Genomic DNA, 72,089 nt, shown 5'->3' with positions numbered 1-72,089 from the left:
ATACTATCCTATACACAGCCTTATATACTATCCTATACACAGCCCTATATACTATCCTATACACAGTCCTATATACTATCCTATACACAAGACTGTGTTTAGGATAGTTTAGGATAGTATATAGGATAGGATAGTATATAGGCCCTATATACAGCCCTATATACTATGCTATACACAGTCCTATATACTATCCTATGCACAGTCCTATATACAGCCCTATATACTATCCTATACACAGTCCTATATACAGCCCTATATACTATCCTATCCACAGTCCTATATACTATCCTATACAAAGTCCTATATACAGCCCATTATACTATCCTATCCACAGTCCTATATACTATCCTATACACAGTCCTATATACTATCCTATACACAGTCCTATATACAGCCCTATATACTATCCTATACACAGTCCTATATACAGCCCTATATACTATCCTATATTACTATATGGGGCACAGCAGGAGGCATTATTACTATATGGAAGCACAGCAGGGAGCATTATTACTATATGGAGGCACATCAGGGAGCATTATTACTATATGGAAGCACAGCAGGGAGCATTATTACTATATGGAAGCACAGCAGGGAGCATTATTACTATATGGAGGCACAGCAGGGGACATTATTACTATATGGGGGCACAGCAGGGGATCCTGCATACAGGGGGCAACACAGATACCTACTGACTTTAGTGCACCAAAAAGCAGAATTACTATAATTTGGGAGACTATAAGGAGGGAAAAATGGAAGGAAGTTGCTAGAAATGTGCGGAAGCCTAAGATGTCTGTCTGGCAGGTTCTGAAGAAACTAATTGTAGCTGCAAGAAGTTGTTGTGGAGGTCTGGGCCCGATAGAGAGAAAAAAGAAAGTGACGCCTCAGATCAAAGATGACATCACCTGTAAGTCCCTGAATGATGTTTTTGTATATTTTGTATTCAGTAGAACTTTATATGTTAGGGGTGCAACACTGCTCTATGCTGCAGTACACACACTGCTTCTTCCTAGTAACCCGAATCTTGATAAAAGCCCCCCTTCCTTTCCCAGGGCTGAACTGAGTGATGGGGTGGGGGAGGGGGGCACTTTTATCAAGATTTGCCCTGTTGCCAAAATGCCCTAGAAACTGCCCTGGCTATAACTTACATACTCACAGCGGGATGTCAATATGTCCTCTCATAGAAACCAACAGGAAGGGATCCGCAGCGGATTTCGCTGGGAATTCACAGCGAGAAATATGCTGTGGATCAGGTTTGTGTGTTTGTACACTAATGCTAATATTCATTAGACTAGAAATCAAGGGGAGCCTCAGTACCCATAGCCCTGCAGTTTCCAACACACCCAATGATGACAGCAGAGTGGCCGTCTTACCCCTTACTAATGCCGCTCTTTGAAAATGTGGGGAAAAAAAAATTACCGTCTTTAAAGTTATATAACTTTATGTAAGAAATGTCAAACAAAAAGTACTGTGACTGTCTGTATCTGTAACATGTAGATGGATTTCTTTTGTATTTACTTATTTTGGATTTCTATTTTAATTAAACGCTATGGGGGAGATTTATCAAACTGGTAGAATTGGCTCAGTTGCCCCTAGCAACCAATCAGACTCCACCTTTCATTTTTAAAGAATCTGTGAAGAATAAAAAGTGGAATCTGATTGGTTGCTAGGGGCAACTAAGACAATTCTACTTTACACCAGTTTGATAAATCTCCCCCTATGTGTGTGTACATAGCCTAATATACTGTATAATACTAAGTCACATAAAGACACAATGGAGAAGATATACAGTATAGTATATTGCAATATTATATAATAATGGGATGATTATATAATATAATAAAAGTATTGCTGCCTTATAAGAATATGCCCTGTTGCCCATAGCAACCAATCACAGCTCATATTTAATTATACCAGGCCTTATTAATATAGGAAAACTAAGCTGTGATTGGTTGCTATGGGTAACAACGAATATTATAACTATAACACTGCTTGAGCAATCGCCCCCAATTTCTTTATAATTATAGATAACCATAGAATAGTAATAATAATAATAATAATAATAATAATAATATTTTATCGTACTCATAAGTGTTAGGATTTATTCTTTATTACTCTGGCGCTCCAGTGTGCTGTTTATATGTAAGAGGCATTTTATAGATATGCTAATTATCCTGTTTGGTGCAATGGGGGCGTCCTTTACCCCTGCCCGCTCCTCTACTAGTATTCTTTATTCATTAGGGGGTGATGAGGAGCGGGCTGGGGTAAAGGACGCCCCCAGTGCACCAAACAGGATAATCGGCATATCTATAAAATCTGACATATTAACAGCACACTGGAGCGCCATAATAGAGGGACCATGGACGTCTTTGTATAATGCCCTACTGGCTGCCCAAACCTACTGATAGATTCCCTATAATAATTGTTCTGGATATTACTATACTGTATAATTACTACATCACCAAAAAGATAAGAAATGAATCACTCACAATTGCAAGTTGAAAAGTTATTTTTATTAATGGAAAAAAAAATACAGTGAAAACATAAATACCATAAACAGTGAGCCATGACTGCTGATACATAAACCAGTAACAAGGGGGACTCAGAGTGGGGGAGCACTTACTATGGTACAAATAACAGATCACATAATGTGCAGTACAATAGCAGCATAGTACATGAGGTAATACATAACAGCAGGATTACAGGGAAGCACAGACATCAAACTGCAGGTGCAGAACAGAACATCTGAGAAGTACATGAGCTCTACCTGTAACCAGGTAATAATTACTGAGGTCCATGCACACAGCCCCCGCCCTGACGTATGTTTCTTCGAGGGGTACGAATTACTAATACACATTATAATAGACACAATGGCGGAGATAGATTGCATTGTCTTATAATAACAATGTCCTCTGTTGCCCATAGAAACCAATCACAGCTCATATTTAATTATACTAGAGCTTAATAATATAGGAAAGCTGAGCTGTGATTGGTTGCTATGGGCAACAAAGATTATTATTACTGTAAAAGACACAATGGGGGAGGGATATTACAATGTCTTATAATAATGTCCTCTGTAGCACATAGCGACCAATCACAACTCTGCTTTCATTATAGCAGAGCACATTAATATAGAAAAGCTGAGCTGTGATCGGTTGCTATTGGCAACAAAGATTATTATTACTATAAAAGACATAACTGGAGATAATTGCTCTCTTACAGTAATAATGTCCTCTGTTGCCCATAGCAACCAATCACATCTCATATTTAATTATACCAGAGCCCAATAATGAAGGAAACTGATCTGTGATTGGTTGCTATTTGCAACAAGGGACATTATTACTATAAAGGACACAATGGAGGAGATAGATTACAGTGTCTTATAATAATGTCCTCTGTTGCCCATAGCAACCAATCACTCTGCCTTGATTATACCAGAGCTCATATATATAAAGGAAAGCTGAGCTGTGATTGGTTGCTATGGACAACAAAGAATATTATTATTTTAAATGACCCAATGGGGAGATATATTGCACTTTCTTACAGTAATAATGTCCTCTGTTGCCCATAGCAACCAATCACAACTCTGCTTTCATTATAATAGAGCCCATTAGTATAGGAAAGCTGAGCTGGGATTGGTTGCTATGGGCAACCAAGGACAATATTATTGTAAAACAGCTTGATCAATCTCCCACAATTACTTTCATAGTTACATATAACAATAGAATAATAATAATGGGGATAAACATTACCAAAAATCACCAGGAGAATTGTGCTGCTACTTTACCTCTGAAGACTTGTAGACGGTTGATGATGTCTCTCAGGTCGCGCTGATGTACAGTCGGGTCTCCTCTTCCTCCGCAGAATACAGGAAATACTCACAAAGTCGCAAAATCAGGAACAAAATGAAGCCGGTCTGTTCTCCAAAGGAGCAATCGCTGACTGGCAACGGTTGATGTTGTTTGTTTATTTTTCAATCCAAATCCAGCGATCCTATTGGCTGATGCCGGCGACAACCAGATCCTGTGATCCTATTGGCTGATGCCTGCAGCGCTAAGATCCTGTGATCCTATTGGCTGATGCCTGCAGCGCTAAGATCCTGCGATCCTATTGGCTGATGCCTGTGGCACCTATTATGGCCATTCTACCCATCAATGTCTATGGCAAAGACCACAGTAATGCCATGCAGCATTTATATTATAAGACTTCTCAGTTACTGCTAGAACCTGAGGATATCCTTATATTTTTCCTCCGTGTGTCTGTAGTGGGAGCTGCCATGTTAGTCTATAAGTTTATTTGGCTAATTCAGAATAAGCAAGGGCAAAGGCATACCTCCCAACCGTCCCGGATTTCGCGGGACAGTCCCGTTTTCGGGGTGCTGTCCCGCGGTCCCGGAACGGCCCCCAGTGTCCCGCATTATATGTGGCCCCAGCGAAAAAAACCATAAACCAGTAACTCACCTGTCCTCCGGTCCCAGCAGCTCCTCTCCCGGCAGAGCGCGCACTCCCGTCATCCTCCGGGGCGGGCAGCGGAGTACAGAGTCACTGACAGTACCGGAAGTAATTCATATAGAGGCTGCAGGTCACTTCCGGCACAGTCAGTGACTCTGTACCCCGCTGCCCGCCCCGGAGGATGACGGGAGTGCGCGCTCTGCCGGGAGAGGAGCTGCTGGGACCGGAGGACAGGTGAGTTACTGGTTTATTGTTTTTTCCGCTGGGGCCACACTAATGGGGGGTATTGGCTACTATGTGGGGCACTATATGGGGGGATTGGCTACTCTGTGGGGCACTATATGGGGGCATTGGCTACTATGTGGGGCGCTATATGGGGGATTGGCTACTATGTGGGGCACTATATGGGGGCATTGGCTACTATGTGGGGCACTATATGGGGGCATTGGCTACTATGTGGGGCACTATATGGGGATTGGCTACTATGTGGGTCACTATATGGGGGCATTGGCTACTATGTGGGGCACTATATGGGGGCATTGGCTACTATGTGGGGCACTATATGGGGGATTGGCTATGTGGGGCACTATATGGGGGATTGGCTACTATGTGGGGCACTATATGGGGGATTGGCTACTATGGGGCATATATGGGGGATGGGCTACTATGTGGGGCATATATGGGGGATTGGCTACTATGTGGGGCATATATGGGGGATTGGCTACTATGTGGGCATATATGGGGGATTGGCTACTATGTGGGGCACTATATGGGGGCATTGGCTACTATGTGGGCACTCTATGGGGGATTGGCTACTATGTGGGGCACTATATGGGGATTGGCTACTATGTGGGGGGCACTATATGGGGGGATTGGCTACTATGTGGGGCTCTATATGGGGGATTGGATAATATGTGGGGCACTATATGGGGCATTAGCTACTATGTGGGGCACTATGTGGGGATTGGCTACTATGTGGGGCACTATATGGGGATTGGCTACTATGTGGGGCACTATGTGGGGATTGGCTACTATGTGGGCACTATATGGGGGGATTGGCTACTATGTGGGGAACTATATGGGGGGATTGGCTACTATGTGGGGCACTATATGGGGGCATTGGCTACTATGTGGGGCACTATATGGGGGCATAGGCTACTATGTGGGGCTCTATATGGGGGCATTGGCTACTATGTGGGGCACTATATGGGGGCATTGGATACTATGTGGGGCACTATATGGGGGATTGGATTCTATGTGGGGGATTGGACACTATGTGGGGGATTGGACACTATGTGGGGCACTATGTGCAGGATTGGATACTATGTCGGGCATATATGGGGGCATTGGATACTATGTGGGGCACTATAATGGGGGATTGGATACTATATAGGGCATTTTTGGGGGGATTGGATACTATATAAGGCACTATTCAGTCAGCAGCATGTGGTGACTGTAGGGGAGTGGCTATGGAGGGTTGCTATGGGGGCGTGGCTATGGAGGGTTGCTATGGGGGCGTGGCTATGGAGGGTCGCTATGGGGGCGTGGCTATGGGGACCGCGGCGCACATGTCCCTCTTTGCTCTTTGCAAAAGTTGGGAGGTATGGGCAAAGGTCATGTCTCCAGGCATTGCCTAATGTCAACAGGTTTCCAAAACTGATGCCTGGAGGTATATATAACATTGATCTGTTATGTTACAGGCTCAGGGGTGACGTCTGAATTCAGTTTGGGGTCTCATTGTCTGGACTTTTTTCGGTAAAATAACTGGTTTGGAGAATTCCTGCTCCTACAAGGACCATAAACACCTTGGACCTTCTTGTACAACATCACATCCTCTCCTTCAGCCACTCCTCGAGACATCGCATAACAGTGCACCCACACACGCCTGACCCTGCAGAACATCGCATAGCAGTGCACCCACACACCCCTGACCCATCAGAACATCTCATAACAGTGCACCCAGACACCCCTGACACTGCAGAACATCTCATAACAGTGCACCCAGACACCCCTGACCCTGCAGAACATCTCATAACAGTGTACCCAGACACTCCTGACCCTGCAGAATATCGCATAACAGTGCACCCACACACGCCTGACCCTGCAGAACATCGCATAACAGTGCACCCACACATGCCTGACTCTGCAGAACATCTCATAACAGTGCACCCAGACACCTCTGACCCTGCAGAACATCTCATAACAGTGCACCCAGACACGCCTGACCCTGCAAAACATCACATAACAGTGCACCCAGACACCCCTGACCCGGCAGAACATCGAATAACAGTGCACACACACACACTGACCCTGCAGAACATCTCATAACAGTGCACCCAGACACTTCTGACCCTGCAGAACATCGCATAACAGTGCACCCACACACGACTGACCCTGCAGAACATCGCCTAACAGTGCACCCACACGCCTGACCCTGCAGAACATCTCATAACAGTGCACCCAGACACCCCTGACCCTGCAGAACATCTCATAACAGTGTACCCAGACACTCCTGACCCTGCAGAATATCGCATAACAGTGCAGCCAGACACGCCTGACCCTGTGAACATCGCATAACAGTGCACCCACACACGCCTGACTCTGCAGAACATCGCATAACAGTGCACCCACACACACCTGACCCTGCAGAATATCTCATAACAGTGCACCCAGACACCCCTGACCCTGCATAACATTTCATAACAGTGCATCCACATACGCCTGACCCTGCAGAACATCGCATAACAGTACACCCACACACACTAACCCTGCAGAACATCGCACCCACACACCCCTGACCCTGCAGAACATCACTTAAAAGTGCACCCACACACCCCTGACCCTGCAGAACATCACACGCACACAACCCTGAACCTGCAGAACATGACTTAACAGTGCAACCACACACCCCTGACCCTGTAGAACATCGCACCCACACACCCCTGACCCTGCAGAATATTGCACCCACATACTATACAAATTAAAAAAAAATAAAAAACACCCCTGACCCTGCAGAACATTGCCCTCAATGTGGTTTACCTCCTGCTGCTTTATTAACAGCCCGGGAAACCAGCTGCCTCACAGCTTCATAGTTACAGTGCAGGGCGGGCGAGCGGGGGCAGGATGGATGGGTAAGTAAATTTATTACAGTGACCCTGCAGAACATCGCATAAAAGTGCACCCACACACGCCTGACTCTGCAGAACATGGCATAACAGTGCACCCACACACACTGACCCTGCAGAACATCTCATAACAGTGCACCCAGACACCCCTGACCCTGCAGAACATGACATAACAGTGCACCCACACACACTGACCCTGCAGAACATCGCATAACAGCACACCCACACACACTAACCCTGCAGAACATTGCACCTACACACCCCAGACCCTGCAGAACATCACTTAAAAGTGCACCCACACACCCCTGACCCTGCAGAACATCACACCCACACACCCCTGAACCTGCAGAACATGACTTAACAGTGCAACCACGCACCCCTGACCCTGCAGAACATCGCACCCACACACCCCTGATCTGCAGAATATTGCACCCACATACTATACAAATAAAAAAAAAAAAACACCCCTGACCCTGCAGAACATTGCCCTCAATGTGGTTTACCTCCTGCTGCCTCATTAACAGCCCGGGAAACCAGCTGCCTCACAGCTTCATAGTTACAGTGCAGGGCGGGCGAGCGGGTGCAGGATGGATGGGTAAGTAAATTTATTACAGTGACCCGGAAAGCAATGGCGATTGGTACTGTCCGAGACAGCACCAATCGCCATTAGTGTCCGGGAAAAAGATGGCGCCCCATGATTGCCGTGATGGGCCGGCCGGTAAAAAAAGTGTAAAATAAAAGTTTCCCCCTAAAAGTTTCTAGATAGCTGAGGGGTGCAGAACAGTATACTATGCAGGTGAGCACTATACTCACCTGATCTGGGCATCTGGAGTGAAGATCGGCGGTCCCGCGGCGTCTTCTCCGCGTCGTCTAACTTCGGCTCCCGTCGGCTCTTTGTCGTCTAACTTCGGAAATCTTCTGCTCTTAAGGCTCCCTGGTCATCTAACTTCGGAAATCTTCGGCAGCTTCACTCTACTGCCCCCTAGCGGCTGATCAGTATATATTGTACACTGATCAGTTGCTTTGGGGTAAAAAGAGTGGGGTTTTTTTTTCAAATTTTTTTTTTTGCAGCTGATCAGCAACTCCTCCTTTTTGGCGTATGGGTTGTTTTCCTCCTTTTTTTCTATATCCTACCGCCACTCTCTGCTGATAAGTACCGCACACAAGTGCGGCATTTATCAGCAACTGCTTGGCTTTTTTTTTTTTTTTTACTGTAAAAATAAAATGTAAAAAACACTACATTACACTACACTACATGAAATAAAGTTTTACACTACACCACTACACATTTACATACCCCATATACCAATCTCCATATAAAAATGGCCCCCAGGGTGTTTTCGGCAGCGGAGGCATACGCTATTATTGCCTCCGCCACCGAAACAGTGAGGATGAATGGGGGGATCCTTCTTTCCTCCATTCATCCTCATTATCATCTTCCAGTGACGTGTCTGGGGGTAGCGTAGCGTATGCTGCCCCCCAGACATATCTTTTCCGCCAGAACCTTCCCAATAAGAGATCACGGTAAGGCTAGAAATTCTACAAACTCTGTGAGAGTACCTTAGGGTACACTTACAGATTTTAGAGGCTATGTGCACACGCTGTATCAGACCGGCCGTTCCGTGACCCCGGCCGGGTCACGGAACGGCCGGTCTTAGCCCGGATCATCCCGGACGGTATTTAAGTGATCTTTCCGGCCGCGGAGCTCTGAGCCCGCATCAGATCTTCCCATAACCCACAGTGTGAACTAACAGGTCTTTCTGTGGCCGGAATTCACTGAATTCCAGCTGCAGAAAACTGACATGTCAGTTTTATCCGGCGCCACATGGGATGCCGGACAGAGCGCATACGATGTGTGCACGCTCTGGCCGGGATCCCATTGAACATAAAGCTATGTCACACACCGCAAAACTACGGCCATCCCCCTCTTCCGGTTCCTCGCTGCCCAAAGTACTGTAGCTTGCGGCACGATCCGAAGGACCCCGTATCGTACCAGGGCAACATTTTCCAGGTGACGTCCCCCACACTGGAAAAATGGAGACCCCAGAAGAAGTGCAGAGTGTGCCGTCATGGGGGGATTAGGAAGGACACCATTTACCAGTGTGACACCTGTCCTGATCACCCCGGCCTCTGCATACTGGATCGCTTCAAGGCGTACCATACGTCATTGGAGTTCTACATTATCTAAATCAGTGCTTCTCAAACTGTGAGGCGGGCCTCACCAGTGAGGCGCCCCCTAGTTGTTGGTGAAGCCCAGCTGAGGAGCCAGTTTTCACAAAAGTAACTATGATCTGCACAGTCCGTTTTTGCTGTTTGCAAAAATCTCCATTTTAGCAACATTATTAATTTATTTTGTACTTGCTTTATTAGTATATAGAGCTTGGGAGATGGGTAAAAGGTAGCCTTAGTATTGTTTACAGCTTTTAAATGGACTTTTACCCCAGATAGTGAGGCCCAGGCACCCTCTTGGTCAATATGGTGAGGCCCAGGCATTGCCTTGGTCTGTTGGGTGAGGCTCCAGTAGAAAAAGTTTGAGAAGCTCTGATCTAAATAGTTTCCCTTATTCCTATTTCAGGGGTCACATTGATCCAGGGATTATTCTGATTGCCATTATGGAGTCGGGAAGGAATTTTTTCCCAGTGATGAGGCTACTGTTGTCTGCCTCACGAGGGTTTTTTTTGCTTTCCTCTGCATCAACACAGGTTGAATTTGATGGACTTCTGTCCTTTTCAACCTTATAAATTAATAATTGGCCAAATACCCCTAAATAAATTAAAAATTATCCCTTTCCCCAACTAAATAGGTATGGCCACCAGGACAGTAGAAACCCCCCACAAGTGACCCCATTCTGGAAACTACACCCCATATGGAATCTAACAAGGGGGGCAGCGGGGATATGGCACCCTGGTGACGGGCACATTTGTCCCATGAAAATGAAAAAAATTGTATTTTTTTTTATTTTCACAGCACATGTTCTACAGTGGGATGTACCAGTGGGATCCATATGCTTACTGCACCTCTTGTTAGATTCCTTATGGGGTGTAGTTTCCAGAATGGGGTCACTTGTGGGGGGTTTCTACTGTCCTGGTGTAGTTTCCAGAATGGGGTCACTTGTGGGGGGTTTCTACTGTCTTGGCAGCACAGGGGTTTTGTAATTGCGACATGGCCTCCATCCTCCATTCCAGACTCTAAATGGCGCTCTGTCCCTTTGGTCGCTTGCCCTGTGCCCATATGGCACATCATGTCCACATCATGTGGGGTATTTTCGTACTCAGAGGAAATTACCCTACACGTTTGAGTTCATTTTCTTTTTTAACCCGTTGTGGAAATAGAAAAAATCAAGGATAGACCAACATTTAGTGTAAAAAAAAATAAATTTCTACACTAAATCATTGATCTTGTCTTCATTTTTTCATTTTCACAAGGGGTTAAAAGATAAAAAAAAAACACAAAATGTGTAGAACAATTTCCCCTGAGTACAAAAATACCCCACATGTGTACATAAAGCGCCATGTGGGTGCAGGGTAAGCCTCCAAAGGGAAGGAGCGCCATTTGGCTTTTGGAGGCTGGATTTGGCTGGAATGGATTTTGACGGCCTTGTTGCATTTAAAAGGCCTCTGTGTTGCCAAGACAGTTGAAACCCCCCTCAGGTGATACCATTATGGAAACTACACCCCTCAGGGAATGTAACAAGAGGTAAATGCCCGCCACTGGTGACGGGCACAAATGTGGAACAATGTGGCGTGAAAATGAAATATTAAATTTTTTACACTTTAATGTTGGTTTAGCCTTGAATTTTTCACAAGGGGTTAAAAGAGAAAAAAACACCCAATGTGTAAAGCAATTTCCGTAAATACCCCACATGTGGACATACTGTAAAGTGCCATGTGGGTGCAGGGCAAGCCTCCAAAGGGAAGGCGCACCATTTGGATTTTAGAGGCTGGATTTGGCCTGAATGGATGATAAACGCCATGTCACATTAACAGAGGCCTCCTGCTGCCAAGACAGTGAAAACCCATTCTGGAAACTACATCCCTCAAGGAATCTAACAAGGGGTGCAGTGAGGATATGGACCCCTTGATAATGGCCACATTTGTGCCGTGAAAGTGAAAAAATGAAAATTTTCCCTTTCACGTCACATTGTTCCACATTTGTGCCCGTCACCAGTGGGGTCCATTTGCTCACTGCACCCCTTTTTAGATTCCTTGAGGGATGAATGGGGTCACTTGTGGGGGGGTTTCAAGTGTTTTGGCAACACAAGGGCCTTGTAAATGCAACATGGCCCTTGAAATGCATTCCAGTGAAATTCAGCTTCCAAAGGCCAATTGGCGCTCCTTACCTTTGGAGGCTTGTCCTGCGCCCACTTGGTACTTTAGGTCCACATGTGGGGTATTTCCGTACTTGGTAGAAACTGCGCTACACGTTTGGTGTGTTTTTTTTATTTTATACCCTTGTAAAGATGAAAAATGAAAGCTAGAACAATGTTTTAGTGTAGAAAATTGAATTTTTCCTTTTTCACGCCACATTGTTCTGAAAATCTGTGAAGCACCTGTGAAGTCCAGATGCTCACTGCACCCCTTGTTACATTCCTTAAAGGGTGTAGTTTTCTAAATGGTGTCCCTTTAGGTTTTTTTTTTAGGTTTTGGCACCCCAGAGCCTCTGCCAACCTGAAGTGGTACAGTCAAAAATGACTAAATATAACAGAGGCGTTAAAATTCACTAGGCGCTCCTTTATATCTGAGGCTTGTGGTTCCGTCAAATAGCGCAATAGGGCCACATATGGGGTATTTCTATAAACTACAGAATCCGGGCAATCAATATTGGGGTGCATTTCTCTGGTAATAGGTTTACAATTATGAAAGATATTGGATTACAATAAAATTCCTGCGCAAAAAGTTAAAATTTTCACATTTCTTACACACTTAGCTTTTATTTCTGTGACTCCCCTAAAGGGTTAAAAAACTTTCTGGTTGAGTTTGGGGGGTGCAATTTCTGAAATGGGGTGCTTTGTGGGGCTTTCTAACATACAGTACCCTCAAATACACTTTTAGGCTATGTTCACACTGCGTATGTTTCCGGCCGTAGTGCGAACCGCGAATATACGCACGTAGTTTTGAGGTTGATGCGTTCACTTGAAAGTATACGATATACGCCCGCACCATGCACACTACGTATGAGCTTACGGCCGGATCGTATACGGCGCCATGAAAAATTAACAAGACCATTGTTTGAGGACGGAAATGTTCCAATTCACGGCCGTGGATTTCAGTGCGGTCCCGTACTTATTTCATCCAAATTGAACTTGATTTTGCAAACCAAAAGGTTGCATATATGTATCACGTTGAGAAGGATGTGCCACCACCCTATAATGGCGGAGAGCCTCACTGTTGGGAGTGTCCAAATTGTCATCAGCAGAATCCACCCTCTGCTTAGTATTGTTGTAGCTGTGGAAGGGGACGCCCCAATCCTGCCCCATCATGCACACCTACACTATTTGCCCCTGTTCGAGATGAGCTTCCTGTATCCAGCAGCCATCTTGATTCACCACAGCCCAGTACACCCACTCTTCCTGTATCTGGTGGGCATGTTAAAACATCCAATACTTCCTCTTCTGTCACAGTCACAACTTCCAGTTCTGGTAGCCATGTTGGTACACCTAAGCTCATTACTTCAGTGACACCCATAGATACAGGAACTTCCATTGATGTCACTTCTAGCTCCGGTGGCCATCTTGGAACACCCAAGAGGCCTACTCCAGATCCATTATACCCATTATTGACTGCCTCCGGAGCTTATTTTGTACCTGCCCCCAACCTGGCCCCTCTCATGATGATACCCCAACACCCATATGAAAATACTCTACTGACTCCTCAGCAATTGAAAAAGGAAACTGAAACCTCAGGAAATACTCTGGTCACTCCTCAGCAGTTAGAAGAGGAAACTGAGATCTCAGCGCGAGCCCAGCTTGAGCTAACATAAGCTGAGAGATATGCTTTCTCCACTACCCCTGAAAGAGCTTCAGAACCAGGAGATTTAGCACAAGAAGCTCATAGGCAGTTTATATCCCCGCGATATGTTACTGCTAGGGGGCCCCCAAAACCTGCCAGAGTCAGCTTTGACACCCGTGATTTTGACAACATGTCTGCCCTTTTTACTCCCATTTACACAGCACCTTTATGGAACACAGGAACTACCCTTAATATAGGTGTAGGAGACATTGCACGTCAAGGTACTACAGCAATTGTAAACCCTGCTAATGGTGGACTGAAACACTTAGGGGGAGTGGTAAAACATATTGTGCAGCTAGGGGGCACACAGATACAGGCAGAAAGTGATGATTACATCCTTGCTAAAGGGGGACACACTCTACCAGTTTCTGAGACTGCTTTAACTGGACCAGGCAAACTATCTTGTCTCTGCATCATCCATGCTGTGGGCGCCATATATGATGCCCAATGTCATGATGTGTCTGTCCATTTGTTGAAACAAACCATACACAACATCCTTGATATGGCTAAAATTAAGAGATTTAAATCTATCTCTTTACCTCTCATTTCTGCTGGATTATTTGGCTTTCCTATGTTATCATGTGCCTCCACAATTCTTTCTGCGATATTGGAACATAACCCAATTCCCACATTGGGTGAAGTCCGGATTGTTGTGCCTCTGCGTAACACTGCAGATCTACTTGAACTAATCTGGAAAGATTTAACTCTGATCAAGACCCCCACTTGGTTTCCTGAGAAAGTCCCTACTCCTTTACATAACCATAACCGATTGGATGAAGAATTGCTTCCAGGCCTACCACCACCACCACCACCGCAACTTCAAATACAGTCACCATTACATAGTTAATACGGTTGAAAAAAGACACATGTCCATCAAGTTCAACCACGGAGGGGATGGATACAGGGAAGGGGGAGGGGTGATAGGTTCTATACATATGCATTTATATTATTTTGGTCTAAGAACTAGTCTAGGCCAGTTTTGAAGCCCTCTACGGTTTTTGTTGTGACCAGATCCTGTGGTAGACTGTTCCACAGATTCACAGTTCTCATGGTAAAGAAGGCTTGTCGCCTCCGGAGATTGAACCTTTTTTTCTCCAGGCGGAGGCAGTGCCCCCTTGTCCTTTGAGGGGGTTTAACCTGGAACATCTTTTCCCCATATTTCTTGTAGGGGCCATTTATATATTTAAATAAATTAATCATATCTCCCCTTAAACGTCTCTTCTCCAGACTAAACAAATGTAATTCTTTTAATCTCTCCTCATAACTAAGATGTTCCATTCCCCTTATTAGTTTAGTTGCCCGTCTTTGTACCCTCTCCAGCTCTAGAACATCCTTTTTATAAATCGGGCTACAAAACGGGACGGCATACTCCAGATGAGGCCGCACCAAGGCTTTATAAAGCGGTAATAATATATCCCTGTCCCGAGAGTCCATGCCTGTTTTAATGCATGACAATATCCTGCTGGCCTTAGAAGCAGCTGCCTGACATTGTGTGCTGTTCTGTAGTCTATTATCTTCAAGTACACCCAGATCCTTCTCCATCAGCGACTCTCCCAGTGTAACTCCCCCCAGGACATATGATGCATGTGGGTTATTAGTACCCAGGTGCATAACTTTACATTTATCCACATTGAACCTCATTTGCCAAGTGGACGCCCAAACACTCAGTGTGTCTAAGTCATCCTGTAATATCTGCACATCCTCCATAGACTGTACTGTACTACAAAGCTTGGTGTCATCTGCAAAGATAGAAACATTGCTGTTAATTCCATTCTCAATATCATTAATAAACAAGTTAAACAGAAGAGGGCCCAGTACTGACCCTTGGGGTACACCACTTATTACCGGGGACCATTCGGAGTAGGAATCATTGACCACCACTCTCTGGGTACAATTATTAAGCCAGTTTTCAATCCAGTTACACATTAAACTTTCCAAACCGATAGACTTTAACTTACCCATCAGACGTCCATGAGGAACTGTGTCAAACGCTTTAGCAAAATCCAGGTACACGATATCCACAGCTTCGCCCCCATCCAGGCTTCTACTCACCTCTTCGTAGAAACATATCAGGTTGGTTTGACAGCTTCTGTCCTTAGTAAAACCATGCTGGTTATCACTTATAATACTATTAGCCACTACATATTCCTGGATGTAGTCCTTTATAAGCCCCTCAAATAGTTTCCCCACAATGGACGTTAAGCTTACAGGTCTGTAGTTACCTGGGGAAGTTCGAGAGCCCTTTTTGAAGGTTGGCACTACATTTGCCTTACGCCAGTCCCTCGGCACAATACCAGTAAGCAAAGAATCAATGAATATTTCATACAAGGGTAGAGAAATTACAGAACTGAGTTCCCTAAGAACTCTGGGGTGTAATCCATCAGGCCCTGGAGCTTTGGCTACATTGAGTTTATTTAATTTATCTTGGACCATATCTATAGTTAACCAGTTCAGTACATTACATGTGTTCGCAGCACTGGCCCCACCCACCTCAGTACTGGCCCCACCCACCACAGTTCCATCCTCTTTTGTATATACAGAACTGAAGAAGCCATTAAGTAACTCAGCTTTCTCCTGATCCCCAGTTATTAACTCCCCGTCACCATTATTTAGGGGTCCTACATGCTCTGACCTTGTTTTTTTTTGCATTAATATATTTGAAGAATTTTTTTGGGTTTCTTTTGCTATCTATAGCTACCTGCCTTTCATTGTGAATTTTTGCTGCTTTTATTAAATTTTTACAGGTTTTGTTGACTTCTTTGTAATGTTTAAAGGCTAAAGCTGACCCCTCTGATTTGTATTTTTTGAATGCCCCTTTTTTCTCATTTATAGCCCTTCTAACCTCGGCTGTAAGCCATGTGGGATTTGATTTTAACCGTTTATATTTGTTACCCATAGGAATATATTTGGCAGTACAGTTATTTAATGTGGATTTGAAGATTTCCCATTTATTAGCTGTATCAGTATGTGACAGCAGTCTCTCCCAGTCTATGCCCTGAAGATCAGCCCTTAACCCAGGAAAATTGGCACTTTTAAAATTAAGAGTTTTTGCCCTCCCAACATGTTTTTCTTTTCTACACTTTAAGCTAAAAGTCACTATATTGTGGTCACTATTCCCCAGGTGTTCATGGACAGTGACATCCCCAACCAGCTCAGCATTGTTAGAAATAACCAGATCCAACAAGGCATCACTTCTAGTTGGCTCCTCCACAAACTGGCCCAGAAAATTATCCTGCAGGAGGTTAAGAAATTCCCTCCCCTTTGTGGTTTTAGCTGAACCGTGACCCCAATCTATATCTGGGTAGTTGAGGTCCCCCATTACCACTACTGTCCCCTCCCGGGCAGCCCGCTCTATTTGTCTATTCAACTGGCCATCTACCTCCTCAGTAATGTTGGGGGGGGTCTATAGATTACACCAAGAATAATTTTTTCACTCTTTACCTCCTTCTGTAGTTCTACCCACAATGCTTCCACATCATCACAGTCATCACCCACTATTGCATCTTTTACACTCACTTTAATATCATTTCTGACATACAGACATACTCCTCCTCCCCTTCTGCCCACCCGGTCCCTTCTGAACAACATAAATCCCAGAATATTGACAGCCCAGTCATGTGAGGAGTCCAGCCATGTCTCAGTCACACCAACCACATCAATGGACTCCACCAGAACCATGCACATGGCACAGGCAGTATTCCAGAGAATACAACCTTGGAGGTCCTTCCCTTCAACTGAGCACCTAGCTCTCTAAAATTATTTTTAATAGACCTCCACCTACCTTGTATCCTGTCATTGGTTCCCACATGGACCATGACAGCTGGGTCATCCCCAGCCCCCCCAAGTAATTTATCCACCCTTTCCACCACATGCCGAACCCTGGCACCAGGGAGACAGCAAACCATTCGGTTGAAGCGGTCTTGGCGACAAATTATTCTATCCGTCTTCCTGATTATAGAATCCCCTACAACCACTAACTGTCTAGGCCTACCTACAATACCATCCCGCCCACTACTAGTTGGACTGTTCCCCCGGCTGTTAGGGAGAACAGGTTCCACTAGAGCTGCCATTTCTGACACAGATGCCCTTGCATCATAACCTAACTTGGCAATTTTGCTTGGGCATACAGTAGGAGAAGTGGCCTTCCTTTTCTTGGATCCCTTACTGGTCCCTCTAACTACATTAACCCAGCTACTTACTTGGGCCTCCTGATCTATATCACCTCCCTCCATCTCTAACCCACTAACTTCCTGCTCAGTGAGCCAAAGTTCCCTCTCAAGGTGGCCAAGTTCCCTCAGTGTTGCAATATGCTTCTCCAGATCTCTAACTCGAGCTTCTAGATGAGCAACATGCTCACATCTGTCACAGCGGTACTCACCCTGGAACTTCTGCTCCAGTTGTGTGTACATGCGGCAGACTGCGCACTGAATGAAACCCTCCATCTCACTAGCCATCATCCTCAGTGCAAAAAACAGTGAAAAAGAAAGAGATTTAGCACTTACCAGAACTTGAAACTCCTTCTTTCAACTCCTCTTTAAACTCCACTTATTTTCAACCACTTGTCAGCAACCACAGTGAGCAAGCGCAATGTCCACCGTTGCCACCAGTACCAGCACCAGCACAACCACTGTTGCCACCAGTACCAGCATCAGCACAACCACCGTTGTCACCATTACCAGCACCAACACCAGCACCATTGCAACCACCTCAACCTACTATGTTGCAACAAGAGCGTCCTCGATATGTACCTTTCACTCCTACTCAGGTTAATGACTTGATAAGTCAATTACCTGATCCCGAGAAGCATCCTATGCGCTTCTATCGAAGACTAAGTGAAGTACAGAAGACCTACTCTGCCCCATGGCAAGACCTTTGTAATGTTGTCAGCATCAAGGCAGGTGATTAATTTTGGCCTATCATTAAGTCAGCTCTAATAGAAGATGCAACTACAAATACTCTCAGTTACTCCTCAGGTGAGGAATTCTGCCGCAAACTCCAGGCATGGGCAAAAGATCGACTAGCTGACTCCTCAGTTAGCCTTACTGACTCTTCTCAAGAAGAATCTGAGTCAGTGGAGAAATGCAGAAAGAAAAAAAGCTGTTCAAGCAATCCCTCTACCTACCACCTTAATACAGCTCCAAGCTTTCCTTGGTCTGATCACCTATTGTCGTCAGTGGATACCCAATGCCTCTGCTCTTATGCAACCTCTTTATGACTCCTTCAAAGACATTGTGGAAACAAGAAGATTGACCCCTGATGCTGAAGACTGTTTTTGGAAACTTAAACAGCTTATTTTGGAAGCCCCTGCCCTAGGGATACCTGATTACAATCAGCCTTTCTACCTATTCATCTCAGAAGATCAAGGCCATCCTTCTGGAGTCTTAGCTCAGAAACATGGCCAACGGATGAGACCTCTTGGCTATTACTCATGCAGGTTAGACCCAGTGGCTCGTTCAATGCCTACATGCCTAAAAGCTGTTCTAGCGGCCCAGGCCCTCCTTGACAAGATTGAAGACATTGTCCTAGGTCATCCACTCACTATTTTTGCTCCTCACGACCTTCAAGCAATTCTCAAACAGTCTCAACAACCTCATCTTTCTATGCAGCGCAACATGCGTCTCCAATGTTCCTTGCTTATGCCTGAATATATTACCTTGAAGAGATGTACTCTTTTAAATCCTGTTACTCTGCTTCCCCTCTCAAGGGGGACTATCAGCCAGACTATGAAGACATACCCCCTGGTCAAACACTTCATGAGAGAAGTAGTGATGAGGACTATCATGATTGCCTTAAACAAATGGAGGCAGAAACTTCACAACCCTCCACTGTCTCTGCTTCTAAACTGGACAATTCTGATTACATTTTCTTCACTGATGGTTCAAGATACGCGGATGAAAGGGGACAATTCCATACCGGTTTTGCTGTGGTTACCTCATCAGAAACCGTGAAGGCAGCTCCCTTATCTTCTAGGATGTCGGCCCAGGTAGCTGAACTCAGGGCCTTGACTGAAGCCTGCCAGCTGGCAGAAGGGAAGACCGCCAATATTTACACGGACTCAGCTTACGCGCATGGAATAGCGCATGATTTTGGCCTGAAGTGGGCCCTGCGAGGTTTCCAGACAGCTAGTGGAACGCCCATCAAGAACCATGAAGCCGTCAAGACTTTGATGGAAGCTCTTCCTCTACCAACTCAAGTAGCCATTTCGAAGATAAGAGCTCATGGCAGAACAGAGACAGAAGAAGCCAGAGGCAATCACAGAACAGATATGGCAGCAAAAGCTGCAGCACTTCTTCCACAGGTTCGAGAGGAAGCAGAGGTTGGCATTGGCATATATGTGTTGACAAGAGCAGGAAAAAAGAAGAAAGAAGAAGAGAGAGAAACCAAACAACAAGAAATACCAAATCCAGGCATTACTCTACTGAAGCAATTTCAGACTCAAACAGGCCCAGAAGAAAAGAAAGAATGGGAAAAACAATGAGCTGAGATTCAGCAAGATGGATTTTGGAGGAAAGGAAAGAGACTTTGCCTGCCAAGAGCTTTGTATCCCGCAGTGGTACAATGGGCACATGGAGTTACCCATCGAGGAAAGAATCAGATGATTTCTGCAATTGCTAAACTATACCTGGCACCTGGAATTTCTACTACAGCAACTACCTATGCCAAAAGCTGTGACATCTGCAGCACTTGCAATCCTGGGTTACAGTGCCTACCCCGAAGAAACATCTAGCCAAGCCACTGTACCCATTCCAGAGAATCCAAATTGATCATATGGAACTGCCAAAAAGTGGGAAGTACAAATACATGTTAGTAGTGGTGGACATGTTCTCAGGATGGACAGAGGCCTACCCAGTCACCAATATGACAGCCAAACTCACAGTTAAAAAACTTTTAACTGAACTAGTCTGTAGATTTGGAGTACCAGAAGTTATTGAAAGTGACCAAGGCCCAGCCTTCATTGCAGATGTTACCAGAGAAATCTGGAAGATGGTAGGGGCAGATCTAGGCCTACACACACCTTATCATCCTCAAAGTAGTGGGAAGGTAGAGAGGATGAATACCACTCTGAAAAACAAAATTCTAAAAGCTAGCAAGGAACTGTCCCTTCCCTGGCCTGAGATCTTACCTGTGGCCCTATATTCTGTCAGGAACACCCCTAGACAACCCACTGGTCTCACCCCACATGAGATCCTGTCTGGTGGTCCCCCTAGGCTTGGAAGTTACTATCCCCAACAATTGACAGCAGGAAATGATAGTCTTGTTAAGTATGTTGTAAATTTGTGCAATGAAGTAAAAGTAACACATGCTGCAGTTTTCTCCTCCATTCCAGACCCTGAAGCTGACCAAAGTACCCATTCACGTCAAGCCAGGCGATTTTGTGGTTGTAAAGAAGCACGTCAGAGACGCTCTGGAACCCTGGTTTGAAGGTCCATTTCAAATGCTCCTGGTGTCCCCAACCTCTGTGAAACTTGAGGGAAAATCCACCTGGGTCCACGCTTCACACTGCAAGAAAGTGTCTGCCGCCTGTCCTTCACCATGAAAAACACATATATCCTTTTCATGTTATGTTTGGTTTGGGTGGGGGTGAGGACACAAGAAGTAGCCATTACACAACATCAGGGACTTACTACTTTCTGGTATAATTCATCAAGGGCCCAAGTGGCAACTTTCAAGTTTGAATTCTGTGATGTTGCTGCCTGTGGGGATCTGAGTGTGATTATTGGGGAGGGAGCTGTAGGATGGAACACTGGTAATGATGATTACATTTAGACAACGCCTAAGAACAGTGTTTCCTTAGCCTGTTTACTAACCATCCCACTTCCAACCCAGACTGTGAGACATGGAAAGAGAAATATCCCATAGCCACCAAAACATCTACCCCGAGTCAGGGAATCACTATATACCCTGGGAATTATACATGCTTCACTAGTGAAGGGGGTAGTAGGAAATAGGGAAAGAATAGAATCTGATTTCCTTTGCAGAAGTCCACTACAAAGGGAGGTTATCCAGAAGGGATAACCTGTCTCAACCGAGAAGGGTGATTGTTCAAAACAATCTGTGGCCGAAGAATCCAATCCAATTCCCCTTTCCTTTCCCTCTCCCGGCAAAGGTACAGATTTCAGGAATGTATCTGCTAGTGATGTGTATGATTAAATCAGGATAAGGATAAATCTATCAATCCAGTTGTCCGTTTCCTGGCCTCATTTCAACGTTTTAGGGGGGCTGTCAAGGGTCTGGGGATAGATTAAAATCAAATATATTGCGCACTTATAATATACCAAATATGGATAGAGATCAAATGTATCCAATCATGTTTTGTCAAATATATCCGTGTGACTTAATAACCACACCTTTTGTCATCGCATATAAGAAGAAGGTGAAACTTATTAAACTGGGAAGTACCCACAATTTGTGTCCAGAGTATCTGTACCGGTTCTGGGGGCGGCCCGGTACTACTTCTTAGAATTAATCAGGACAGAGAAGCAAGGTGGACTAAAAAAAATAGGACTACCACCTTGACATATATATATATATATATATATATATATATATATATATATATATATATATACTACCGTTCAAAAGTTTGGGGTCACATTGAAATATCCTTATTTTTGAAGGAAAAGCACTGTGCTTTTCAATGAAGATAACTTTAAACTAGTCCTAACTTTTAACAAATACACTCTATACATTGCTAATGTTGTAAATAACTATTCTAGCTGCAAATGTCTCGTTTTTGGTGCAATATCTACATAGGGGTATAGAGGCCCATTTCCAGCAACTATCACTCCAGTGTTCTAATGGTACAATATGTTTGCTCATTGGCTCAGAAGGCTAATTGATGATTAGAAAACCCTTGTGCAATCATGTTCACACATCTGAAAACAGTCTAGCTCGTTACAGAAGCTACAAAACTGACCTTCCTTTGAGCAGATTGTGTTTCTGGAGCATCAAATTTTGTGGGGTCAATTAAACACTCAAAATGGCCAGAAAAAGAGAACTTTCATCTGAAAATCGACAGTCTATTCTTGTTCTTAGAAATGAAGGCTATTCCATGCGAGAAATTGCTAAGAAATTGAAGATTTCCTACAATGGTGTATACTACTCCCTTTAGAGGAAGGAACAAACAGGCTCTAACCAGAGTAGAAAAAGAAGTGGGAGGCCGCGTTGCACAACTATGCAAGAAGATAATGGGGCGTGGCTAGCAGCAGCAAGATGGCGTAGCTGCACCTGCCTCTCAGCACCTCCGGAGCCTCGTTTGCCCGGGCGCTGAACCATGAACTCCCCCCTTGAATATCCCTACTAACCGCACCTGTGTCCCTGGACCTTGGGGCTTTGGGGTCGGCGGTGTGATGGTCTGGGGTTGCCTTGGTGCTGGTAAGGTGGGAGATTTGTACAGGGTAAAAGGGATTCTGAATAAGGAAGGCTATCACTCAAATTTGCAACGCCATGCCATACCCAGTGGACAGCGCTTGATTGGAGCCAATTTCATCCTACAACAGGACAATGACCCTAAACACACCTCCATATTGTGCAAGAACTATTTACAGCAGAAGCAGGCAGCTGGTACTCTATCGGTAATGGAGTGGCCAGCGCAGTCACCAGATCTGAACCCCATTGAGCTGTTGTAAGAGCAGCTTGACCGTATGGTACGCCAGAAGTGCCCATCCAACCAATCCAACTTGTGGGAGCTGCTTCTAGAAGCGTGGGGTGCAATTTCTCCAGCTTACCTCAACAGATTAATAGCTAGAATGCCAAAGGTGTGCAATGCTGGAATTGCTGCAAAAGGAGGATTCTTTGACGAAAGCAAAGTTTGATGTAAAATGAATGTTATTTCATAAACAAATCCTTATTTCTAACCTTGTCAATGTCTTGACTCTATTTTCTATTCATTTCACAACGTATGGTGGTAAAGAAGTGTGACTTTTCATGGAAAACACAAAATTATTTGGGTGACCCCAAACTTTTGAACGGTAGTGTATATATATATATATATATATATATATATATACACACACAAATGGAATTGTTCTATAGTATAGAAATTTACATCTATAGTATTTATTCCTATGTTTTTGGTATAACAGCCTAGAAGTTTGTAAACAAAAAAGAAGAAGGAGACAGCGCTCCATGGCGAGGATCAACCAGATAAAACGAAGGGGAGGAAAAAACAAGGTAACCCTCACCAGGTAAGGTTGTGCTAGCTAGGAGGCACAACACTCAAAAGCACATGTGAGACAGACCGCAGCCACTCCCGATATCCTCCAGGGATCAATAGAGCAACGATTCCTCCAACCACAAACACACGGGTGTGAGGGCGCAGGTCCAACAAAAAAATAATAAAATTGTTTCGGAACTGCTCCGGTTCCTTTCTCAAGAGTCATGCATGGCGGCCATCCACTCAATTTCAACATTGTGTGAACAGATCCTTTCTGTGTTTTTAATCCACTCCTGGTTTTGGTTGCAATACTGACTGAAATATACATAGTGTGAACGCAGCCCCCAACACTTATCAACACGGTAGTATAGTGCTCAAAGCATATTTTCAGTATACCATAATATTGCTGGACGTTTCGGTCAAAACATGACCTTTATCAGCAAGGTATACAGGTTGTGCGATGCCCTGGCCCCTAGGGGCCACTCCGCTATACAGATGTTGGGTGGGTGCAGGAATCGGGGCAGCTGTAGGAAGTAGTGGTCACGGTTTAGGCACGAGGGTGCTACAGCTGGAAGCCGGGCTCCTGACCATGCGGGAATAATGGGCATGCGATTCTTCGTTGTCTTTAGTCAGGGCACCAATGATCACACCAATGCCAAGGTTCAGAAACAACGGTAGTTGTGTATTTATTGTAACGGTGGTAACTAGTAGTAACAGTCTCTCCGGATGCAACCGGGAATAAGGCAATCTTGAATAAAGCAGAATAATGGGTGATGCTGCAATAGGCTGTGAGAGTGGCGTGCTGAATAATGGGAGTAGTAGTGATACTGAAGCAGAGATGCTGGGTGGAATGAGACTTGAATTGAATACTTGCTGTTGATGAATTGAGAGGATGATGATGAGAGGAACTGAAGAAAAAAAGGGAATAAAATTATGATAAAAGGCATGTATACATGTAGGACGACTAACGTTGTCTACATGTTGCGATGTCCATGTGGGCGTGTGTACGTGGGGCAGACTACGAGAGAAATTAGACTGAGACTAAATGAGCATAAGTCTGCCATACGAACATATGCACAAAAATCACAGAAAAATGAGGGATCGGAGGATACCAAAAAATTCGGGGAAACGTCAGTGGCACGTCATTTCCACGAATTTAATCATAAGGTTTATGATCTTAAATGGCTTATACTGGAGGAAGTACATGGGATGAACAAAACGGAGATAAAAAAGAAATTGTTGCAGAAAGAGACATACTGGATATACTTGCTAGAAAGTTTGTACCCGAAAGGGTTAAACGAGATGTGTAATTTTGCTGTATTCTTGTGAGTGGGGTGTATATACCATCTTATATTGCCTATGAGGACGTTTAAATAATGGTGACTTATACTAAAGTGAAAGAAAGAGCTTTTATTAAAAGTGTAGTAGTCATCTTTATTAGTGTATAACTTCTAATTTTTATATTTGATTGTTTTTAGAGTAAATGATATGCAAATGATCTACTAGTATAAATTGGTGAAGGGTGCACTACTGGATTATGCTTGAGAAAGGGGGCGGACCCCGAAACGTAGCAGCACGCTCAGTCGTCATCATACTATCTGAAGAGAGTGAGAGTCTCAGAGGAGGAATGGAGCCGGCCAGAGACTTGGCATGAACATCTGAAACTCCTGATTCCTGCGCACTGTGGTGATTTATTTTGTTATTTTTGTATAAGAAGATTTGTTATATCGCATAAGAAAAAAGAAAAAGAGTAAAGTAAGGAAATTTCTGAAGATATAAGTGTCCTGATTACTTTATTTTCACTGTTGGATTGACCAAGGGAAGGCGACTTGGTATAGGACTGTACACACACAGTGCGATTAGGCACATGATTTTTTAGTTTTAGGAACTGAAGAATGACTGAAGAATCGACACCCAGATGAGAATCTTGAGACTTGAGACAGGAACACAGCCAGTGGACTGGAGCAGCAGAGCACACGCAGGTCTCTCTCTCTTAGCAGGGAGAGAGGACAAACACAACTTGTCTCCTGAAGGTGGAGGACAAAGACTCGACTCACGACCTACCCCCTATGTGGCAGGGAATAGACTGAGGTAGCACAGGAAGTCACATGGTAACCCCAGCCAAAAGCTCGATGACCATTGGTGTTACCATGGAAGCAGGGCACAGTCACGTGACATCCAGCCATTGCATCATCACACCATTAGGCATATACAGAGGAATATACATAAGGAATACCATCCTTGAACACTAGGAGGCGACATAATACCTTTTGACACTGATACCTGAATTCACATGCAATAAATGACTGAAATGGCAGACTTAAATACTGAGAAGGGTGACACAATACACGCAGTTTGCAGTGGACCATAGCTTTCCAGAACAGAACTGTTTATAATGAAAGTGTGAGCATAAGAAGGGCTGTTCTGGGACACTGCAGTTGTATGTACAGAGAATAAACCGTGTTGTAAGCTGAGGTGATGGCGGCTATAGCACTCATACCTCAGCTTACAGCACGGTTTATTCTCTGTACATACAACCTGTATACCTTGTTGATAAAGCTCATGTTTTGTCCAAAACGTCCAGCAATATTATGGTATACTGAAAATATCCTTTGAGCACTATACTACCCGTGTTGATAACTGTTTAAGGGTACATTCACCCTTAAACAGCAGATCCGCAGCAGATTTCATTTAAATAACTGAACACAGCATCAAATCTGCACTTCTGCTGCGGATCCTGTAGGTGTGAATGCACCCTAAAACTCTAAATGCAAAGATTACCCCCCAAAATGATGGCAATCTAATGTGTGCAGTTGATATTTCTTTTTCTATTACATTTTTTTTCAACTGGCACCACCCCTAATAGTGTGCGCAGACATATTGGTACCTTGGACTCCTTCTTCTGTCAGGGTACATCTTTATCCTGTAATAAAACTTCTTTTGTCGTATCTTCTTTTATTGCATATTTTCTCAATCTTGTTGCAAATTAACCCATTAGAAACCTCCTGTATAATTTACAGGTACACAAGCTGGAATTCCATTTACAGAAATGACACATAAGTATCCTGGAAGAAGGTTCTATACCATGTATCATGGGACAAGTGTAACCGCAGCTTATAGTATCATCACCAATGGATTTAGAGTTTCTGATAATGGGATGCTTGGAAAAGGCGTCTATATCAGTAGAGATGCACAGAAGGCTCCATGATATCCACTGAATCAGAAAGATCAGAAAGTGGTTTTAAAGCTTTCTCTAAAGGTAGAAAAAGTTAAGAAGAGTGACAGTCAGCTTCACCCAATGCAGCTAACCTGGCATGACCATGGATATGACAGTGCTTGGGTGCCTCCAGGATGTGGCATGGTTGATAGTAACCTGGAAGAAGACTGTATCTATGACCCTCACAGGATAAGGGTGATGGACGTTGTGAGTGCTCCTCCTGAACACATCAACCTTTTAAGAAATTTAATTGCCACAAAAAGATGAGGTAAAAGAAATGTCAGAAGCTTGGATGTTCACTGATGAAATCAGCCTATTAGAAACTTGCTCTAAATGGAATCACCTCAAGTATAATGGAAATTTTATCCTCGGAGTAAAGCTACAATGAAGCTGTGTGTTATTATGTACGGTACCAAGAGTTGTACATTTTCAGTAACACAAACTGTTCTAAACATTTCTGCAACCTCAAGACTGCATGTTTGATTAAAGAGTAAAGTGTGAGAGATAGGAGGGAAGTCTTGATTTGCCTTTCAGGAACACTGTGGACCATCAGTAGCAGACAGACTTGCAGCTTCACAGGCCAGACTCTCTTGGGATCTCTCTCCTAAACAAATCACATACTAAGCCCTGTCCCCAATTCCTGTGTTCTATCCTGATCTAGCTGTTACTAGAGACAGATTTCCCTTAACACCAGATAGTAAACAGCAGACTGCAGGAAAAGGAAACACTTAGTGGCCAAAGCTTTAGACCTGTTTTCGGGGATAAAGCGACATTATAGGTAAATTAAGTGATTTATGAATATGTTAGAAATCACATGGGCCAGAGTGTAGTTGTTTGAGGAACAGTGAGCTTTTTTTTTTTTTTAACAAAACATGCCAAGAAACATGGGCATAACAATAACAACAAACTAGTATTTTATAATTGCTGACCAGCCAATGATTTATTTACTGTACTGTGAAATTAAATGTGTTGACTTTTATTTTAATGTATTTTCCTCTTGAAATATGTTTGAACAAGATACTTTAAATGTAACCTGTCACATTATTTTAAAAAATGTTGAAAGTGTTAAACATTTTTAAGTATTTAATTGTGTATGTTTTTTTCCTTACTCATAAGCAAACAACAACAATTAGCTCAATAATTTTTCATATTTCCCAACAATGTCCACCAGGAAACAGGTATTACTGGCAACGTGTAAGAAAAAGAAAAAGTCCCTCTTTGCTCTACAGTTGTGAGATCATCTTTCCTCCTTTCTCACAAGGTGCACAAACATTGTGAATTTAATACTGTATATTAACTTATGGAAATTCAGCAGACCGGGTACAGCAGAGAGAAAGTTCTGATAGTAATTATGTGCATCATAATAACTCCAAATGATACCAGTAGTTCTTGTAATAGACAAAATCACAATGTCTTTTCCTTCTGTATACTGATGATAATACGTATGTCATCCTAAAAGCACTTATATAAATAAGCCCACAACTTTATCATCTGCTGTGCTCTGATACAATGGGTCTGATTAAATTGTAAATGTTTTGATGTATTCCATGTATAGCACTGACTTTCTTAAGCACATAAATATAAGTACACACTTGATGCCTTGCTGACTTTGCTTCCTGTATGTGCAGGTATGAAGACCTTGCATTATAATTAAGGATAAATAATTGAGAAAGTCTGAGGCCCCATTCATATGTCCGTGTCAGTTTTTACTGACAGGAAATCCAGATCAGGCATCAAAAGGCTTCAGGAAAGCATCAGTAATCAGTATTTACCTTCAGGAAACTATCAAGAAGCCATGAATTACTGTCAGAAGGGACAAACACAACCAGACAGTGGACCCTGAACTGAACCCGTCCACTGTCACCTGCCTACTTGCCTCAGTCGACCCTAGACGGTCGCGGACAACCACGGAGACGTTCCCTACACTGCGTAAGTGACACACTGAACAGTACAGACAGACAAACACAATAAGGAGTAACGGAACAAGCCAGGTCAAACCACACGGACAACGCAGTACAAAGTCAGGAACCCAAGGATAGTCAAAAAGTCAGGCAGAGGTCAGAACACGAGTAAATCAGGCAGAAGGAATCAGGACGGGGTGCGCAGGAATAGGACGGGGGGAGCTGGGATCAGATGAACTAATAGCCAGCGATTACCTACTGGCACTGCTTGAACTTTATACTGGACCAGGAGCCCGGACCAAAGGCTGTCACTCAGCCTGAGTGCAAGACACAGCAGCTGCGTGCCGGCCGGCCGGCTGACAGTCACGTGAGACCACGGCGTCCCCGGTTGCTAGGGACGCCGTCGGGTCTTCGTGACGTCACTCGGCTCCGGCGGGCGGAGCGACGGCGCGCTCCCGAGCCGACCGCTGGAGCCGAGCTAGGCTGAGACGCCGCTGGAGCCAGGTAAGGTAAGTTCCTGACAATTACCTTCAGGATTTACTGATCCTAGTGTATTGTCTCACAGTCTCCCCCTCCTGTACCATGCCACCATCTTCCCCTCTGTTCCATGCCACTGCCCCCCCTGTGTTCCGCGCTGCTGTCTCCCCCCTGTGTACCGTGCCACTGGCTCCCCCTAAGTACCATGTCACCACCTCCCCCCTGTGTAACGAGCCACCCTCTCTCCCTTTTATAGCATGCCACCCTCTTCCCCCTTTGTACTATGCCATGCTCCCCCCTCGTGTCCTTTGTCATTCATGTGTCCATGTGTTATTCATGTGTCTATGTGTCATTCTGCCATCCTGTATTCTATTACAGAACTACAACTCTTATTATGAACTGTCAATAGGGATTAATGGGGGTTGTAGTTCTGCAACCTGGATGGCCACAAGCTGCAAAACTACAACTCCTACCATGAACTGTTAGTGTGGTGTGTTTCTATGATTAATGGATGCTATCCTAAGCTTAGCCTAAGATGGTATAGTTGTTATACACAGTGCTAGTCCAGCACACAGGTATGATGGTAGTACCAGCTTTATGTTGTGGCTGGGTGTAATCCGCAAAATAGTCGGTGACCGGTCGGGTTGTGATGGCTCCCTTGGGTTCTTGTGATGGTAGTCCTGAGTGCCAATTGACCCACCCGGACTATCGGTAACACCACCCACAGAAAGGGGAAAAATAACCCAGGGTGTGCGGTTTGTGTGTATGGGTGCTGGTGCGTAGGAAAGGAGTGCCAGTGATATACAAATATAACAGCTTTAATGTGCAGTCTCTTAGAAGTACAATACACTTTTGTAGAAAAAACTGAATCTTTACATAACTTACTACTTAAACTTGTTTGTGCTTGAGGAGGTGCCTTGAGGAGTAGAGTAGAAGAGAGGTAGTTATAGCGGTGCTTGAACAGTTGAAAGTAGAGTAGAGTAGCATAGAGGAGAAGAGTTTGTTGGGGGAGTCCTAACCCAATGTAGCAATGTTCTCTGACGGAACTTGAGAGAATACTTGTAGAGCAGGGGTGGGGAACCTCCGGCCCGCGGGCCGCATCCGGCCCCTGACACCTCCGGATGTGGCCCGCGGCTCCCCTGTGACATGCGCCGCTCTGGAGGAGAAGGAGCCGACACACACGGCATCCTCCTGTGTCTGTGACAGCTGCCAGGAGGATGCTGTGAGTGCCGGCTCCTTCCCCTCAGAGCGGTGCACATCTTCTGACTCCTGCCCTCCTGTGACGTGCGCCACGCTGGTGAGGCAGGAGCTGGCACAGACACAGGAAGATGTGTTGTATGCCGGCTCCTGCCTCACCAGTGCGGCGCAGAGCGGCGCACGTCTTCTGACTCCTGCGGGCCGCGCGCGATGACGTCATTTCATCGCGCGCCGCCTGCAGGAGAAGACCGGCACAGAAGAGAGGAGGGAGAAGAGGACCTGGACAGCGTGGGAGCGGAGGAAAGGTGAGTGGGATGTTTATTTTTTTCATTTGGGGCAGACACTGGGGGTTAACTAGGCCACCAGCGACATGACTGGGGGGGGGGGGGTAACTAGGCTACCAGGGACATGACTGGGGGGTTAACTAGGCCACAGGGGACATGACTGGGGGGTTAACTAGGCCACCAGGGACATGACTGGGGGGTTAACTAGGCTACCAGGGACATGACTGGGGGGTTAACTAGGCTACCAGGGACATGATTGGGGGGGTTATCTAGGCCACCAGGGACGTGACTGAGGAGTTAACTAGGCTACCAGGGACATGACTGAGGGGTTAACTAGGCCACCAGGGACATGACTGAGGAGTTAACTAGGCCACCAGGGACATGACTAAGGAGTTAACTAGGCCATCAGGGACATGACTGAGGAGTTAACTAGGCCACCAGGGACATGACTGAGGAGTTAACTAGGCTACCAGGGACATGACTGAGGAGTTAACTAGGCCACCAGGGACATGACTGAGGAGTTAACTAGGCCACCAGGGACATGACTGAGGAGTTAACTAGGCCACCAGGGACATGACTGAGGAGTTAACTAGGCTACCAGGGACATGACTGGGGGGGTTAACTAGGCCACGAGGGACATGACTGAGGGGTTAACTAGGCCACCAGGGACATGACTGAGGAGTTAACTAGGCTACCAGGGACATGACTGAGGAGTTAACTAGGCTACCAGGGACATGACTGAGGAGTTAATTAGGCCACCAGGGACATGACTGAGGAGTTAACTAGGCTACCAGGGACATGACTGGGGGGTTAACTAGGCTACCAGGGGCATCACTAAGGATTCAAATCAGGTACAAGAGGCATCACAGAGGGTTAACTACAATAGCAGGGGCATTAGGGGAACAATACTTTGCCTTGTTCGGGTGCTGCAAACCCCCGCTACTAACTGCCGCGCACGGTATAACATTGAGTGCGGCCCTCAAATGATGTTATTAAGGCCCGACCGGCCCTCGACATGGAAAAGGTTCCCCACCCCTGTTGTAGAGTGAGAAGTTACTTGTACCATTGTATAGACTTTGGTCTGACCACCTTGTGTCCTACATTGCCGGGGAGGGAAACTGCCACTAAAAATTGCAGCCGTGGATTTTAAATGTGTGCAGGGTGTGAACTGTGCTGTTACCTCTCTCTGCTGACAACATGATGTGATCCTGGTGGGTTATGCATGTTACTTACAGGTCTTGTTCCAAATTGTTGTGATTTTAATCCAGCCTGCTCCTGGACTCTTCTCAGCCCTTGTGGACGCTATGTCTGGTACTTGTAGTTCTGCAGTCCACGTTACAGGTCCTGTTTCTCTGTTCCTCGCCTGACACTTGTTTTATAGCCCTCCAGTGGTATCTCCATGTAGCGTGCTGAACGCTCAGCCACTGACCACGACGCTGTTCCCTCTTAGGGTGCATTTACACAGAAAGATTATTTGATAGATTATCTGCCAAAGATTTGAAGCCAAAGCCAGGAATGGATTTGAAAGAGGAGAAATCTCAGGCTTTCCTTTATGACCTGATCTCTGTTTATAGTCTGTTTCTGGTTTTTGGTTTTAAAATCTTTGTCAGATAATCTTTCTGTGTAAATGGAGCCTTAGCCTTGGAAGCGACCCATGTGGTGAGAATAGCATGTTTATTATGTTGTATGAAAGGGCAACAATATATCAGAAGTTTTACATGGCCAAAGTACCCTTTAATGTTTCCATTCAACAATGTTGCAGTTCTGTACTGACTACTTCTGCTGTTGGCCTCCACTGACCTGCTTTATCCTGTGTTCCTGTATGGACAATACATCATGGCAGTATCATGTGCTCTTCCTTATACCTTGGCAGTACCATATTTTGATCCACACTTCTCTACCTTTCCTGCACACTCTGCCCTCCCCTCCATGAATAGGAACACAGGACATAAGTGATCATACTACCAACAATACTGTGTGTGACCCCCCCTCCCTTACTAAACACTTGGGTCCGTTAAAACTCCCACCCTAAAGCCCCTATTCCACTGGTCGACATAGAGGAGCAAACGAGCGATTATGGCCGATATAGTTCCATGGAATAGGGCCTTACCTAGACCATGCCCTGCTGGCCCGACCCCTTGTAAGATCTGAAGTCAGGTAACCCCCTATTGATCCATACAGCCCTGAGGCTAAGGCTACAGATGTAACCAGTGCACCAGAGGCCATATGGGGGTCTATTTGAAAGCTATCTGATAGCTAGAGATGAGCGAACCGGGTTCGGGTTCGAGTCCATCCGAACCCGAACGATCGGCATTTGATTAGCGGGGGCTTCTAAACTTGGATATAGCTCTAAGGTTGTCTGGAAAACCTGGATACAGCCAATGACTATATCCATGTTTTCCACATAGCCTTAGGGCTTAATCCAACTTCAGCAGCCACCGCTAATCAAATGGCGAACGTTCGGGTCCGGATGGACTCGAGCATGCTCCATGTTCGCTCATCTCTACTGATAGCTACTCTGCATCAGGACCCTCTGACTCTTTCATTGGAAACGTTCTCTATTGGGCTTCTATGGACTTTTCTACTTGTAGTATAATAATAATAATAAAAAAAAATAACAACAACACATTGACACAGATGTATTAAGCTGCCTTAAAATCTTCACTTTCAGATTTTTTTCCCCACAGCAACCAGTCACAGCTCAGGTTTTATATCTTAAGAAGCTTTGGTAAAATGAGACCTGAGCTGTGAATAGTTTTAAAAAAAAACAGGCAGATTGGGTTTGAGGCATCTTGATAAATCTGTTTTCAGTATAAAAGGTTTTCATCAATTGGAATTTTAAGGGACCGATTTCTGTCCTTTTAGGCCATGTTCACACAGTGTATAAACATCGGCTGTTGTTTGACCCAGTACTACAGTATCAGCCAGATGAACATTGCTTTATTTTAATTGGAATGCAGACACATTCTGGTGTGCCCGCGCTTCAATTTGCCATAGACCACAATGTAAAGTACAGCCAGGAGCCATACTTTACACTATTACACAGTCTAACTTGTTCACTATTAGACCTTACTAAATATAGGCCGCACAAAATAGAACTGTAAAAATATTTTCTGTGGCCGCAGAGAACCACAGCCATAGTGTATACAGGGTGTATATACTACGGCCATGATTCCATAGACTGCTATTAAATGAAGCAGTGATGTTTGTACAGTATGTGAACGTGGCCTTAAAGTGAACTAAAGCCGTATTCTGGGATCCAATTTTTTTTTTAATGAAAACTATGGAATACTGACCTATCCCAGTCCCCTGGGGCTCCTGGTCCAGTGACTTCCAGTCTCCTGCTGGCAATGTAATAACTGGCTCCATAGAATATAAAATATGCAGGACTCTTTAACAATAACTCATATATACTGCACATAAACAGTGCAAAAACCAGTCAGAGACATTGACACAGAAGGTCTGTTCAAATAGGATTTCTCCTGTTCTTTATTATGGTGAAAAATGAGTATACAAAAACACATCACAACCTCTGATCATCTGACCAGCAGAACACAGAATTTGAAAATTTATTATAACTCAACCCTGACTTGTACTTCTCAATACCGTTGTTTGGAGATCTCCTTGGTCTTTATGGTGTTGTTTGGTTAGTGGTGTCTCTTGCTTCATGGTGTTGCAGCCTCTTGGTTCTTTCAGAGAAGGTGTGTATTTTACATGAGCCGATTATTGGCCAGGAGCGTTGCTAGAAATGCTCCTTCGGCTGATAATCGGCCTTTGTAAAAGTGACAGCGAGAAGCGGGAAAATGCCGGATCTTCAGCTGCATGCATCTTTTGAGCTGGTTTTAAAATTTATCATTATCAGCCGCACATCTCCCTGTGTAAAAGGGATGGGGGCCAATAACTGGGAAACTGAGAGCACAGGTATGCATATATTCATGCTGTCAAGTTTCCAGATCCAACAAGCAGTGCATATATACATTCTGCGTTGCTGTGTGATCTGGCATCCCGCTCTCCCGTACTGCTCTCCAGCTACCCCTGTATCTTTAGGCCACTACCTCCTCCAGAATGGTGTTTTCTTTTCAGTCTGACATAATGCTCTCTGCTTACATCTCTGTCCATAACAGGAACTGTTCAGAGCAGGAAAGGTTTTCTATGGGAATTTGCTGCTGATCTGGACACTTCCAGTCTCGGACAGAGATGTCAGCAGAGAGCACAGTGTCAGACTGAAAAGAAAAGATCACTTCCTGCAGGACATACAGCAGCTGATAAGTACTGCATTTTTTATTAGAGGTAAATTACAAATTTATGTAACTTTCTGAAACCAGTTGATTTGAAAGATAAAGATTTTTGCTTCATAACCCCTTCAACTGCTATTGACATGACAGGAGAGAACTAGCACATCAGGAGTGGTCTGACTCCTGGGACTGCTAGTAATCAAGAGATTTTAGAAAAATTGTTTCACCAAATGAACAGAGCACACTGGCTATAAAAAGCAAGCGCTCCATTTGTTTTCCATGTGGCCTTTGAACATTGCTGAGCACAGAGAGGGGCAATGTTCAATGACCCCCTTAGAAAATGAATGGAGCATTAATACCGCATACCCTGACAAAGCGTCTGAACATTGCCAAACTGACCCTTGGCCGTTTGTAGACTACAAATACCTGATGAAAAGAAATAAATAAGTGCTGCTGCTTTTCATTTTCATTTGTGTAGATTATAAGTAGGTAACCCCTTTTATAAGGTCTCTGTATGCTTCTGTAGTGTGATCAGAAGTGAGAATATTATCAAAAATACATTACAGATACCGCCATATACTGCTTACACAAGAAAAGACTCAGTGACCAAGTAAGGAGGATTAAAGAGAAATTTATTGTATGTATGTGTGTATTTGTTGTGATTGTTACCTCCCATCACTCACGAAGAGCGTACAGCAACACACAGGACAGGAAAAACCCCCTGTGGAGGAAACCTGTAGGGAAGCCATGGCCACTGTATTGCCCTTCCTCTGGCATACTAAGGGAGAATAACACTATAAATCATCAATCATTTAGTTGGGGCTGTGTAGAGAGAGTGTATATGTTAATTTGTGTCAGTGTGTGTGACTTTTAAAGGGGTTTTCTACACGAAATGTACTGACGAGCTATCCACCGGATTGCTCATTAGTCACCTGAATTACCGACACCCGGCACCAACGTCATTCAGTTGTTCAGTGACCCCACTACACAGTAGTCAGTCTGTCTTAGTGCATTGTGTAGTGGTGATGACATGTAACTGCAGCTCAGGTGACGTTCAAGTGAATATGAGCTGAGCTGCAGTTACACATTGTCACTGCTACACAGTGACCAGAGACAAACATCATTCACTGTGCAGTGCGGTATGCTCAGCTGATCAGTGTGGCTGCCGGTTGTCGGCACCTCGCCGATCAGTGACTGATGGGCTTTCCTGTGGATAGTTCATCAGTACATTTTCCCTGGAAAACCCCTTTAAAATACTGTGTTAGTGTGTTGGAGGGTACAGGGAATGATGTGTGTGCATGCATGTGTTTTACATTACCTCCTCCTTTTGGATCATCCGTCATGATCTTCTTAGTCCGGGATCTCAATCGATGTTCCAGGGTCCACTGCTGTGTCGATCTGGCTTACGATGTTACCGACCACTTTCCACTTGCATGGATACAAAACGATGTTCCTGCAGCGAGCGCATGAATATGGGTAACCCCATGGGCCTTGGACTTTGAACTCACATGCGCTCCTCCTCCACCAACGAATGGCCCAGCTGTGATGGGGACGCCTCTGTCGCATCCATGCCCAGTGGAAAGGGTCCTGTGCCATGATCTGGAATTAAATAATTTATGATTGAATCATCTTTTCATGAAGGATTCATAATCATAGACTACACTTCTGGCTATACATATTTTTTTAATTACTAACCTCTTCACACGTGGTCTGGTCAATCCAAGCTCTGAAGTCCATCCGGTAAAGCAAATAGTTCCGTTGGTCGTGCAGTTCTTCCTTCCGCCATTCCCAGGATCTTCCTAAGGCCCACGCGTAGATCTCGTATCTGAAGTCCTCATCTTCTTCAAACTGGTTCGCTAGATAACTGAAGAAGAGAAAGTGAAGTCATGGTTTACTATATATTTCCATATATCAGTGTAAAAGAAACTTGTATGGATCTAATAATAGTAACAATGTGAAATTATGTTGATATGAACCTATGTGGTACAAATGCTACATGCTAAAATCTATAATATGTTTTCTCTGCATATAAATATTAAAATACCCTTTCACCTTTCTCCTATGTTATGACCATAATTGTTTTACAAACTATGATGGAAAAGCTGACTTATGGAAAATTACTTCAGCATTCCTTTAGACCATGGGTCTCAAACTCGCGGCCTTCCAGCTGTTGCAAAACCACAATTCCCATCATGCCTGGGACAGCCAAAGCAAAGTTTTGGCTGTCCCAGGCATGATGGGAATTGTAGTTTTGCAACAGCTGGATGGCCGCGAGTTTGAGACCCCTTCGTTTAGGCATATACACATGAATAAACTCACAGGGATGCAAAAAAGTATTCTTTATACTCCTCGATGGTCAGTCCAGCTCTCTTGAAGTACACGAGGGTCATTGCTAGCAGATACTAGTAAGAGAAGAAAAGAAGTTATGTTTTAGCTATATGTGGTGATTATATGTCTATGTGTAATATTATAGGACCACCATCTTCACACACCCAATTCATCCAAGCAGTATATAAGTACCTTGTCCGAGATCCGAAGGCAGATGTCCTTGGCCAAAAAAAGTTGGATGTCCTCGTCGTCTAAGAAACAAGTTGAATAAAGGATTATTTCAATTCAAAACAGTTTTTAAATGACAAGAAGATTATTGGACGATACGTATTTCTGTCCCTTTGATTGTTGTCAGGGCACAGCACAGTACAAGCAGCTGTGTCTCTATCTGTTCCTGTTGCTCAGCCCTATTCCCTTCAGATGGCGGGAAATCCTAATAGATTATCTGGTCTCTGCAGTTTTGTAGAAATTGATTGTCTGGGCTTTGTCATGTGACCAGCATTACCGGGCTTTATCACAGGTGTTTTTCTTATAATGAATATGGCTGGTAATGCTGATCACAAGGTAAGGCCCACACAGTCAATTTAGGTAAATGATGGAACACAGCATTGAATCTTCTGCAGATCCTGTATATTGTGCTCTATGGCTAATTGAAGTGGGGGCACACCTAAATGTGCCCGCATTCCAATTAAAATGAAGTTATGTTCATACGGCCAATACTGCAGTATCAGCCGGGTAAAATTCTGAGACATCGGCTGTTAGTTGACACAGCAAACAGCGGCCCTGTCAAATAATGGTCGATGTTTATGCCATGTGTGAACATGGCCTAAAGCAGGAAAACTACAATCGTTGGAAGGTGCAGTGAATTTTACCAAGCAGGTTCAGGAATGCAGCTATTTCTTCTGGCTGCAGGTCGGGGTCCTTCCTCCTCTTCATGATGGTGGTCATTGATCTGTGATAAAAAATAGATTTTACTGTCAGAATTCCAGCGATACAAGATACAACATAGCATAGGCATATAAGGATAAGTGAACAATTTATTAAAAAATAAAAAAGATCCATTGTAATGTAAGGAGAATATATGACCTGACTTTGTCTAAGAGAAAGTGATGGTAATATAATAGATGAGCTTTGTGTTGTGAATAGTATATAAGATAAGGTGTAATGCAGTAAGTGTGGATTTGCAGTGATATAAAATCTTGTACTTACGTCTCCTCTTCATAAAGGTCGATCAGTTCTCTCTTCCTCTTCCTCGCCATCTTTTAAAATGAGAGGAATATTACCATGAATATGTGGGAACATGGATTCTGAAGAAGATATTTCCTATGTTGTATTGGCATGAATTTACACTATGGGCACTGCTCTGGCATTATTCCAGGGTATAGCGTTAGGCTCGCACCCTGTGATAGTGCTTGAAGGGGCCCAGAAGCCTCCCAATACATAAGAAGACTTGTGTATTATAGGCGCATAGTATATTGGGGGTGGGGGTAGGGGTTGGGGGGGAGTATCAAGTTACAAGTCTGTTTAATAGTTTTTTTACCCTATATGCATGCCTTCTGATTAGTTTACCAGCCAGACAGGGGTTAAGTGATTATACAGTACATCCAAACTTAACCCCTGCCTGGCTGTTAATTTGAGCAGGAGGCATGCATACAGGGTATACAGCCTGCTGGATGGCAACACAGACACGGCCCACTCAGAAGCAGAAGCTTGCTCCTCTTAAGCAGGAAACCCTGTTTAGACTGTGGATTCTCTTCATTATAATAGGGGTACCTGTTCCCCTATTTTTTTTTGTGTGTGTGTTGTCCCTCGCTGTAGTAACAGAAAAACAGAAAAATCTACAATATATATGATCAATTACCTGGAACCGAAGTCGCCTCTTCTAAGCATAAAATAAGAAACAGTAAAGAATTGGTTATTATAAGTCCTTTATTCTAAGGAAAATAATGCAAATAATAAATTCATGAATTCATTTGCTTATTCTTTAAGTTTTTCATTGCATCATTTAAATAACAAAATAACTTTATTGTACAGATCATTTAGTCATTTCATTTGTGTCCATACCAAATATTTTAGTGAGTTTATTTCACTACATTTGCAAAACATTCTTCAAGAATGAAAAGAATCATGTTTGTGCTCTCATACAAATGTCCTAGTTTCTCATTAATATAGCCTAATATTTATTGATTAAAGGAGAAGCAAATATTTTTTTTATTAAAGTATTGTATTGCCCCCCCCCCAAAAAAAAATAAAGTTATACAAATCACTAATATACACTTATTAAGGGAAATGCACATAAAGGGGCATGGCAGGGGGACAGTGAGGAACACAGGGCACTGGAGGGACACTGAGCATCCCTCTGCCATCATCCTCTCCAGCAGCCACAGCCCACACAGCTCTGGGAGTGACATCACCATGTTATCCAGGAAGTGACATCACCATGTTATCCAGGAAGTGAAGCCTTGGTGCAGTAGTAAGTGCAGGGAGAAAAGCACTTTATAAGCATTTCCCGTAATAAGTGTATATTGGTACCACCAGGTTCCATCAGGCACCATCAGGTAGATCCTCTTTAATCTGACACAGGGATAGAACGGAGCCGTCACAGGGAAGTCGGTGCCGCAGTCCGTTTTTCGATCTGCGGCCCGGTTCCCGTTTATGGCACCATTCTATCCAGGGGTACCGGGTTGGTGCTCAAGCACTGGCTTGCTTTGGGGGCTCCCCCTCAGCCAATTAGTGTTTTGTGGCAGTGATTTGCTGAGGGGAACAGGGCAGGGTAGCGCACTGATTTGCTGAGGGGAACATCCAGGCGTATGTAACTGACAGTAACTGACAACTGTTAACCCCCCGCTGGCCGGAGCATACTGTACCTGCTCCACGTTCGAGCTTGCTTTGGGGGTTCCTGGCTGGACGTCCTCCTCAGCAAATCAGTGCACTGCCCTGTTGCAGCACACTGATTGGTTGAGGGGAATGTCCAGATGCCGGAAGCCCCCAAAGCAAGCAGGAGTGTGGAGCAGGTATAGTATGTGGGGGGTTTAACAGGGCTATAAGCAGGGCCATTTCTAGGACCGGGCGGGCCGGGCGACTTCACGGGGCGCCGACAGCTAGGGGGCGCCCAACGGCGCCCGACCGCGCCCAGCCCCGCACACTCATGGCATCGGCGCTGGTACCAGCAACCCCCCCTGCTCCCTGCCCAACCAGGACCTCTTATCCTGGACACCACGGGGCTCCGGGCACTAGCCTCCCTCCATCCCTCACTGATGTCCTCAGTGCGGCCCCTTGTCTCTGCAGCTGATGACGGATCCCGCAGCAGGCGCCGGAATTACGTCATCGGGCATCCTGGGGGATCCCTCCGGCCTCCGGCAAGGTGAAGAGGGAAGAAGATAAAGGCCTTCTCCATGCCAGGATTGGATTAGGTAAGTATAATGCTGTTGTTTTTTTCCCGGAGGAGGGGGGGAGGGGTTGGGTTACGTGGCTGAAGTCCTATATACAGCCCTATACACAGTCCTATATACTATCCTATACACAGTCCTATATACAGGCTGTATATAGGACTGTGTATAGGATAGTATATAAGACTGTGTATAAGATAGAATATAGGGCTGTATATAGGACTGTGTATAGGATAGTATATAGGACTGTGTATAGGACTGTGTATAGGATAGTATATAGGACTGTGTATAGGATAGTATATAGGACTGTGTATAGGATAGTATATAGGATAGTATATAGGGCTGTATATAGGACTTTGTGTAGGATAGTATATAGGGCTGTATATAGGACTGTGTATAGCAAAGTGTATAGGGCTGTATATAGGACTGTGTATAGGGCTGTATATAGGACTGTGTATAGGATAGTATATAGGGGTGTGTATAGGATAGTATATAGGACTGTGTATAGGATAGTATATAGGGCTGTATATAGGACTGTGTATAGGATAGTATATAGGACTGTGTATAGGATAGTATATAGGACTGTGTATAGGATAGTATATAGGATAGTATATAGGGCTGTATATAGGACTTTGTGTAGGATAGTATATAGGGCTGTATATAGGACTGTGTATAGCAAAGTGTATAGGGCTGTATATAGGACTGTGTATAGGGCTGTATATAGGACTGTGTATAGGATAGTATATAGGGGTGTATATAGGATAGTATATAGGACTGTGTATAGGATAGTATATAGGGCTGTATATAGGACTGTGTATAGGATAGTATATAGGACTGTGTATAGGATAGTATATCGGGCTGTATAATACAGCCCTATATACTATATTATACACAGTCCTATATACTATCCTATACACAGTCCTATATACTATCCTATACACAGTTCTATATACTATCCTATACACAGCCCTGTATACTATCCTATACACAGCCTTATATACTATCCTATACACAGCCCTATATACTATCCTATACACAGTCCTATATACTATCCTATACACAAGACTGTGTTTAGGATAGTTTAGGATAGTATATAGGATAGGATAGTATATAGGCCCTATATACAGCCCTATATACTATGCTATACACAGTCCTATATACTATCCTATGCACAGTCCTATATACAGCCCTATATACTATCCTATACACAGTCCTATATACAGCCCTATATACTATCCTATCCACAGTCCTATATACTATCCTATACAAAGTCCTATATACAGCCCATTATACTATCCTATCCACAGTCCTATATACTATCCTATACACAGTCCTATATACTATCCTATACACAGTCCTATATACAGCCCTATATACTATCCTATACACAGTCCTATATACAGCCCTATATACTATCCTATATTACTATATGGGGCACAGCAGGAGGCATTATTACTATATGGAAGCACAGCAGGGAGCATTATTACTATATGGAGGCACATCAGGGAGCATTATTACTATATGGAAGCACAGCAGGGAGCATTATTACTATATGGAAGCACAGCAGGGAGCATTATTACTATATGGAGGCACAGCAGGGGACATTATTACTATATGGGGGCACAGCAGGGGATCCTGCATACAGGGGGCAACCCAGATACCTACTGACTTTAGTGCACCAAAAAGCAGAATTACTATAATTTGGGAGACTATAAGGAGGGAAAAATGGAAGGAAGTTGCTAGAAATGTGCGGAAGCCTAAGATGTCTGTCTGGCAGGTTCTGAAGAAACTAATTGTAGCTGCAAGAAGTTGTTGTGGAGGTCTGGGCCCGATAGAGAGAAAAAAGAAAGTGACACCTCAGATCAAAGATGACATCACCTGTAAGTCCCTGAATGATGTTTTTGTATATTTTGTATTCAGTAGAACTTTATATGTTAGGGGTGCAACACTGCTCTATGCCGCAGTACACACACTGCTTCTTCCTAGTAACCCGAATCTTGATAAAAGCCCCCCTTCCTTTCCCAGGGCTGAACTGAGTGACGGGGGGGAGGGGGGCACTTTTATCAAGATTTGCCCTGTTGCCAAAATGCCCTAGAAACTGCCCTGGCTATAACTTACATACTCACAGCGGGATGTCAATATGTCCTCTCATAGAAACCAACAGGAAGGGATCCGCAGCGGATTTCGCTGGGAATTCACAGCGAGAAATATGCTGTGGATCAGGTTTGTGTGTTTGTACACTAATGCTAATATTCATTAGACTAGAAATCAAGGGGAGCCTCAGTACCCATAGCCCTGCAGTTTCCAACACACCCAATGATGACAGCAGAGTGGCCGTCTTACCCCTTACTAATGCCGCTCTTTGAAAATGTGGGGAAAAAAAAAATTACCGTCTTTAAAGTTATATAACTTTATGTAAGAAATGTCAAACAAAAAGTACTGTGACTGTCTGTATCTGTAACATGTAGATGGATTTCTTTTGTATTTACTTATTTTGGATTTCTATTTTAATTAAACGCTATGGGGGAGATTTATCAAACTGGTAGAATTGGCTCAGTTGCCCCTAGCAACCAATCAGACTCCACCTTTCATTTTTAAAGAATCTGTGAAGAATAAAAAGTGGAATCTGATTGGTTGCTAGGGGCAACTAAGACAATTCTACTTTACACCAGTTTGATAAATCTCCCCCTATGTGTGTGTACATAGCCTAATATACTGTATAATACTAAGTCACATAAAGACACAATGGAGGAGATATACAGTATAGCATATTGCAATATTATATAATAATGGGATGATTATATAATATAATAAAAGTATTGCTGCCTTATAAGAATATGCCCTGTTGCCCATAGCAACCAATCACAGCTCATATTTAATTATACCAGGCCTTATTAATATAGGAAAACTAAGCTGTGATTGGTTGCTATGGGTAACAACGAATATTATAACTATAACACTGCTTGAGCAATCGCCCCCAATTTCTTTATAATTATAGATAACCATAGAATAGTAATAATAATAATAATAATAATAATAATAATAATAATAATAATAATAATAATAATATTTTATCGTACTCATAAGTGTTAGGATTTATTCTTTATTACTCTGGCGCTCCAGTGTGCTGTTTATATGTAAGAGGCATTTTATAGATATGCTAATTATCCTGTTTGGTGCAATGGGGGCGTCCTTTACCCCTGCCCGCTCCTCCTCTAGTATTCTTTATTCGTTAGGGGGTGATGAGGAGCGGGCTGGGGTAAAGGACGCCCCCAGTGCACCAAACAGGATACTCTGCATATCTATAAAATCTGACATATTAACAGCACACTGGAGCGCCATAATAGAGGGACCATGGACGTCTTTGTATAATGCCCTACTGGCTGCCCAAACCTACTGATAGATTCCCTATAATAATTGTTCCGGATATTACTATACTGTATAATTACTACATCACCATAAAGATAAGAAATGAACCACTCACAATTGCAAGTTGAAAAGTTATTTTTATTAATGGAAAAAAAACAATACAGTGAAAACATAAATACCATAAACAGTGAGCCATGACTGCTGATACATAAACCAGTAACAAGGAGGACTCAGAGTGGGGGAGCACTTACTATGGTACAAATAACAGATCACATAAAGTGCAGTACAATAGCAGCATAGTACATGAGGTAATACATAACAGCAGGATTACAGGGAAGCACAGACATCAAACTGCAGGTGCAGAACAGAACATCTGAGAAGTGCATGAGCTCTACCTGTAACCAGGTAATAATTACTGAGGTCCATGCACACAGCCCCCGCCCTGACGTATGTTTCTTCGAGGGGTACGAATTACTAATACACATTATAATAGACACAATGGCGGAGATAGATTGCATTGTCTTATAATAACAATGTCCTCTGTTGCCCATAGCAACCAATCACAGCTCATATTTAATTATACTAGAGCTTAATAATATAGGAAAGCTGAGCTGTGATTGGTTGCTATGGGCAACAAAGATTATTATAACTATAAAAGACACAATGGGGGAGGTATATTACAATGTCTTATAATAATGTCCTCTGTTGCCCATAGCGACCAATCACAACTCTGCTTTTATTATAGCAGAGCACATTAATATAGGAAAGCTGAGCTGTGATTGGTTGCTATTGGCAACAAAGATTATTATTACTATAAAAGACATAACTGGAGATAATTGCTGTCTTACAGTAATAATGTCCTCTGTTGCCCATAGCAACCAATCACATCTCATATTTAATTATACCAGAGCCCAATAATGAAGGAAACTGATCTGTGATTGGTTGCTATTGGCAACAAGGGACATTATTACTATAAAGGACACAATGGAGGAGATAGATTACAGTTTCTTATAATAATGTCCTCTGTTGCCCATAGCAACCAATCACTCTGCCTTGATTATACCAGAGCTCATATATATAAAGGAAAGCTGAGCTGTGATTGGTTGCTATGGACAACAAAGAATATTATTATTTTAAATGACCCAATGGGGAGATATATTGCACTTTCTTACAGTAATAATGTCCTTTGTTGCCCATAGCAACCAATCACAGCTCCGCTTTCATTATAATAAAGCCCATTAGTATAGGAAAGCTGAGCTGGGATTGGTTGCTATGGGCAACCAAGGACAATATTATTGTAAAACAGCTTGATCAATCTCCCACAATTACTTTCATAGTTACATATAACAATAGAATAATAATAATGGGGATAAACATTGCCAAAAATCACCAGGAGAATTGTGCTGCTACTTTACCTCTGAAGACTTGTAGACGGTTGGTGATGTCTCTCAGGTCGCGCTGATGTACAGTCGGGTCTCCTCTTCCTCCGCAGAATACAGGAAATACTCACAAAGTCGCAAAATCAGGAACAAAATGAAGCCGGTCTGTTCTCCAAAGGAGCAATCGCTGACTGGCAACGGGTGATGTTGTTTGTTTATTTTTCAATCCAAATCCAGCGATCCTATTGGCTGATGCCGGCGACAACCAGATCCTGTGATCCTATTGGCTGATGCCTGCAGCGCTAAGATCCTGTGATCCTATTGGCTGATGTTTGCAGCGCTAAGATCCTGCGATCCTATTGGCTGATGTCTGCAGCGCTAAGATCCTGCGATCCTATTGGCTGATGTCTGTGGCACCTATTATGGCCATTCTACCCATCAATGTCTATGGCAAAGACCACAGTAATGCCATGCAGCATTTATATTATAAGACTTCTCAGTTACTGCTAGAACCTGAGGATATCCTTATATTTTTCCTCCTTGTGTCTGTAGTGGGAGCTGCCATGTTGGTCTATAAGTTTCTTTGGCTAATTCAGAATAAGCAAGGGCAAAGGTCATGTCTCCAGGCATTGCCTAATGGGCAACAGGTTTCCAAAACTGATGCCTGGAGGTATATATTACATTGATCTGTTATGTTACAGGGTCAGGGGTGACGTCTGAATTCATTTTGGGGTCTCATTGTCTGGACTTCTTTCGGTAAAATAACTGGTTTGGAGAATTCCTGCTCCTACAAGGACCATAAACACCTCGGACCTTCTTGTACAACATCACATCCTCTCCTTCAGCCACTCCTCGAGACATCGCATAACAGCGCACCCACACACGCCTGACCCTGCAGAACATCGCATAACAGTGCACCCACACACCCCTGACCCTGCAGAACATCTCATAACAGTGCACCCAAACACCCCTGACCCTGCAGAACATCGCATAACAGTGCACCCACACACACTGACCCTGCAGAACATCTCATAACAGTGCACCCAGACACTTCTGACCCTGCAGAACATCGCATAACAGTGCACCCACACACGCCTGACTCTGCAGAACATCGCATAACAGTGCACCCACACACACCTGACCCTGCAGAACATCTCATAACAGTGCACCCAGACACCTCTGACCCTGCAGAACATCTCATAACAGTGCACCCAGACACCCCTGACCCGGCAAAACATCGAATAACAGTGCACACACACACACTGACCCTGCAGAACATCTCATAACAGTGCACCCAGACACTTCTGACCCTGCAGAACATCGCATAACAGTGCACCCACACACGCCTGACCCTGCAGAACATCGCATAACAGTGCACCCACACACGCCTGACCCTGCAGAACATCTCATAACAGTGCACCCAGACACCCCTGACCCTGCAGAAAATCTCATAACAGTGCACCCAGACACCCCTGACCCTGCAGAACATCTCATAACAGTGTACCCAGACACTCCTGACCCTGCAGAATATCGCATAACAGTGCAGCCAGACACGCCTGACCCTGTGAACATCGCATAACAGTGCACCCACACACGCCTGACCCTGCAGAACATCGCATAACAGTGCACCCACACACACATGACCCTGCAGAACATCTCATAACAGTGCACGCAGACACCCCTGACCCTGCAGAACATGGCATAACATCGCATCCACACACCCCTGACCCTGCAGAACATCACTTAAAAGTGCACCCACACACCCCTGACCCTGCAGAACATCACACCCACACACCCCTGAACCTGCAGAACATGACTTAACAGTGCAACCACACACCCCTGACCCTGCAGAACATCGCACCCACACACCCCTGACCCTGCAGAATATTGCACCCACATACTATACAAATTAAAAAAAAATAAAAAAAACACCCCTGACCCTGCAGAACATTGCCCTCAATGTGGTTTACCTCCTGCTGCCTCATTAACAGCCCGGGAAACCAGCTGCCTCACAGCTTCATAGTTACAGTGCAGGGCGGGCGAGCGGGTGCAGGATGGATGGGTAAGTAAATTTATTACAGTGACCCTGAAAGCAATGGCGATTGGTACTATCCGAGACAGCACCAATCTCCATTAGTGTCCGGGGAAAAGATGGCGCCGGTGTCACCCCCATGATTGCCGTGATGGGCCGGCCGGTAAAAAAAGTGTAAAATAAAAGTTTCCCCAGGTTTTGCACCCTTCATCTAGATAGCTGAGGGGTGCATAACAGTATACTATGCAGGTGAGCACTATACTCACCTGATCTGGGCATCTGGAGTGAAGATCGGCGGTCCCACGGCGTCTTCTTCTCCGCGTCGTCTAAATTCGGCTCCCGTCGGCTCTTTGTCGTCTAACTTCGGAAATCTTCGGCTCTTAAGGCTCCCTGGTCATCTAACTTCGGAAATCTTCGGCAGCTTCACTCTACTGCCCCCTAGCGGCTGATCAGTATATATTGTACACTGATCAGTTGCTTTGGGGTAAAAAGAGTGGTTTTTTTTAAAAAAAAAATTTTTGCAGCTGATCAGCAACTCCTCCTTTTTGGCGTATGGGTTGTTTTCCTCCTTTTTTTCTATATCGTACCGCCACTGTCTGCTGATAAGTACCGCACATAAGTGCGGCATTTATCAGCAACTCCTTGGCGTTTTTTTTTTTTTACTGTAAAAATAAAATGTAAAAAACACTACATTACACTACACTACATGAAATAAAGTTTTACACTACACCACTACACATTTACATACCCCATATACCAATCTCCATATAAAAATGGCCCCCAGGGTGTTTTCGGCAGCGGAGGCATACGCTATTATTGCCTCCGCCACCGAAACAGTGAGGATGAATGGGGGGATCCTTCTTTCCTCCATTCATCCTCATTATCATCTTCCAGTGACGTGTCTGGGGGTAGCGTAGCGTATGCTGCCCCCCAGACACGTCTTTTCCGCCAGAACCTTCCCAATAAGAGATCACGGTAAGGCTAGAAATTCTACAAACTCTGTGAGAGTACCTCAGGGTACACTTACAGATTTTAGAGGCTATGTGCACACGCTGTATCAGACCGGCCGTTCCGTGACCCCGGCCGGGTCACGGAACGGCCGGTCTTAGCCCGGATCAACCCGGCCGGTATTTAAGTGATCTTTCCGGCCGTGGAGCTCTGAGCCCGCATCAGAGCTTCCCATAACCCACAGTGTGAACTAACAGGTCTTTCTGCGGCCGGAATTCACTGAATTCCAGCCGCAGAAAACTGACATGTCAGTTTTATCCGGCGCCACATGGGATGCCGGACAGAGCGCATACGATGTGTGTACGCTCTGGCCGGGATCCCATTGAACATAAAGCTATGTCACACACCGCAAAACTACGGCCATCCCCCTCTTCCGGTTCCTCGCTGCCCAAAGTACTGTAGCTTGCGGCACGATCCGAAGGACCCCGTATCGTACCAGGGCAACATTTTCCAGGTGACGTCCCCCACACTGGAAAAATGGAGACCCCAGAAGAAGTGCAGAGTGTGCCGTCATTGGGGGATTAGGAAGGACACCATTTACCAGTGTGACACCTGTCCTGATCACCCCGACCTCTGCATACTGGATCGCTTCAAGGCGTACCATACGTCATTGGAGTTCTACATTATCTAAATCAGTGCTTCTTAAACTGTGAGGCGGGCCTCACCAGTGAGGCGCCCCCTAGTTGTTGGTGAGGCCCAGCTGAGGAGCCAGTTTTCACAAAAGTAACTATGATCTGCACAGTCCGTTTTTGCTGTTTGCAAAAATCTCCATTTTAGCAACATTATTAATTTATTTTGTACTTGCTTTATTAGTATATAGAGCTTGGGAGATGGGTAAAAGGTAGCCCTAGCATTGTTTACAGCTTTTAAATGGACTTTTACCCCAGATAGTGAGGCCCAAGCACCCTCTTGGTCAATATGGTGAAGCCCAGGCATTGCCTTGGTCTGTTGGGTGAGGCTCCAGTAGAAAAAGTTTGAGAAGCTCTGATCTAAATAGTTTCCCTTATTCCTATTTCAGGGGTCACGTTGATCCAGGGATTATTCTGATTGCCATTATGGAGTCGGGAAGGAATTTTTTCCCAGTGATGAGGCTACTGTTGTCTGCCTCACAAGGGTTTTTTTTGCTTTCCTCTGGATCAATACAGGTTGAATTTGATGGACTTCTGTCCTTTTCAACCTTATAAATTAATAATTGGTCTAATACCCCTAAATAAATTAAAAATTATCCCTTTCCCCAACTAAATAGGTATGGCCACCAGGACAGTAGAAACCCCCCACAACTGACCCCATTCTGGAAACTACACCTCTCAAGGAATCTAACAAGGGGTGCAGTGAGGATATGGACCCCTTGATGACGGCCACATTTGTGCCGTGAAAGTGAAAAAATGAAAATTTTCCCTTTCACGTCACATTGTTCCACATTTGTGCCCGTCACCAGTGGGGTCCATTGCCTCACTGCACCCCTTTTTAGATTCCTTGAGGGATGAAGTTTCCACAATTGGGTCACTTGTGGGGGGTTTCAAGTGTTTTGGCAACACAAGGGCCTTGTAAATGCAACATGGCCCTTGAAATGCATTCCAGTGAAATTCAGCTTCCAAAGGCCAATTGGCGCTCCTTCCCTTTGGAGGCTTGTCCTGCGCCCGCTTGGTACTTTAGGTCCACATGTGGGGTATTTCCGTACTTGGTAGAAACCGCGCTACACGTTTGGTGTTTTTTTATTTTTTATTTTATACCCTTGTAAAGATGAAAAATGAAAGCTAGAACAATGTTTTAGTGTAGAAAATTTAATTTTTCCTTTTTCACGCCACATTGTTCTGAAAATCTGTGAAGCACCTGTGTAGTCCAGATGCTCACTGCACCCCTTGTTACATTCCTTAAAGGGTGTAGTTTTCTAAATGGTGTCCCTTTAGGTTTTTTTTTTAGGTTTTGGCACCCCAGAGCCTCTGCCAACCTGAACTGGTACAGTCAAAAATGACTAAATATAACAGAGGCGTTAAAATTCACTGGGCGCTCCTTTATATCTGAGGCTTGTGGTTCCGTCAAATAGCGCAATAGGGCCACATATAAGGGAATTTCTATAAACTACAGAATCGGGGCAATCAATATTGGGGTGCATTTCTCTGGTAATAGGTTTACAATTATGAAAGATATTGGATTACAATAAAATTCCTGCACAAAAAGTTAAAATTTTCAAATTTCTTACACACTTAGCTTTTATTTCTGTGACTCCCCTAAAGGGTTAAAAAACTTTCTGGTTGAGTTTGGGGGGTGCAATTTCTGAAATGGGGTGCTTTGTGGGGCTTTCTAACATACAGTCCCCTCAAATACACTTTTAGGCTATGTTCACACTGCGTATGTTTCCAACCGTAGTGCGAACCGCCAATATACGCACGTAGTTTTGAGGTTGATGCGTTCACTTGAAAGTATACGATATACGCCCGCACCATGCACACTACGTATGAGCTTACGGCCGGATCGTATACGGCGCAGTGAAAAATTAACAAGACCATTGTTTGAGGACGGAAATGTTCCAACTCACGGCCGTGGATTTCAGTGCGGTCCCGTACTTATTTCAGCCAAATTGAACTTGATTTTTCAAGCCAAAAGGTTCTGTGTGTTTTATTGGGCTGAACGAAGATTTCCAAGTAAATGACCTGTTACAGATCGCTTCGAAACAAGCTAGGGAAGCATAACTGTACTACCGGCGTATGTTCGCAATTCGTATACATTTGGCCGCATGTCTATTTTTCCCACGTCCGTAGTTTCAGCCGCACATGCATGGCGGCGTACGAACTATGGACGGACTCATAGGCAGTGTGAACATAGCCTAAACCTGAACAGGTCCCTAAAAATATTTTATAGAACGGTAGTGTATATATATTATATATATTCTCAAAGGAGAATTATGTTGAATTTGAATATCGGGACAAAAAGGGAAGTGTCGATGCATATATGTTTCACGTTGAAAAGGATGTGCCACCACCCTATAATGGCAGAGAGCCTCACTGTTGGGAGTGTCCAAATTGTCATCAGCAGAATCCACCCTCTGATGAGTATTGTTGTAGCTGTGGAAGGGGACGCCCCAATCCTGCCCCATCATGCACACCTACACTATCTGCCCCTGTTCGAGATGAACTTCCTGTATCCAGCAGCCATCTTGATTCACCACAGCCCAGTACACCCACTCTTCCTGTATCTGGTGGGCATGTTGAAACATCCAATACTTCCTCTTCTGTCACAGTCACAACGTCCAGTTCTGGTAGCCATGTTGGTACACCTAAGCTCATTACTTCAGTGACACCCATAGATACAGGAACTTCCATTGATGTCACTTCTAGCTCCGGTGGCCATCTTGGAACACCCAAGAGGCCTACTTCAGATCCATTATACCCATTATTGACTGCCTCCGGAGCTTATTTTGTACCTGCCCCCAACCTGGCCCCTCTCATGATGATACCACAACACCCATATGAAAATACTCTGCTGACTCCTCAGCAATTGAAAAAGGAAACTGATTCCTCAGGAAATACTCTGGTCACTCCTCAGCAGTTAGAAGAGGTAACTGAGATCTCAGCGCGAGCCCAGCTTGAGCTAACATAAGCTGAGAGATATGCTTTCTCCACTACCCCTGAAAGAGCTTCAGAACCAGGAGATTTAGCACAAGAAGCTCATAGGCAGTTTATATCCCCGCGATATGTTACTGCTAGGGGGCCCCCAAAACCTGCCAGAGTCAGCTTTGACACCCGTGATTTTGACAACATGTCTGCCCTTTTTACTCCCATTTACACAGCACCTATATGGAACACAGGAACTACCCTTAACCCCTTAAGGACAGAGCCTGAAATGGCCTTAATGACAGAGACAAATTTTATGAATATGACCTGTGTCACTTTAGTCATTAATAACTTCGGGATGCTTTTACCTATCCGGCTGATTCTGAGATTGTTTTCTCGTGACATATTGTACTTTACATTTCTGGTAAATTGGAGTTGATACTCATAACAAATCTTTATGAAAAAATCCCAAATAATGTGAAAAAATGTGAAAAAATTCATTTTTCCAACTTTGAAACTTTTTTGCATATACAGAAAGTGGTTATACCACATAAATTATATATTAAATAGCATTAGCAACATGTCTACTTTATGTTGGCGTCATTTATTAAACTATCTTTAATTTTTTTTAGATAATAGGGAGCTTAAAACATTAGCAGCAAATTTCCAAATTTTCAGTAAAATTTCAAAATCAGATATTTTTAGGGACCTGTTCAGGTACAAAGTGTATTTGAGGGGCCTGTATGTTAGAAAGCCCCACAAAGCACCCCATTTCAGAAACTGCACCCCCCAAACTCTGCAAAAGCATATCCAGAAAGTGTTTTAACCCTTTAGGGGAGTCACAGAAATAAAAGCTAAGTGTGTAAGGAATTTGAAAATTTTAATTTTCTGTGCAGAGATTTTATTGTAATCCAATATTTTTCATAATTATAAACCTATTACCAGAGAAATGCACCCCAATAATTATTGTCCCGTTTCTGCAGTTTATAGAAATACCCCATATGTGACCCTATTGCGCTATTTGACGCAACCACAAGCCTCAGATATAAGGGAGCGCCTAGTGATTTTCAACGCCTCCGTTATATTTGGTCATTTTTGACTGTACCACTTCAGGTTGGCAGAGGCTCTGGGGTGCCAAAACCTAAAAAACACCCCTAAAGGGAAACCATTTAGAAAACTACACCCCTCAAGTAATGTAACAAGGGGTGCAGTGACATCTGGACCCCATAGGTGCTTCACAGATTTTCCGAACAATATGGCGTGAACATTTTTTTTTTTATTTTTTACACTAAAATGTTGTTCTAGCCTTCAATTTTTCATTTTCTTAAAGGGATAAGAGGCAAAAAAAGACACAAAATGTGTAGCGCAGTTTCTCCCGAGTACGGAAATACCCCACATGTGGCGATAAAGTGCCAAGGGGGCGCAGGACGAGCCTCCAAAGGGAAGGAGCGCCAATTGGCTTTTGGAAGCTGAATTTCACTGAAAAGGATTTCAAGCGCCATGTCGCATTTACAGAGCCCTCGTGCTGCCAAGACACTGGAAACCCCCCACAAGTGACCCCATTCTTGAAACTACACCCCTCAAGGAATCTAACAAGGGGGGCAGTGAGCATATGGACCCCACTGGTGACGGGCACAAATGTGGAACAATGTGACGTAAAAGTAAAAAAATTCTTTTTTTCACTTTCATGGCACAAATGTGCCCGTCATCAAGGGGTCCATATCCTCACTGCACCCCTTGTTAGATTCCTTGAGGGGTGCAGTTTCCAGAATAGGGTCACTTGTGGGGGGTTTCCAGTGTTTTGGCAGCACGAGGGCTCTGTAAATGCGACATGGCGTTCATCATCCATTCTAGCCAAATCCAACCTCCAAAATCCAAATGGCGCTCCTTCCCTTGGGAGGCTTGCCATGCGCCCACATGGCGCTTTATGACCACATGTGGGGTATTTACGGACTCGGGGGAAATTGCTCTACACATTTTGTTTTTTTTTCCTCTTTTAACCCCTTGTGAAAATGATAAATTCAAGGCTAAACCAACATTATAGTGTAAAAAATGTAATATTTCATTTTCACGCCACATTGTTCCACATTTGTGCCCGTCACCAGTGGGGACCATATGCTCACTACACCCCTTGTTACATTCCCTGAGGGGTGCAGTTTCCATAATGGGGTCACTTGTGGGGGGTTTCAACTGTCTTGGCAACACAGGGGCCTTTTGAATGCAACATGGCCCCTCGAAATCCATTCCATCCAAATCCAGCCTTCAAAAACCAAATGGCGCTCCGTCCCTTCGGAGGCTTACCCTGCACCCGAATGGCGCTTTATGTACACATGTGGGGTATTTCCGTACTCAGGGGAAATTGCGCTACACAATAAATGTTTTTTTTTATCTTTTAACCCCTTGTGAAAATGAAAAAATCATGACAAGGTTAATGATTTAGAGTAAAAATTTTACAAAAATTACACTAAATGTTGGTCTAGCCTTGATTTTTTTCCATTTCCACAAGGGGTTAAAAAAGAAAATGAACACAAAACGTGTAGGGTAATTTCCCCTGAGTACGAAAATACCCCACATGTGGGCATAATGTGCCATATGGGCACATGGCAAGTCACCAAAGGGACAGAGCGCCATTTAGAGGCTGGAATGGAGGATAGAGGCCATGTCGCAATTACAAAGCTCCTGTGCTGCCAGGACAGTAGAAACCCCCGACAAGTGACCCCATTCTGGGAACTACACCCCATAAGGAACCTAACAAGGGGTGCAGTGAGGATATGGACCCCATTGGTGACGGGCACTTACGTAGAACATGTGCCGAGAAAATAAAAAATACAATTTTTTTCATTTTCACGTCCCAAATGTGGCCGTCACCAGGGGGCTATATCCCCGCTGCCCCCCTTGTTAGATTCCTTATGGGGTGTAGTTTCCAGAATGGGGTCACTTGTGGGGGGTTTCTACTGTCCTGGCCGCACAGAGGCTTTGTAATTGCATCATGGCATCCTCTAATGGGAATGGCGGCCATACCTACTTAGCTGGGGAAAAGGGACAATTCTCATTTATTTGGGGGTATTAGGCCAATTATTAGTTTATAAGGTTGGAAATGACAGGTGTCCATCAAATTCAACCTGTGTTGATCCAGAGGAAGGCAAAAAACCCTCGTGAGGCAGACGACAGTAGCCTCATCACAGGGGAAAATTCCTTCCCGACTCCATAATGGCGATCAGAATAATCCCTGGATCAACGTGACCCCTGAAATAGGAATAAGGGACAGAATTTAGATAATGTAGAACCCCAATGACATGTGGTGCGCCTTGGAGCGATCCAGTATGCAGAGGCCGGGGTGATCAGGACAGGTGTCCCACTGGAAAATGGCGTCCTTCCTGATCCCCCTGTTACGCCACACTCTGCACTTCTTCTGGGGTCTCCCGTTCTCTAGTGTGGGGGACGTCACCTGGAAAATGTTGTCCTGGTGCGATACGGGGTCCTTCATATCCAGAAGCGCTGGGTCCGCTCCATGGCTGCTAAATATTAGGGCTCTATTACTACTTCTGATATGTTCGGATCGTGCCGCAAGCTACAGTAGCTCGGGCAGCGAGGGACCGGAAGAGGGGGTGCTGGTATAAATGTTATCCCCGTACAGGTGGTAACCTTTATCCAGCAGTGGGAAGATCAGTTCCCGGACGATCTTCCCACTTGTTCCGAGGATTGGGGGGGGAGGGGGGCATCTGGGGCTGGATTCGGGTGTCCCTTCCTACATACACTCTAAGGGTACGTGCACACTGCGGAATCGCGACAGATAACCCTTCGTGCATTCCGCAGTTGGCACCCGCCGGCGGACTGATGCAGGCGCACGTCTCCACACGTGTCATAGACTCCATTCTATGCACGGGCGGATTCCGCTCTCCGTCCAACGTGTTCATTCTTTGGACGGACGATGGAATCCGCCCATGCATAACATGGAGTCTATGACACGAGTGGAGACATGCGCCCGCATCAGTCCGCCGGCGGGTGCCAGCTGCGGAATGCACGAAGGGTTATCCTTCGCCATTCCGCAGTGTGCACCTACCCTAAATCTGTAAGAATACCCTGAGATACGCTCACACAGTTTGGAGAATTTCACGCCATACAGTCATCTCTTATTGGGACGGTACTGGCGGAAAAGACGTGTCTGGGGGGCAGTGTACGCTACGCTACCCCCAGACACGTCACTGGATGATGAGGATGATGAGGATGAATGGAGGAAAGAAGGATCCCCCATTCATCCTCACTGGCTGTTTCGGTGTCGGAGGCAATAACGTATGCGTCCGACACCGAAAACACCCTGGGGGCCATCTTTATATGGGGACTAGTATATGGGGTATGTAGTGGTGTAGTGTCAAACTTTATTCAATGTAGTGTGGTGTAATGTAGTGTTTTTTTACAGTAAGTATAAAAAAAAACCTACGCCAACAAAGGAGTTGCTGATAAATGCCGCACTTATGTTCGGCACTTATCAGCAGACCGTGGCAGTAGAATATAGAAAAAAAACACCCTACGCCAAAAAGGAGGAGTTGCTGATTAGCAGCGCACTTTCGTGCGATGCTGATCAACACTCAGCGGCGATAGGGTGCGGAAAATAGAAAAAAAAATTGAAAAAAAACAAAACCTTTTTCTACATTCTGAACATCCCTGTAGCTGCTGATAAGTGTATTACACATATCAGCCGCTAGAGGGCAGCAGAGCGCAAAATACGGAAAAAGCCGACGCTGGAGCCGAAAATAGCCGAGAAGCCGAACGTGACGTCACGGAGGAAGCCGAAGACCCGAACGAAGACAAGGATGCCGCGAACCCGGAAGACGCCGATCAGGAGCCCGGGACAGGTGAGTAATGTACAAATACCTGCTCTGGACCCCTCGGCTACCTCTCCACCCCTTCTAGGATTCTCTCCCCCAGCACAGTGGACCCCCTTCCATTAAGGTGCAAATTATCTGCGGAAAACAGTTTGTACCCCAATGAAAATTCAGCCCAGTGCTCTAAAAACCCAAACCCTTCTTCTCTACACCATGACTTGAGCCATGCATTTAACTCCCTAAGCTCCCGCTGTCTTTTCTGCGATGCGCATGGCACAGGCAGTATTCCAGAGAATACAACCTTGGAGGTCCTTCCCTTCAACTTAGCACCTAGCTCTCTAAAATTATTTTTAATAGACCTCCACCTACCTTGTATCCTGTCATTGGTTCCCACATGGACCACGACGGCTGGGTCATCCCCAGCCCCCCCAAGTAATTTATCCACCCTTTCCACCACATGCCGAACCCTGGCACCAGGGAGACCGCGAACCATTCGGCAAACCATTCGGTTGAAGCGGTCTTGGCGACAAATTATTCTATCCGTCTTCCTGATTATAGAATCCCCTACAACCACTAACTGTCTAGGCCTACCTACAATACCATCCCTCCCACTACTAGTTGGACTGTTCCCCCGGCTGTTAGGGAGAACAGGTTCCACTAGAGCTACCATTTCTGACACAGATGCCCTTGCATCATCACCTAACTTGGCAATTTTGCTTGGGCATACAGTAGGAGAAGTGGCCTTCCTTTTCTTGGATCCCTTACCGGTCCCTCTAACTACATTAACCCAGCTACTTACTTGGGCCTCCTGATCTATATCACCTCCCTCCATCTCTAACCCACTAACTTCCTGCTCACTGAGCCGAAGTTCCCTCTCAAGGTGGCCAAGTTCCCTCAGTGTTGCAATATGCTTCTCCAGATCTCTAACTCGAGCTTCTAGATGAGCAACATGCTCACATCTGTCACAGCGGTACTCACCCTGGAACTTCTGCTCCAGTTGTGCGTACATGCGGCAGACTGCGCACTGAATGAAACCCTCCATCTTACTAGCCATCATCCTCAGTGCAAAAAAACAGTGAAAAAGAAAGAGATTTAGCACTTACCAGAACTTGAAACTCCTTCTTTCAACTCCTCTTTAAACTCCACTTATTTTCAACCACTTGTCAGCAACCACAGTGAGCAAGCGCAATGTCCACCGTTGCCACCAGTACCAGCACCAGCACAACCACTGTTGCCACCAGTACCAGCATCAGCACAACCACCGTTGTCACCAGTACCAGCACCAACACCAGCACCATTGCAACCACCTCAACCTACTATGTTGCAACAAGAGCGTCCTCGATATGTACCTTTCACTCCTACTCAGGTTAACGACTTGATAAGTCAATTACCTGATCCCGAGAAGCATCCTATGCGCTTCTATCGAAGACTAAGTGAAGTACAGAAGACCTACTCTGCCCCATGGCAAGACCTTTGTAATGTTGTCAGCATCAAGGCAGGTGATTAATTTTGGCCTATCATTAAGTCAGCTCTAATAGAAGATGCAACTACAAATACTCTCAATAAATTAACCGACAAGTTTGAACTACCAATAGTTCTATGTCCATAAGCATCAAGAATAATGCACACCACCTATAAATGAACAATGCTGGACAGTATTCTACATATATCAAAAAGATACTTTATTGATTACATACAACAAAAATTTCATATTGTTTAAAAACATATATTAAAAAGGGAGCAGAAACCCATACAATACATACATCAGATGGTATACAGGGCAGAAAAAAAGATAATAAATAGTGTACTCGCTATATATTAAGCCATTGATGGTATATCAATTGACCCACAGAGGTAGGAAGAAGTAAAAAAAGGGGGGAAAATAAATAAATGATAAATACAAATGATCCAACCAAAATAAATAAGAAACAATTAAGTAGATCTACATAACTGAAACTGCAAGTGCAGTCTAAAGTGCAAAATGCAATACCATGTGTAATATCCAAACCATACAAGTGTATGATCCAACCTCTGGGTATATGGTATATATACCTGCCCAGTACCACCACTCACCCAACGCTGCGTTTCGCTGTGCAAGCTTTATCATAAAGCTTATTGATAAAGCTTGCACAGCGAAACGCAGCGTTGGGTGAGTGGTGGTACTGGGCAGGTATATATACCATATACCCAGAGGTTGGATCATACACTTGTATGGTTTGGATATTACACATGGTATTGCATTTTGCACTTTAGACTGCACTTGCAGTTTCAGTTATGTAGATCTACTTAATTGTTTCTTATTTATTTTGGTTGGATCATTTGTATTTATCATTTATTTATTTTCCCCCCTTTTTTTGCTTCTTCCTACCTCTGTGGGTCAATTGATATACCATCAATGGCTTAATATATAGCGAGTACACTATTTATTATCTTTTTTTCTGCCCTGTATACCATCTGATGTATGTATTGTATGGGTTTCTGCTCCCTTTTTAATATATGTTTTTAAACAATATGAAATTTTTGTTGTATGTAATCAATAAAGTATCTTTTTGATATATGTAGAATACTGTCCAGCATTGTTCATTTATAGGTGGTGTACAAATACTCTCAGTTACTCCTCGGGTGAGGAATTCTGCCGCAAACTCCAGGCATGGGCAAAAGATCGACTAGCTGACTCCTCAGTTAGCCTTACTGACTCTTTTCAAGAAGAATCTGAGTCAGTGGAGAAATGCAGAAAGAAAAAAAGCTGTTCAAGCAATCCCTCTACCTACCACCTTAATACAGCTCCAAGCTTTCCTTGGTCTGATCACCTATTGTCGTCAGTGGATACCCAATGCCTCTGCTCTTATGCAACCTCTTTATGACTCCTTCAAAGACATTGTGGAAACAACAAGATTGACCCCTGATGCTGAAGACTGTTTTTGGAAACTTAAACAGCTTATTTTGGAAGCCCCTGCCCTAGGGATACCTGATTACAATCAGCCTTTCTACATATTCATCTCAGAAGATCAAGGCCATGCTTCTGGAGTCTTAGCTCAGAAACATGGCCAACGGATGAGACTTCTTGGCTATTACTCATGCAGGTTAGACCCAGTGGCTCGTTCAATGCCTACATGCCTAAAAGCTGTTCTAGCGGCCCAGGCCCTCCTTGACAAGATTGAAGACATTGTCCTAGGTCATCCACTCACTATTTTTGCTCCTCACGACCTTCAAGCAATTCTCAAACAGTCTCAACAACCTCATCTTTCTATGCAGCGCAACATGCGTCTCCAATGTTCCTTGCTTATGCCTGAATATATTACCTTGAAGAGATGTACTCTTTTAAATCCTGCTACTCTGCTTCCCCTCTCAAGGGGGACTATCAGCCAGACTATGAAGACATACCCCCTGGTCAAACACTTCATGAGAGAAGTAGTGATGATGACTATCATGATTGCCTTAAACAAATGGAGGCAGAAACTTCACAACCCTCCACTGTCTCTGCTTCTAAACTGGACAATTCTGATTACATTTTCTTCACTGATGGTTCAAGATACGCGGATGAAAGGGGACAATTTCATACCCGTTTTGCTATGGTTACCTCATCAGAAACCGTGAAGGCAGCTCCCTTATCTTCTAGGATGTCGGCCCAGGTAGCTGAACTCAGGGCCTTGACTGAAGCCTGCCAGCTGGCAGAAGGGAAGACTGCCAATATTTACACGGACTCAGCTTACGCGCATGGAATAGCGCATGATTTTGGCCTGAAGTGGGCCCTGCGAGGTTTCGAGACAGCTAGTGGAACGCCCATCAAGAACCATGAAGCCGTCAAGACTTTGATGGAAGCTCTCCCTCTACCAACTCAAGTAGCCATTTCGAAGATAAGAGCTCATGGCAGAACAGAGACAGAAGAAGCCAGAGGCAATCACAGAACAGATTGCCTGTTATAATAAATCCCATTTCTTATAATGAAGCGGTTAAACTCGATGGTAATATAAAGTGTATGGTTACTAATGCCAGAAGTCTAGCCAGCAAGATGGGGGAGCTAGAGGCCTTGGTTCTGGTGGAGTCCATTGATGTGGTTGGTGTGACTGAGACATGGCTGGACTCCTCACATGACTGGGCTGTCAATTTTCAGGGATTTACATTGTTCAGAAGGGACCGGGTGGGCAGAAGGGGAGGAGGAGTATGTCTGTATGTCAGAAATGATATTAAAGTGAGTGTAAAAGATGCAATAGTGGGAGATGACTGTGATGATGTGGAAGCATTATGGGTAAAACTACAGAAGGAGGTAAAGAGTGAAAAAATTATTCTTGGTGTAATCTATAGACCCCCCAACATTACTGAGGAGGTAGATGGCCAGTTGAATAGACAAATAGAGCGGGCTGCCCGGGAGGGAACAGTAGTGATAATGGGGGACCTCAACTACCCAGATATAGATTGGGGTCACGGTTCAGCTAAAACCACAAAGGGGAGGGAATTTCTTAACCTCCTGCAGGATAATTTTCTGGGCCAGTTTGTGGAGGAGCCAACTAGAAGTGATGCCTTGTTGGATCTGGTTATTTCTAACAACGCTGAGCTGGTTGGGGATGTCACTGTCCATGAACACCTGGGTAATAGTGACCACAATATAGTGACTTTTAGCTTAAAGTGTAGAAAAGAAAAACATGTTGGGAGGGCAAAAACTCTTAATTTTAAAAGGGCCAATTTTCCTGGGTTAAGGGCAGAACTTCAGGGCATAGACTGGGAGCGGCTGCTGTCACATACTGATACAGCTAATAAATGGGAAATCTTCAAATCCACATTAAATAACTGTACTGCCAAATATATTCCTATGGGTAACAAATATAAACGGTTAAAATCCAATCCCACATGGCTTACAACCGAGGTTAGAAGGGCTATAAATGAGAAAAAAGGGGCATTCAAAAAATATAAATCAGAGGGGTCAGCTGTAGCATTTAAACATTACAAAGAAGTCAACAAAACCTGTAAAAATTTAATAAAAGCAGCAAAAATTCACAATGAAAGGCAGGTAGCTATAGAAAGCAAAAGAAACCCCCAAAAATTCTTCAAATATATTAATGCAAAAAAACCAAGGTCAGAGCATGTAGGACCCCTAAATAATGGTGACGGGGAGTTAATAACCTGGGATCAGGAGAAAGCTGAGTTACTTGATGGGTTCTTCAGTTCTGTATATACAAAAGAGGATGGAGCTGTGGTGGGTGGGGCCAGTACTGAGGTGGGTGGGGCCAGTGCTGCTAACACATGTAATGTACTGAACTGGTTTACTATAGATATGGTCTAAGATAAATTAAACAAACTCAATGTAACCAAAGCTCCAGGGCCTGATGGATTGCACCCCAGAGTTCTTAGGGAACTCAGTTCTGTAATTTCACTACCCTTGTATGAAATATTCCGTGATACTTTGCTTACTGGTATTGTGCCGAGGGACTGGCGTAAGGCAAATGTAATGCCGATCTTCAAAAAGGGCTCTCGAACTTCCCCAGGTAACTATAGACCCGTAAGCTTAACGTCCATTGTGGGGAAACTATTTGAGGGGCTTATAAGGGACTACATCCAGGAATATGTAGTGGCTAATAGTATTATAAGTGATAACCAGCATGGTTTTACTAAGGACAGAAGCTGTCAAACCAACCTAATATGTTTCTATGAAGAGGTAAGTAGAAGCCTGGATGGCGGCGCAGCTGTGGATAAAGTGTACCTGGATTTTGCAAAAGCGTTTGACACAGTTCCTCATGGACGTCTGATGGGTAAGTTAAAGTCTATCGGTTTGGAAAATTTAATGTGTAACTGGATTGAAAACTGGCTTAATAATCGTACCCAGAGAGTGGTGGTCAATGATTCCTACTCCGAATGGTCCCCCTGTAATAAGTGGTGTACCCCAAGGGTCAGTACTGGGCCCTCTTCTGTTTAACTTGTTTATTAATGATATTGAGAATGGAATTAACAGCAATGTTTCTATCTTTGCAGATGACACCAAGCTTTGTAGTACATTACAGTCTATGGAGGATGTGCAGATGCTACAGGATGACTTAGACACACTGAGTGTTTGGGCGTCCACTTGGCAAATGAGGTTCAATGTAGATAAATGTAAAGTTATGCACCTGGGTACTAATAACCCACATGCATCATATGTCCAGGGGGGAGTTACTCTGGGAGAGTCACTGATAGAGAAGGATCTGGGTGTACTTGTAGATAATAGACTACAGAACAGCACACAATGTCAGTCAGTGGCTTCTAAGGCCAGCAGGATATTGTCATGCATTAAAACAGGCATGGACTCTCGGGACAGGGATATATTATTACCGCTTTATAAAGCCTTGGTGCGGCCCCATCTGGAGTATGCCATCCAGTTTTGGAACCCGATTCATAAAAAGGATGTTCTAGAGCTGGAGAGGGTACAAAGACGGGCAACTAAACTAATAAGGGGAATGGAGCATCTTAGTTATGAGGAGAGATTAAAAGAATTACATTTGTTTAGTCTGGAGAAGAGACGTTTAAGGGGAGATATGATTAACTTATTTAAATATATAAATGGCCCCTACAAGAGATATGGGGAAAAGATGTTCCAGGTAAAACCCCCTCAAAGGACAAGGGGGCACTGCCTCCGCCTGGAGAAAAAAAGGTTCAATCTCCGGAGGCGACAAGCCTTCTTTACCATGAGAACTGTGAATCTGTGGAACAGTCTACCACAGGATCTGGTCACAGCAAAAACAGTAGAGGGCTTCAAAACAGGGCTAGACAAGTTCTTAGACCAAAATAATATAGATGCATATGTATAGAACATATCACCCCTCCCCCTTCCCTGTATCCATCCCCTCCTTGGTTGAACTTGATGGACATGTGTCTTTTTTCAACCGTATTAACTATGTAACTATGTAAGATATGGCAGCAAAAGCTGCAGCACTTCTTCCACAGGTTCGAGAGGAAGCAGAGGTTGGCATTGGCATATATGTGTTGACAAGAGCAGGAAAAAAGAAGAAAGAAGAAGAGAGAGAAACCAAACAACAAGAAATACCAAATCCAGGCATTACTCTACTGAAGCAATTTCAGACTCAAACAGGCCCAGAAGAAAAGAAAGAATGGGAAAAACAATGAGCTGAGATTCAGCAAGATGGATTTTGGAGGAAAGGAAAGAGACTTTGCCTACCAAGAGCTTTGTATCCCACAGTGGTACAATGGGCACATGGAGTTACCCATCGAGGAAAGAATCAGATGATTTCTGCAATTGCTAAACTATACCTGGCACCTGGAATTTCTACTACAGCAACTACCTATGCCAAAAGCTGTGACATCTGCAGCACTTGCAATCCTGGGGTACAGTGCCTACCCCGAAGAAACATCTAGCCAAGCCACTGTACCCATTCCAGAGAATCCAAATTGATCATATGGAATTGCCAAAAAGTGGGAAGTACAAATACATGTTAGTAGTGGTGGACATGTTCTCAGGATGGACAGAGGCCTACCCAGTCACCAATATGACAGCCAAACTCACAGTTAAAAAACTTTTAACTGAACTAGTCTGTAGATTTGGAGTACCAGAAGTTATTGAAAGTGACCAAGGCCCAGCCTTCATTGCAGATGTTACCAGAGAAATCTTGAAGATGGTAGGGGCAGATCTAGGCCTACACACACCTTATCATCCTCAAAGTAGTGGGAAGGTAGAGAGGATGAATGCCACTCTGAAAAACAAAATTCTAAAAGCTAGCAAGGAACTGTCCCTTCCCTGGCCTGAGATCTTACCTGTGGCCCTATATTCTGTCAGGAACACCCCTAGACAACCCACTGGTCTCACCCCACATGAGATCCTGTCTGGTGGTCCCTCTAGGCTTGGAAGTTACTATCCCCAACAATTGACAGCAGGAAATGATAGTCTTGTTAAGTATGTTGTAAATTTGTGCAATGAAGTAAAAGTAACACATGCTGCAGTTTTCTCCTCCATTCCAGACCCTGAAGCTGACCAAAGTACCCATTCACGTCAAGCCAGGCGATTTTGTGGTTGTAAAGAAGCAAGTCAGAGACGCTCTGGAACCCTGGTTTGAAGGTCCATTTCAAATGCTCCTGGTGTCCCCAACCTCTGTGAAACTTGAGGGAAAATCCACCTGGGTCCACGCTTCACACTGCAAGAAAGTGTCTGCCGCCTGTCCTTCACCATGAAAAACACATATATCCTTTTCATGTTATGTTTGGTTTGGGTGGGGGTGAGGACACAAGAAGTAACCATTACACAAAATCAGGGACTTACTACTTTCTGGTATAATTCATCAAGGGCCCAAGTGGCAACTTTCAAGTTTGAATTCTGTGATGTTGCTGCCTGTGGGGATCTGAGTGTGATTATTTGGGAGGGAGCTGTAGGATGGAACACTGGTAATGATGATTACATTTAGACAACGCCTAAGAACAGTGTTTCCTTAGCCTGTTTACTAACCATCCCACTTCCAACCCAGACTGTGAGACATGGAAAGAGAAATATCCCATAGCCACCAAAACATCTACCCCGAGTCAGGGAATCACTATATACCCTGGGAATTATACATGCTTCACTAGTGAAGGGGGTAGTAGGAAATAGGGAAAGAATAGGGAGGTTATCCAGAAGGGATAACCTGTCTCAACCGAGAAGGGTGATTGTTCAAAACAATCTGTGGCTGAAGAATCCAATCCAATTCCCCTTTCCTTTCCCTCTCCCGGCAAAGGTACAGATTTCAGGAATGTATCTGCTAGTGATGTGTATGATTAAATCAGGATAAGGATAAATCTATCAATCCAGTTGTCCGTTTCCTGGCCTCATTTCAACGTTTTAGGGGGGCTGTCAAGGGTCTGGGGATAGATTAAAATCAAATATATTGCGCACTTATAATATACCAAATATGGATAGAGATCAAATGTATCCAATCATGTTTTGTCAAATATATCCGTGTGACTTAATAACCACACCTTTTGTCATCGCATATAAGAAGAAGGTGAAACTTATTAAACTGGGAAGTACCCACAATTTGTGTCCAGAGTATCTGTACCGGTTCTGGGGGCGGCCCGGTACTACTTCTTAGAATTAATCAGGACAGAGAAGCAAGGTGGACTAAAAAAAATAGGACTACCACCTTGACATATATATATATATATATATATATATATATATATATATACTACCATTCAAAAGTTTGGGGTCACATTGAAATATCCTTATTTTTGAAGGAAAAGCACTGTGCTTTTCAATGAAGATAACTTTAAACTAGTCCTAACTTTTAATAAATACACTCTATACATTGCTAATGTTGTAAATAACTATTCTAGCTGCAAATGTCTGGTTTTTGGTGCAATATCTACATAGGGGTATAGAGGCCCATTTCCAGCAACTATCACTCCAGTGTTCTAATGGTACAATGTGTTTGCTCATTGGCTCAGAAGGCTAATTGATGATTAGAAAACCCTTGTGCAATCATGTTCACACATCTGAAAACAGTCTAGCTCGTTACAGAAGCTACAAAACTGACCTTCCTTTGAGCAGATTGTGTTTCTGGAGCATCAAATTTTGTGGGGTCAATTAAACACTCAAAATGGCCAGAAAAAGAGAACTTTCATCTGAAACTCGACAGTCTATTCTTGTTCTTAGAAATGAAGGCTATTCCATGCGAGAAATTGCTAAGAAATTGAAGATTTCCTACAATGGTGTATACTACTCCCTTTAGAGGACAGCACAAACAGGCTCTAACCAGAGTAGAAAAAGAAGTGGGAGGCCGCGTTGCACAACTAAGCAAGAAGATAAGCACATTAGAGTCTCTACTGTCATGAATGCAACTTTGGCGCAGTCCTCGGTGCGTAAGGTACGACCGAGACTGCGCTTTTGGCCATAATCTTCCATTTATTCTGTGTTTTGGTTGCCTTTGTTTTTGCCAGTCTGAACTGTGTCTTTTTCCTTCTGGTCTGCTTATTGTTTTCCCTGACCCACCCGTGTCTGTTCTTCTAAGTTTCCTCTGGTCATGTAACAGTTAACCTGCCTTTGCCTCAGTGATTGACAGCTGGTCCCTCCTATCATCTTCTGGACTTGGTTCCTGGTCTCCTATTTAAGATTTCAGCTTCTGCCTGTGCCTGGCTGGTTATTGACTTAGTCTCTGCCTGCTTGTGTGTTCTGTTTTCTGTTTTCTCCTGACTCCTGCTTAGTTTCTTTTGACCTTGCTTGCTTGCTGCCTGCCCCTGACCATATTGCCTGTTTATTGACCTTGCTTGTTGGATTGTGTTTTTGTACTGCGCTGCCCGACTGTTCTGACCCGGATTGCTGACTATTCTTATTGTGTTTGTTCATTTTGTCTTGTCTACTGTTTCACGTATCCAGGCCAGGGATCGCCGCCAAGTTGTCCGCTGCCATTTTAGGGCAGATTGCGGCAATTAGGTAGGGACAGTGGGCGGGGCTGAGCTCAGGGCTCACTGTCTCTGTGTGTTTCGTGTGACTGGTCCTGACATCTAGTTTGAGAAACAGACGCCTCACAGGTCCCCAACTGGCATCTTCATTAAATAGTACCCGCAAAACACCAGTGTCAACATCCACCGTGAAGAGGCGGCTGCAGGATTTTGGGCGTCAGGGCAGAGTGGCAAAGAAAAAGCCATATCTGAGACTGGCCAATAAAAGAAAAAGATTAAGATGGGCAAAAGAACACAGACATTGGACAGAGGAAGAGTGGAAAAAAGTGTTGTGGACGGATGAATCCAAGTTTGAGGTGTTTGGATCACAAAGAAGAACATTTGTGAGACACAGAACAAATGAAAAGATGCTGGAAGAATGCCTGACGCCATCTGTTAAGCATGGTGGAGGTAATGTGATGGTCTGGGGTTGCTTTGGTGCTGGTAAGGTGGGAGATTTGTACAGGGTAAAAGGGATTCTGAATAAGGAAGGCTATCACTCAAATTTGCAACGCCATGCCATACCCAGTGGACAGCGCTTGATTGGAGCCAATTTCATCCTACAACAGGACAATGACCCTAAACACACCTCCAAATTGTGCAGGAACTATTTACAGCAGAAGCAGGCAGCTGGTATTCTATTGGTAATGGAGTGGCCAGCGCAGTCACCAGATCTGAACCCCATTGAGCTGTTGTAAGAGCAGCTTGACCGTATGGTACGGCAGAAGTGCCCATCCAACCAATCCAGCTTGTGGGAGCTGCTTCTAGAAGCGTGGGGTGCAATTTCTCCAGCTTACCTCAACAGATTAATAGCTAGAATGCCAAAGGTGTGCAATGCTGGAATTGCTGCAAAAGGAGGATTCTTTGTTGAAAGCAAAGTTTGATGTAAAAACAATGTTATTTCATAAACAAATCCTTATTTCTAACCTTGTCAATGTCTTGACTCTATTTTCTATTCATTTCACAACGTATGGTGGTAAAGAAGTGTGACTTTTCATGGAAAACACAAAATTGTTTGGGTGACCCCAAACTTTTGAACGGTAGTGTGTATATATATATATATATATATATATATATATATATATATATATATATATATATACACACACACAAATGGAATTGTTCTATAGTATAGAAATTTACATCTATAGTATTTATTCCTATGTTTTTGGTATAACAGCCTAGAACTTTGTAAACAAAAAAGAAGAAGGAGACAGCGCTCCATGGCGAGGATCAACCAGATAAAACGAAGGGGAGGAAAAAACAAGGTAACCCTCACCTGGTAAGGTTGTGCTAGCTAGGAGGCACAACACTCAGAAGCACATGTGAGACAGACCGCAGCCACTCCCGATATCCTCCAGGGATCAATAGAGCAACGATTCCTCCAACCACAAACACACGGGTGTGAGGGAGCAGGTCCAACAAAAAAATAATAAAATTGTTTCGGAACTGCTCCATGCATGACTCTTGAGAAAGGAACCGTAGCGGTTCCGAAACAATTTTATTATTTTCTTGTTGGACCTGCGCCCTCACACCCGTGTGTTTGTGGTTGGAGGAATCGTTGCTCTATAGAACTTTGTAAGGCACAACCTCAATCTATAATGACTGAATGAGATTTACAGGGCAGAACTGGTCTTATTTCTTTCATGGTAGCACAGCAGATATAGGAGAGCTGTTTTATCTTTGATTGTAGTCAGACAGGGTTCTCCTCCCTAACATAAAATAAATTGCCATTACATTTTTGCCTCTATAAGAAGCACATACATCTCATAAGAACAATTCTAGCCTGCAAGTCAATGAAGCTCCTGGAATATATGAGAGTTATTTTAAGCTTTTAAATAGAAGTAAATCACAAAACTATATAACTTTTTAAAACTAGTTGATTTGAAAGAAAAACATTTTTGCCGGAGTACCTCTTTAAAGTTAGTTTCCTGCACTTTACAGGAAATAGATGTCTTATAGCACAATTAGGGCTTTATGTTATTCCTGCAGGGAAATTTCCCTATCCAACTCCCTACTCCAATTTTGCATACAATATGATATATATATCAAGGAGTGAGGTGGGCTTCACCAGTTAGGCGCCCCCTAGTTGTTGGTGAGATACAGCAGGGGAGGCAGTTTTTACAAAACTGACTATAAGATGCACAATCCTTCCCTGGCTTCAATAATCTCTGGGTTAAGAACGGTATTGACTCATTTTGTACCTATTTTAATGTTATACAGAGTTTAGGAGACAAATGAATGGTAGATGGGCAATAGTTTGTATTTTTGCATTGACTTCCACCATAGACGGTGAGACCCTGGTATCCTCCTAGTCAGTCTGGTGAGACCCCATCATCCTCTTAGTCAGTCTGGTGAGACCCCGGCATCCTCTTAGCCAGTCTGGTGAGACCCCGGCATCCTCTTAGTCAGTCTGGTGAGGCCCCGGCATCCTCTTAGTCAGTCTGGTGAGACCCCATCATCCTCTTAGTCAGTCTGGTGAGACCCCATCATCCTCTTAGTCAGTCTGGTGAGACCCCGGCATCCTCTTAGTCAGTCTGGTGAGGCCCCGGCATCCTCTTAGTCAGTCTGGTGAGACCCTGGTATCCTCTTAGTCAGTCTGGTGAGACCCCGGCATCCTCTTAGTCAGTCTGGTGAGACCCCGGCATCCTCTTAGTCAGTCTGGTGAGACCCCGGCATCCTCTTAGTCAGTCTGGTGAGGCTTAGGCATCACTTTGCTCTGTTGGGTGAGGCTCCAGGAGAAAAAGACATAACAGAGTTCCAAAGGGGGGGCGCTCCTGGTAGGGTCTGTACATTTACTATTTGTGGGAAGGAGTTATCCAATTTGTAAATGAGAGGTTTTAAATGCATAGGGGGAGGTTTATCAAACATGGTGTAAAGTAGAATTGTTTTAGTTGCCCCTAGCTACCAGATTCCATCTTTCATTTTACAAGGAATCTGTAAAAAATGAAAGGTGGAATCTGATTGGTTGCTAGGGGCAACTGAGCCAGTTTCACTTTATGCCATGTTTGATAAATCTCCCCCTATGTGTATAGGGCAGGCTAAATGTGGGATTCATGAATATCATGGACTCCTTCTTCTGCACACATTAGATTGCCATCATTTTTTGGCTTTTATTTTTGCATTTAGAGTTTTATAAGCTGGGTTCACACTACATATATTTCAGTCAGTATATTTCAGTCATTATTGCAACCAAAACCAGGAGTGGATTAAAAACACAGAAAGGATGTTGAAATTGAGTGGATGGCCGCCATTTAATGGCAAATATTTGCTGTTATTTTAGAACAACGGCTGTTATATTAAAATAATGGCAGTTATTTACTATTATATGGCGGCCATCCACTCAATTTCAACATTGTGTGAACAGATCCTTTCTGTGTTTTTAATCCACTCCTGGTTTTGGTTGCAATACTGACTGAAATATACATAGTGTGAACGCAGCCCCCAACACTTATCAACACGGTAGTATAGTGCTCAAAGCATATTTTCAGTATACCATAATATTGCTGGACGTTTCGGTCAAAACATGACCTTTATCAGCAAGGTATACAGGTTGTGCGATGCCCTGGCCCCTAGGGGCCACTCCGCTATACAGATGTTGGATGGGTGCAGGAATCGGGGCAGCTGTAGGAAGTAGTGGTCACGGTTTAGGCACGAGGGTGCTACAGCTGGAAGCCGGGCTCCTGACCATGCGGGAATACTGGGCATGCGATTCTTCGTTGTCCTTAGTCAGGGCACCAATGATCACACCAATGCCAAGGTTCAGAAACAACGGTAGTTGTGTATTTATTGTAACGGTGGTAACTAGTAGTAACAGTCTCTCCGGATGCAACCGGGAATAAGGCAATCTTGAATAAAGCAGAATAATGGGTGATGCTGCAATAGGCTGTGAGATTAGCGTGCTGAATAATGGGAGTCGTAGTGATACTGAAGCAGAGATGCTGGGTGGAATGAGACTTGAATTGAATACTTGCTGTTGATGAATTGAGAAGATGATGATGAGAGGAACTGAAGAATGACTGAAGAATCGACACCCAGATGAGAATCTTGAGACTTGAGACAGGAACACAGCCAGTGGACTGGAGCAGCAGAGCACACGCAGGTCTCTCTCTCTTAGCAGGGAGAGAGGACAAACACAACTTGTCTCCTGAAGGTGGAGGACAAAGACTCGACTCACGACCTACCCCCTATGTGGCAGGGAATAGACTGAGGTAGCACAGGAAGTCACATGGTAACCCCAGCCAAAAGCTCGATGACCATTGGTGTTACCATGGAAGCAGGGCACAGTCACGTGACATCCAGCCATTGCATCATCACACCATTAGGCATATACAGAGGAATATACATGAGGAGTACCATCCTTGAACACTAGGAGGCGACATAATACCTTTTGACACTGATACCTGAATTCACATGCAATAAATGACTGAAATGGCAGACTTAAATACTGAGAAGGGGGACACAATACACGCAGTTTGCAGTGGACCATAGCTTTCCAGAACAGAACTGTTTATAATGAAAGTGTGAGCATAAGAAGGGCTGTTCTGGGACACTGCAGTTGTATGTACAGAGAATAAACCGTGTTGTAAGCTGAGGTGATGGCGGCCATAGCACTCATACCTCAGCTTACAGCACGGTTTATTCTCTGTACATACAACCTGTATACCTTGTTGATAAAGCTCATGTTTTGTCCAAAACGTCCAGCAATATTATGGTATACTGAAAATATCCTTTGAGCACTATAATACCCGTGTTGATAAC

General features: G+C 44.1%; 2 protein-coding genes across 4 annotated transcripts in view; both read right to left on the bottom strand.

Annotated features, from left to right (window-relative positions):
• LOC138768694 (speedy protein 1-A-like) overlaps positions 1-3,943 on the bottom strand; it is a 9,211-nt gene extending 5,268 nt beyond the window's left edge. Inside the window, exon 1 of the mRNA XM_069946647.1 lies at positions 3,788-3,943. The gene's annotated coding sequence lies outside the window, so the exon portion shown is untranslated. The remainder of the gene's footprint in view (positions 1-3,787) is intronic.
• Positions 3,944-36,129: 32,186 nt separating this feature from the next.
• Positions 36,130-45,776, bottom strand: LOC138769145 (speedy protein 1-A-like). 3 transcript variants are annotated; one of them, XM_069947399.1, is made up of 8 exons: positions 45,553-45,774; positions 39,241-39,261; positions 38,589-38,638; positions 38,252-38,331; positions 37,572-37,630; positions 37,371-37,453; positions 36,747-36,915; positions 36,130-36,650 (listed from the first exon to the last, which is right to left on the bottom strand). In XM_069947399.1, the coding sequence occupies exons 3-8, from the start codon at positions 38,636-38,638 to the stop codon at positions 36,402-36,404; spliced, it is 690 nt and encodes a 229-aa protein (XP_069803500.1). In that variant the 5' UTR covers positions 39,241-39,261; positions 45,553-45,774; the 3' UTR covers positions 36,130-36,401. The 3 variants fall into 3 exon arrangements, with proteins under 3 accessions (XP_069803500.1, XP_069803501.1, XP_069803502.1); XM_069947400.1 differs by lacking the exon at positions 39,241-39,261; XM_069947401.1 differs by lacking the exons at positions 38,589-38,638; positions 39,241-39,261 and having other exon boundaries at positions 45,553-45,776.
• Between the last annotated feature and the right edge of the window lie 26,313 nt (positions 45,777-72,089).

The sequence above is a fragment of the Dendropsophus ebraccatus genome, chromosome 12 (assembly GCF_027789765.1).
Source record: "Dendropsophus ebraccatus isolate aDenEbr1 chromosome 12, aDenEbr1.pat, whole genome shotgun sequence".
NCBI classification, from domain to species: Eukaryota; Metazoa; Chordata; class Amphibia; order Anura; family Hylidae; genus Dendropsophus; species Dendropsophus ebraccatus.
This window is presented reverse-complemented; position numbering and strand designations above follow the sequence as displayed.

Bases quoted from the DNA above. Each gene is read 5' to 3' on its own strand.
- LOC138769145 (XM_069947399.1), bottom strand. From the start codon at position 38,638: ATGGCGAGGAAGAGGAAGAGAGAACTGATCGACCTTTATGAAGAGGAG. The intron at 36,916-37,370 runs GTGAGTTTATTC...TCTCTTCTTCAG, and splicing joins GAATACTTTTTTGCATCCCT to TTATCTAGCGAACCAGTTTG. The intron at 36,651-36,746 runs GTTAGTAATTAA...ATTTAATTCCAG, and splicing joins ACCAGACCACGTGTGAAGAG to ATCATGGCACAGGACCCTTT.